The 58,229-nt window shown below is 49.0% G+C and overlaps 2 protein-coding genes and 2 long non-coding RNA genes across 7 annotated transcripts; 2 read left to right on the plus strand and 2 right to left on the minus strand.

The window, feature by feature from the left end:
* Nucleotides 1-3,382: 3,382 nt before the first annotated feature.
* Nucleotides 3,383-14,860, plus strand: GATD1 (glutamine amidotransferase class 1 domain containing 1). The gene is made up of 8 exons (XM_032960090.2): nucleotides 3,383-3,803; nucleotides 5,077-5,153; nucleotides 5,852-5,957; nucleotides 6,977-7,084; nucleotides 7,559-7,653; nucleotides 7,980-8,073; nucleotides 9,051-9,162; nucleotides 9,722-14,860. The coding sequence occupies exons 1-8, from the start codon at nucleotides 3,755-3,757 to the stop codon at nucleotides 9,726-9,728; spliced, it is 648 nt and encodes a 215-aa protein (XP_032815981.1). The 5' UTR covers nucleotides 3,383-3,754; the 3' UTR covers nucleotides 9,729-14,860.
* Nucleotides 13,314-26,200, minus strand: LOC116945609 (troponin T, fast skeletal muscle isoforms-like). Of its 3 annotated transcripts, none has more exons than XM_032960087.2 (9): nucleotides 26,066-26,193; nucleotides 25,322-25,382; nucleotides 24,280-24,396; nucleotides 23,355-23,432; nucleotides 22,790-22,903; nucleotides 21,530-21,639; nucleotides 20,466-20,556; nucleotides 16,722-16,762; nucleotides 13,698-13,892 (listed from the first exon to the last, which is right to left on the minus strand). In XM_032960087.2, the coding sequence occupies exons 1-9, from the start codon at nucleotides 26,122-26,124 to the stop codon at nucleotides 13,844-13,846; spliced, it is 720 nt and encodes a 239-aa protein (XP_032815978.2). In that variant the 5' UTR covers nucleotides 26,125-26,193; the 3' UTR covers nucleotides 13,698-13,843. The 3 variants fall into 3 exon arrangements, with proteins under 3 accessions (XP_032815976.2, XP_032815978.2, XP_032815980.2); XM_032960089.2 differs by lacking the exon at nucleotides 16,722-16,762 and adding an exon at nucleotides 16,146-16,186 and having other exon boundaries at nucleotides 26,066-26,190; XM_032960085.2 differs by lacking the exon at nucleotides 16,722-16,762 and having other exon boundaries at nucleotides 13,314-13,892; nucleotides 26,066-26,200.
* Nucleotides 19,248-19,913, plus strand: LOC142928919 (uncharacterized). Its single transcript, XR_012945228.1, has 3 exons — nucleotides 19,248-19,492; nucleotides 19,619-19,744; nucleotides 19,811-19,913. It is a non-coding gene; the product is annotated as an uncharacterized LOC142928919 (long non-coding RNA).
* Nucleotides 26,201-33,297: 7,097 nt separating the features above from the next.
* Nucleotides 33,298-50,926, minus strand: LOC142928918 (uncharacterized). Of its 2 annotated transcripts, XR_012945227.1 has the most exons (4): nucleotides 50,677-50,926; nucleotides 39,286-39,335; nucleotides 36,784-38,186; nucleotides 34,702-34,714 (listed from the first exon to the last, which is right to left on the minus strand). It is a non-coding gene; the product is annotated as an uncharacterized LOC142928918 (long non-coding RNA). The 2 variants fall into 2 exon arrangements; XR_012945226.1 differs by having other exon boundaries at nucleotides 33,298-38,186; nucleotides 50,677-50,864.
* Between the last annotated feature and the right edge of the window lie 7,303 nt (nucleotides 50,927-58,229).

Raw genomic sequence — 58,229 nt, forward strand, 5'->3', positions numbered from 1 at the left:
TCAGCCTCGAATGAGTACCTGATGCAGTGTGTAAACACCGCCGCTAGAGAAACAAAGGCGGTCGGGTGTGGTGTTGGCCACATACTCCATCGTGTGCCGTTCAGGCACTAATAGGGGCCCCCTAACAGCAATTGCCCAGTTTGTTAAAGTCTCCACGGGGGTCTTGTGTTTAGTGTGATTGGGTTGGCGTGTGTATGCAACATCGCCCTCTACTGCAAGCCTTAGCCGGTCCCGCCGAAAAAAAAGAGTTGATCCTCATATGCGAGTGAGTCTTTCCTGGGTAAAATAAACACATTAAAAGATCATGAGTCAAAGGGCTGTGGAAAATTTCGCCTATGTCACCTCGCTCAACAGATAGACAACATCGCCTGTGATGAGCCGGAGCGGTGGTGGTTCATAACGCAATGTGTTACCACTGCATTGCGTTATGAACCCGACGAAGTGAAATCTGAACTGGTCTTGAGCACAACCGTTCACCAATCCGCACAGACCAGGGTGGCGAACTACGATCAAATAATCCTCCATGACCCGCAGAGAGCCGTGAGGCCATCATTCAACAGAGATGGAGAAATTGCCAAAAAAAATGCCTTGCTACGTACCCCGTGTACTTTGAGGCCCAAATAAAAGTCTTGTGAGCAACCCCAAGAGCCCCGGCGTGTCTGAGCGATTGGATCATTGCTGAATTCTGGCGCGTGCATCAGACGACAACCACCGCCATCCTGCTGCAGTGTACGGCAAGGGGAGGGGGGCTTTTGTCAAACTCTCTGGATTCCTTACTGCAAGCATCTAAGCCGTACATGTCAGGTTCTCGACGGGACCATGTTCTACCCGGCAACATTGCTTGTTTTAAACGTGTCGCTTCTGTACTCGTACTCGGCAATAGTGATGGGGTGATTTTTTTGTGTGTTTTGTTTTTGTTGCTGCTGTGGTACTAACGCATCACGGATCTCCCGTGTAAAATAGCCGGGAAACTGGCTGAACTGGACCATCCGTGTAACAAATGAAAATATAAACTAGACTATACTAAACCGCCACTGCAATGGCATCTTACAGTGACAGAAGTCACTGTGGCGCGCGTGTGGCGGCGTGGGGGGGACTTTAAAAAAAAACTTTCCAATTGCTGCAACCACCGGCGCCGTGGGATATTGGACTGGCGACCTCTGGATTGCAAGGCCAGTGTGATAATAACCATTACACAACCAAGGCTATTTACTTTCGTATACTTTACATCACATGAATCCAGCAGCGTGGATTGGCAAAGCACTGTAAATTGACTGTCATTATTATTTTAGACGTGACTATTATTTCATCCGTTTTTCTCGTTTCCTGAAAACTATTAGGCAATACGAGCAGTTGCAAATGAATTATTTTTTCCCTTCTGATTTCAAGGGCGTTAGCTTTCAAACAAGCAGCTGCACATTTGTTTTTAAAAAGCACCATATGCATGTTCCACCGTAAATCACAGTTATGTTGTTCTGTGTTTGTGCGAAAGAATGTTACATTGCACAACATTGTTATAATACCCAGGCGCTCGTACTCAATGGAAAACGCATACCCGCACACTCAACTTTGTTCATGGTAGTTATCAAGCCACCATGAACAAACAAAAAACACCGTTGCTAAATCTGGCGTATACACGTGGTTGATCGGCCCTCTCAAATGTAAATCAACGCATCGTCACAACAACGTAATTTTACGTATATCCAATACACTCGTCTCGTTTCATCTCGCCAACCATCTTGTACCATAGTTAGTTCACTGTACCGCGCCTTGGTTAAGATGCTATTTAAATGTATGATAAGATAAATTACTACGTGCTGTCACCATCCTAAAATCTCAACCCGATCCGGAGGAACGCTGTTATGCGAACAGAATGGAAACAATCCGGGCGTCTATAATAAACGTCTCATTCGGGGCCAAAACATCGCTTCTCCTGGCTTTCACATTCCTCGAAGACACTAGTGGAACCATCAACTGTATCAGAACATCAACAGGCCGATACACATATCTCATATGTAAAGGGAAAATGAAATAAAAGCCTTAGTACTGCGACTGTGGCCATTGAAAGAGTCTGCACTCCTTCAATGGGGCAATAGCAAACCTACATGAACACTCTCCTGAAGCCCTCTCATGGCTATCCCACCTCGATATTGCCATTTAGATCCTGAAGATATTGCTGTTATAGGTCAGTATAGAATTAATGTGTACCCAATAACATTCGTGAACAGTACGTGAGATAGGAAGACAATGGATATGTAATGATCAAAGTTAGTCTGTTCTATTCTCCGTTTTTTTTTAAATAAGATTGATTGCAGAGTCATCACGTAATTGAGCTATTACATTTCCGTGTAAGCATAAAAAAACAATCCGCTAATTTTGTTCCCATGGCCGGAGTCTGCTTCTTTGATGATGTCGGCAGTTATACCATCTTTTCCAGGGGCTTAATACTATCCACCAAAGTGCCCTAACTATTGCGCCATCGCACTGCACCCTCGCCATACAAAGGACAATTCTACCAAACCATTCTGCACACAACAGGCGTGCGAGACTTATGAAAGTGTAATCGGAAACACGTTCCACATGCAAGTGAATACCGTATTAGCCAACACGAGTGCAACATTTAATTAAATCAGTCATTCGCCCTAACTTGAGCCGTGCAAATGCGAAATGCGCAGTGGAAGCTTGTAAAATGTGGCGTGGCCCACGTGCTTGAGTCATTGGAAGAGTCGCCACGACACCTGGCGTTCGTACCGAGTCTTTACGCGTTCAGCTCTTTTTTGAAACCACTTGAATGATGCGTCTTTCCTGTGTTTGACCATATTTCACCAAGCGGGTCAGTAAGGGTTGGCGGTTTGGGTGTTCCTTCAATGCAAGACCAGCAACAACTGGTCTAACTCTCTCCTCAAATTCTTCTCGTGGCTAACAGACCTCGACATTGGCATTTAGCTCCCGAACATATTGCAATACGCAATAATAGAATATTATTTGGATGGCAAGGGCCGGTACAGATATTAATCGTCGCTGATGTTAAGCCGTGACCCGTAATTGAGCCCGTAATCAAACTCCGGACGCAGTGTTCATAGTGTAGTGTGCTAACCACTGCGCCACCGCTCCATATACCCTTCAATAAATAATCATTAAAAATAGTACAAACACACATACGTTTTGATGTGCATAAAAAGCACGCAGCTTTTATGCAGTAAGCAAAACCCAATTCCTAAACAAGTGCATCGTTAAGGAACGGCATTGTTCTTCGACAACTGTTATGTTTATGGCTTTATGCAAAACCCAACCACAGTTCCAAAGAAATGCATTCAGGAACTGTTTATGATGTTTGCATCATGCGCAAAGGCTGCGATTTGTGCACATTTCGGTGCGTAGTTTGAAAACGTATGAGCCTGTTCTATCTTATCTTAATTGACGGGGTGTTTTAAAGTCTACTCTCATCAGTCGTGGCTCATTGGGTTCATACGGGCATGTGTGTTTATTATTGGTGCTTGCGTTGTATCAAATATTCCGTCTGAGAGCAATTTTAGCGATTTACAAATAATATTCAGTTTTTTTTATTTCAGCCAAAACCGCGCCATTTTTTGTTTGAACCAAACTGCGGCCTCGGCAATTTTTCTTTCTGCGGTTCCGTTGATTGGTCGAGAGCGCCCCCCCCCAATCCCCCCCACCCACGCGATTGCGCCACGACCAATCACGTGCAAGGACGGCGGCGTGTGCCTCTGCGATCCCCTTCAACGTTGCGGCAATGAGCTCCAAGCCGGCGTGCCTCTTCGCGCTCAGTTCTGCGGCTGAAGGTAAAATGGAATTAATATTTGGCAGACGATTTTGGGGGGGGGGGGAGGTTAATGTGTTTTTTTTATGCTCAGAAGAGATCGCCAGATAATTGGCCATGCGTTGCGATGCTTTAAAATCGATTAGGCCTAGTCCCGTGAAGTGCTTGCCGAGCTCGACTAGTTTTCTTGCCGGGCCGGCCGCAACTCTTTTCGGCCAAACCGAGTTGCTCTGGGACCCTCTTCCCCGGCGTTTGGTTTTAAAAGTTGTTTTAAAGTAAGACGTGACCGTATAGCTGTTACCATGTAGATATATTATTAGTTGTGGGTCCCGGACTGTCTCACACTCGTTTAAATTCATGTCTTAAGGACCGAGACGCGGCATAGGAACTTATTTACAAGATCAGTATGTGCCTTTTCTTGCTTCTCTTAAAAATACAATTTAACGACACATTTATATATTTACGCGATCTAACACAAAAACCTGTATTATTATTTTGGATGATATTGGTCGCGAAATCCTACGTAACGAGACTGGCTGCGTTATTAGCATGTGCCAAAGGTTTTTCATCAGCAAGTTGGTTAAGTTAAGACTGTTTTAGACTTTGATTTATTGCACCAATGTTTTTTAAAAAATATGGTCCAATCTTGTACGCACATTTTTTTAATTCTTGCTTTACAAGTACTGCATTCAATTGGTCCTCTGCCAGTGTTTTGTAAACACCTAAAATATTGACATGGTAAATTAAAAAGATCAAACTTGCGCGTCTTGCAAACACGTAGTGAGATGAAACTGTCACCCACAACGAAGTGTGTGTGAGTGATGAGAGATTTCACAGTAAAGTAAAAAAAAACCTGTACTGTACCCGGATATGACCTTCTTATTGGAACACAGGTTGGCCTCGCTTGATGCGGGTGCAATTTCGTGTTTATGCGGCTTGCCTATGTATACCCAAAATTCACTCTATGCGGTTTGAGTTCACTCGTATGTGGCTATGCGGGCTGACGTGGGGGGCAGCATTGGATTCTGTACGCGCTTTTCGGCAGGCATGTCTCTTCTCGTGCGGTTTCACTTCGCGTGCGATTTTTTTTTTGGAACGCATCTACTACTACCGCATACAGCGACGGAAACCTGTGTAAAATACGTGGTTAACGTGCATGGTTTCCGAGTAGATGTGGTTCAACATGGCGCACTCTATATTGCAGGGAGAAATAGGTTGAGAACCACTGATAACATTTGTCACTGGATAAAATGAAAATCGTTTAATTATAACTGTGCAATGCCCTCTCCACGCAGGTGTGTCTGCGCAGTCCTTTGTCCAGTCGTACACCCTGTGCAGCTCTGCGTTTACGCTGCATATTGCCACACCTGGGGTGAGTGTGACATGTCTTCATATCTGCATCCTTGCCTTTGATTAAGGCCACGTCAGATCATGCAGGCAGTGAGGGTTATTTGACCGTACTTAATCATACTGATCAGTGCTGGTTGGTACATTTGGGGAGAGTACAGAACTACAACAGTAGATGCCCTGCACTACCCATGACACTTATTACACCTGTTTTTAGTTTTTGGTGGTCACTCATCTAAGTACTATCCAACCTCAATCCTGCATAATTCTTAACTGTTCCATGCTTTGAGTTTCACGTATTGTATTGTGGGCTTCCTCCAGGTGCTTTGGCTTCCTCACACACAGAGCCAGACACTTATAAATTATAACTCCAATGTAGAGTCACGTAGGTAAAAAATAAAACAACAAAAATCACGACGTTTCGGCCACAACACAACGAAACGTCGTTTCGGCCACAACACAACGAAACGTCGTGATTTTTGTTGTTTTATTTTTTACCTACGTGACGTTACCGAATAGAACCGAAGAGTATGGATCCTTGCAGTCACGAAAGCTTTAAATCTAGAACTCCAATGTAGGCCAAGCATCCCGATACTCGCCCCTCAGGTTTGAGGCTCAAATGAAGCTTTCCTGGATGAAGAACATTTATTTACTTATTATGTGTATGTATGTGTCTCACATGTTGTGGGCGTCTCTGGGCTGGCGCATGCTTGCCTTTCGCAGGGAAAGCTGCCAGAGTTTGTCCATCAGGATGAGGCTTCTCTTCGTTGGCTGCAGGACTTCTGCACAAAACCGCAATCCACCCCACTCCGCCTGGAGTCCGTCGACGGTACACAGTGACCTCTAAGCATAACGTATAGCATTACCCATAGAGTGTGTGTGTTCATTGGTTTGGGTAGTGCGCTTGTGCAGTAGTTAGTGGGGGGGAGTGGCAGTGTCGTGGTTAACGCGCTGCGCTACGAACCCGGTGACCTTCGTTTAATTCCCGCTCACGGCCAACACCAGTGACGATTATCTGAACTGGTTCTGGGCACCCCTAGGTCGACTCAGCCTCAAATGAGTACCTGGTGCAGTATGTAAATATTGCCACTAGGGAAACAAAGGCGGCCAGGCAAGGTTGCTGGCCACTCACCCCCTCGCGTGGCATGCCGGCCTTCATAGGTGTTCGCTAACAGCACCTGCCCCTACAGTCTGTTAAGGCTATACGGGGGATCTTTGTCTTTGTAGTTAGTGCAATGCACTACGAACCTGACTCCAAAGTTTGATTCCTGGCTTTGGCTGAAAATCAGTGGCATGTGGTACCTGAACCAATCCTTGTCCTCCCGTAGGTCGACCCAGGCTTAAAAGAGTTCCTGGTGTGGTGTGTAAACATCAGCATTGGGGGTTCACAGGCAGCAGGGCTTAATACTGATCACACCACCCTTTTGTGCGCTTTTCCGGACTTAATATATGCTTACTAACAACACCCCAATACTCTGAAGACTAAACAGAGAATCCTTTTTGGAATATAACGTGATTGCGAGAGCAGCAAAGCTTCAAGATGTGAGGTCGTGTGTTTAAATTCCAGTTAGGGTTAACATGGCTCATTAATTTTCCATAGGATGTCAATATGGGTTGTCCTATAGAGGAGACACTTGTGGCTGCCATCATAATATTCACCACTGTCTTAGGACTGCCAGCGAGCAATGTCTGCTCAAACAAACTGCATGCCAACATTTTGGCATATTTGTAAGTGGAATATAGTTTTGATTCCATGTCGTGTTATTCACATGCGGCTAGTGATAGCATCTGATCCTTGGACTTAAACCCTAATTTGATTGCTTTTCTGTTTCACTGCTGTGTGGTTAGGTGCGAGGTACAATGCCCTCTTCCTTCCCAGCAGCCTCGGCGCCTTGAGCGACCTGGCACACAGTGGATACCTGGCTCAAATCCTGCAGCATTTTGTCGCTGAGAAAAGTAAGTGGCTGGAGTGGGGTGCGCATTTTGCATGGTAGCTGTGACTTCATGGCGACGTTTTGTGGCAGTGTCAAAAGTGAACTCCAGCTCAATTCATCAACTCGTGCCATTCGCAGAGACCCGAGTGTTTATTTCAAATCACGGGTGTGCAACCCTGTTCGAGTGTGGGCAATATTGGGAATCTCGTCTCTTCCCACGGGTCGAGAGGGTCATGTTGAAACTTAGGGAACGCAGAGTCATGGCATTCACGAATGTAGCACGATGTTCGCGAGAATGACATCTCGTTCACAAACAAAAGTGTGCGTGGTACACTGCTCCTCACGGTGGACGTCTGGTAGAGATGCTTGCCGTGCATTTCTCAGCCCCTAGTGCTGTGAAAAAATGTAACCTACCTTAAGTTTTTGGATTGTATGAAACTGTAAGGCTTTTCTCTGTGTTCCATGCATGCATTGCCTGCCCATCATTCAATACCAGAGCCCATATGTGCTGTGGGACACGGGGTCGCCGGGCTGTGCTGTGCACTCAAAGAGGACAGGGGCTGGGCGTTCCGTGGCTACAGCCTCACTGGGGTAACTCGGTCTTCATTTTGTCTAACAAACTACAACTGCAGAACGCTAACAATTCATATGAGGGTTTTGTCACTGCTCTTTCGCTGTGCTTACAAGTAACAGCAGTTTTGTAGGCGCTGATGGCTCTGGACTCGTAGTTGATGCTGGTGATTGCATGTTTTAGCAAGGTACAATGGGTTCCTTCCTGGTCATACATTAAGGTCATCTATCTAGCTATCTTTTATCTGTCATTCTCTATATGCAGCTTAGCAAGTATAACTGCTTTCCTGTTGACTCAACCTTTCCTGGTGGTGCTCTGGTATCATTTCCTGTCTTTGTTAACACAGCCGTCGGTGTTTGAGCTGGTGAGGAAACCGGGTTTTGCTAACCTCCCTGTGATTGTGGAGGACTTCTGCAAGGAATCTGGAGCCACCTATAGCGGTAAATGCACCGCATGGCCAGTAGCCGTGCACAACACAAGCTGAGTTTACACTACCCACTTGTATCGACAAAGGCCATGGAGGCTGAATTAGGCCACACCTACTTAGGAGTCTCTCCAGGCCATGCCCACAACCACTTGGCTATCCCACCTATGAGAGCTGAGACTATTTCCAGGCAAGTGAGGTCTGTGACGTCACACTGCTATGTGCGGGTAGGCTGATCATGTGATTTTGGCAGCTAGTGATTGAAATAGAGTGGCTGAGAGCATAGTGGGGCTGCTGTTGGTGTTAAAATAACATGTACAGTCTGCTGTCCTATAACACGTGTTTTCATAACGTAAATTTGATATAACGCTATGAATGTATTAGGGAACACATTTTTTTATAACGCGGATGCGAATTGGATATAACGTGATTGAGTGAACAGAACTACGTCGAGCGAGGAGGAATAAGCGGGTGTAGTGCTGCCTCGGCGTAGCATTACACAAGGCGGGATTTTGCTGGATAATTCTAGATGCTACTCACGTGCCTCAGTCTTTGTTCAGCCTGCATGCACATCTCGCGTGTTATCGCGGGCTGTGCTTTACCCCTATATGAAATATTATTTATCATAATGCGATTTTTCCATAACGTGGTGTTCTTCAGGAATGCAACTACCACGTTATAGAAGAACAGACTGTAGAAAATACAACAGATACTTCAGCACACTGGACAGTGTGGGTTGGCAAAGAGAAGAGCCAACTCGGGACCGGATCAGATATCATTCGCCATCGATGTTATCAGTGGCCGGAAATCTAACTGAGATGTGCTTTGGTTCGTTGCGCATTGTGCTGATCGCTCTGCAACTGGTCCACCCAGCCAATATCGCCGTGTGTTAGCCATGGTGAACTGGCCATGCGCGAGCGTATGCTCGCTAACAGTACTTTCCCCAACAACCTGTGAGGGCCATATGGGATATCTTTGTCTTTGCTCCTGCAGCCAGCGAAGTGGATGCCGTGCACGTGGTGATCGACCGACATGTCATCACGGGCCAGAACGAGCAGTCGACCGTCGCTGCTGCTCAAAACCTCGTTCTGCTGAGCAGCTCCAGGTGACAATGACAGCGTGCTGCTCACAAACCCCGTTATCCTGTCGCGAGGAAGGCCTAGACAAATCTTGAGACTCAATTAGGCTTTCCTGGGCTAAGGGCAATTATATATTGTTGGGGTGAATCAGTGATGCAGTGGTTAGCGCTTTGCGCTGTGAACTTTTCACCCTGACTTTGATTCCTGGCCCTGGATAAAATTGGTGGTGACTCATGAGACATTTCTTCCAAGACACTATGAACCCGGCCACTTGAATTTTATTCCAGGTCATGGTTAACATCAGTGGTGAGTGGCATCTGTATGGCTCTTCGACAGTAGCTCGTACTGACCAGTACGGTGAAGTATAGTCCACCAGCCCCATGACTGAAGGCCATGGGGAAGCATTTACACAGCAGTGGATTTATAAAGAGCTATACATTATGATTTTATTAATGCTATTTGGATTTTATTTCAAAACAATATTTTCGGGATAATGTTCTTATAACACACTAATTTGGATTTGTTTAAACTTGATAGCTACGTGTCGCAGTGTGCCTCTAAGAATGTGCTCGGTGTCTCCTGCAGAAAATGACATCGCTGGAGAAGATTCACGTGAATGACTTTTACCTCTTATCACGATTGTCGTGTACACGACTCGTCATGTCGACAAGACGACAGGTCCCGGTCTAGAGTTCTAGTGTTGGGATTCGGACCAACAATATGCTCATTCATTTGGGATTGGCTTGGTTTTCCTTGCATCCATACCAATATGAATCTCACTCTCTCTTTCCATCTGGCATCTCGCATGTGAGTTACTTGTCATTTTTTCTGTTCGAGTGATGCAGTGGAAATTGTCACGGACAGCCATGTGTGTGTATTTCGGTCATTGCAATGGGATAAAATGTAATGGGGAAGAAATGTGAATGCCTAATTTGAAATGTAGGTTCAATTTAAGACTACAGCCAACTCTGGTGCATGGTTATCTTAACATGTTTGATATTTACCTATATAGATTGGGGGATGAAGACGTAAAATGTGTCTAATGGTTTGTTTTACTTAAAATGTATTTTTTTACTTGTGTTTGTGGTCACGTGTGCAATGAGCCACTGCCCCTCTATGAGTTAGGAGCAACTTATAATTAAACCAATGTGCATGAAGATATTTTATTTATTTTTTGCAAGCACTGTTCATTCGTAACCCGCAAGTTTTTGGAACTCCTCCGCACCGCCTGTGAAAGTTTCCTGGCTTGATTGGGAAGTTGGTGAATTGTGGTCTGGGATGTGGAGACCCCTTGGACAAATTTCTTTGTTGTGATAACTCTTTTTTGTGGCTTTTTTGTTTTGGTGCCAGTTCTAAATTTGTTTATTCATTTTAGATTTTGCTTAGTAGTAGGATTTTCATTTGCTTCGTAGTGGCTGTAGAAAGGATTTGGTACTGATATATAATTAATGTACAGTGTTATGGGATGCTATTAGCATGAATGGCACTCCATAAAATGAAAGTATTATTAATCTACCCACGAATTATCGAGAAGTAACTTTTGAATCTGCATCCTTGGTTGTTGGGGTTGGAATTGCACATTGGGTTCAATTAAAGTGCCAAAAATGCATCAGCATTACAAACAGATGTAACAACTTACAAACAATATTCATATTAAGAGCCTTGACTAACTTACGTGCCAAGTCAAGTGCTGAATTAGCAGTAGAGTAATTTCCAAACTTGCATGAAGGAAATGATATGCACTTCCTCCAGAGAATTGCTACGCTGTGGCTGGTCTCCCAGTTCTGTTTTCAACATCGCCGAGGGCTGGGCAGGTTTCCTGGCGGGTCAGGCTGTACGGAGGAGTCCCTCTGCAGCTGCGCGTTTCTGTCACGTGTCATCTTTCCACTTAGAGACGAAAGACAAACTGTACATCGTGGTCGTTTACAGCTCGATTAGTTGATTTCCGTGCGTTTGAGAATGGCCCATGGAAGTGGCTATCACAGAGCTACCTCTGAGATCCCTTCAAATGATATTTGGCCCATACAGCAGGAGGCAGCACTTTCCTATCTGACCTGCCGCATGAGAGCGACGTTCATCGCATGACAAGTCAAACTGAATATATTCGCCCTGGAGAAAGCCTACATGTACCTATGCAGAAGGCTCAATTTAGTTGCTGCTGATAGGACAGCCTACGTTCTGTATGACCTCTAGAGGAACCTCCACTGTCCGTGCATCGAGGTGTATTTACACGTGGTCTTGGTATTAGCCAATCACCTTGGAGGAACGTCACTGTTAACAGGCTCAGAACATCGCACCCACTAGTGGCTCGTCTGGCTTTAGCCAATGCACAAGAGCAGCCATGTGATGAGGTGACAGTGGCAAGGGATGTTGGGGGGAGTGATGTCGTGAGCTTGGGGGGTGCCAGAGTGGTGGGTAGGGGGGCCGGGCCTGCAGTTGGCAGCCTTGGTGGTGCAAAATAGACTTCACCCCCACCCCCCCACAAAATCCCTGTGGACACAGGTCGCAGTGGATTAACTTGACATAAGCGTGTGTATATCCCTGTGTGTGTCTATACACACCCCTTTATCAATCAACTGCTGGATGCAGGCCTTCCGACACCCGTTTGGTCATGGAGGGTATTGCTTGACCATATCTCACCTACCATGCTGCTCAAGTGCAGTTTGGTGAAGGTGGTGTGCCCAAAACTGGTTGAGATATCGCTTGCTCATCACTTTTGTTCGCAGTGGCTGGGAATGAGAACTGCGTGCGGTCGCTGGGTTCGTAGCACAATGCGCTCATCGCTCGATCAACAGATGCTATGTACTTGATGTATTGTGTTAAACCAGGGGTTCGGCAAACAAAATAACAAGTCGTTTTCGACCAAAATGCAATAATTCAAGAGCCGCAATGTGGTGAATACGAGACGGTGGTCCTTAACGAATAACGCCACAGAGCGGTTCTTAAAGAGCCGCAGGTTGCCGATCCCTGGGTTAAACGGTTGTGATAGGCAGGAGCGATTTGAAACCGTTTCATTCGCTCGTTAACCCCAAGCTTCCGCGTGTCCTATCCCCCCCTCAGCCGCAGCTCCTCCGCGCAGATAATGCCGATGCGTTGGCCGCTCAACGTCTTAAGACGTCACCTTGGTCCCCATCCTTAGCCCCACTTCCCCGTCCCCTCGTGCACCCAGCATGTCACGATGTCATTTACCCCCCCCCCCCCCTTGTAATATGGTGGTGCCAACCATAACTGTGCATTTTGACGGGGGGGGGGGGGGATATTGCTGTCTGAACATGTGATGCTCCCATTGCCAGGGTAACATTTCCCGTTGTAGGGACGATGGTTTCGTTCTCAATCGAGGCCACCAGCAGTTGCCCAACTCGGGGGAAGCTGGTAAGCAAATAAGGGTGGAATGATTGTGGTGAATATAGCAGCCACTCGTTGCTGCAGGATTCATTTGAACACGTTGCGTGCAACATACACAAAATCAATTTTGCGCGAAAAAATATTTGATGATGAGATCGTGTAGTTATTTAGCCAATCGTAATGTGCCAATTGTCCCTTTTATAGTGTGAGTGATTGTAACTGTGCAATGTACAGTTGAAGGTGAGAAGGAATAACGTGGGTTTTTTTTATTGTGAAACGTTACAGTGGATGATTGTCTTAAGTGTTGATGATTTGTGTGATGTGCACAAGTTTATTTTTAGATAATTCTGTATTAATGCTAAACATTGTATACACTTTTAACACACCGTTGCAAAGCAAGTTATTTTCTTGTTTTCAAATTGTAACTTGTGGAGGAGAGTTTCTCAACTCTGTTCATCGTGACTGCCCTACCCGCACCGTACAGCTTTCTGTGATGACCGACCATCTGGTGCTTGCAGTGTGCATTGCCTTAATTGGATGGGAATGGAACGTACGGCAATTGACACGGGGACTGGAGTTCACAAACACTCGTCCGGATTATGCTAATATAATACATGAATACAAGTAACTTTGTTTTGGCTAAGGCCAGTTGAGCTGTGAAGCTCTTAATCTTAATTAGTTACTTTTAACCAAGAGTGAATTGCCCGTGGTGTAGTGTATCATGCATGACATATGTATATGTACGTAGCCAAATGTTCTCATTGGAGGTGCGGGAACAGACAAGGCTGACTGCTGATCGTCTCACCATTAAAAACAGACGGCTTGTTCTCACTTTGAATAGTAACAGTTTTATTAATCCTATTCAAGCCAACACCTAGCAGAAAAAAAAAGAACTGCAGTGGGATGAGGGAAAAATAAAAGTTTTACTTTGCGTTTATCTACATTTGCGAGACATCACGATCGATGAGCGGCGTGGCGTACAAAGCCCCGCAAGCGTACCGCGCCGGGTGTCCACACAGCACGTGGTGGGACAGACGCGCACTTAAATAAAATGGTGTTTGTGACGATGGTGCACGTGGTGGTGGTGGCGGCGTGAGGTGGGTCAGCCCCCGGGCGGGTGATGGCAAGGGACGAAAACGCCGCAGTGGTTTTTTCCCGGCTCTCCGTTCTGCCTCGGATTTTCCTTCGTTTTTGTTGTTGTTATTGTTGTTGTGGTTTTGTTCTTCCGGGTGACTGTTGTGACGGTGGGGAGACGTCGAGCCGTTGTCAGTTGTTGGCGAGGCGCCTCGCTGCCGATGCCACCGCCGCCGCCTCCGCCTCCTCCGCCGCCTCCGGCCGGGCCGCTGCTCCAGGGCCCGCCGCCTACTTCCAGCGGCCGCCCACTTTCTTCCCTTTCGTTCCTTTCTTGCTGCTGCAGGGCCGGGGAGAAGGGGGTGGAGGGGTGGGGGAAGGCGTCGGTCAGGACCACTGTGTCTGTGTGCGCGCGTGCGCTGCGTGTTCTACTCGTGTGCCGTTCCGGCCTTCGTGGGTGCTCGCTAACAGCACTTGCCCCAACAGTCGGTTAAGGCTACCCGTGGGGGGGGGGGGGGTCTTTGTCTTTGCTGCGTGTTCGGCCCTCGCGTGAAATCATGTGCGGTGGGTGAGAGCGCGGTTCTCCGTGGTCGTGTCACGTGTTTTTTATTATTATTTTACTAACACGATTAGCGCTCGCAGAGTTATTCTACTCACGCTGCAGAATGATAGCGAATTTGTTGCGTTGTTTTTGTGTTGTTTAATCGGGAATGTGGTGTCGAGTCTCAATGCACTCTTACGGGAGGTGTGGCGCGCTTGTCAGTAACGACTGGCAGTGCATCACATTTGTTCAACAAGACTCAACTATGCTGATGAGACCCACAAAGTATTTAAACCCGGTCCAGAAGGGTTGACTTGTTTGAACAAATTCTGCTCGGTAAGTCCACAAGGGGCATTCAGCTGGTGGATTGTTGTGTTTTTACATGGAGACGTGCACGTTTATTGGTTTTATTTTGCAGGCGTGCCCTGCTTTTGGATATTTCCAATTCCACGTTTGCGTGTTTTCATAAACCTACGCGATGGGAGTGTGCTGAGCACCTGTAATGGGATTTTACACACTCGACCACGCGAGTTACCTGTGCATCAGATTTGCGGATCAGTGGTGGTGACTATTTAGCAATCAGTCGCCACTCTTAACGTGTTGGGGCTCACGGTGGTTTGACCGTGCAGAGATCACCAGTCTGTTGATGTTTACCCGCACTATTGGCTATGCTAATATATTTTCACATGATAAAAAAATGTAAGCTTTTCTTTTCACGCGAGGCTAGTTTGTTTACCGATTAAAATTGCATTTGCTATCAAATAACATTTTACTGCGTGTTGTGTCTTTGTTATAAAACAGTAACAAAATCTGTGGCACGGAAAAGTCCAATGCAGATGATCTAATTAAACGTGAAAACCACATACAATGTTTCGTGTTAGTCAAACCCACAACACACCACATCATTAGTAACGGTGTCGACTCATTAGTGCTTAAACGTAGTATGCATGGGTTGCAAGGACTCGTAAATAAATAAATCGTTAATCTAATTAAACAAAACACCCTTTGCAATCTCGCGTCGAGATTTTTTTTTAAAAGGCACACAAACTCGATGGAATCAAGCCATGCCTTTAGCCACGCGTTTCTGTGAGCACAAAGTTCCAAACAGCACGCGCGCGGACAAACGTCGCTAGCCCAGCGAAGACGTAGATTCGACTCGGCGCGCCACGTGCGTGTAGGGCACGTCGACTGCCGTCGAGGCAACGTTGCCCCCATGATTTAACCTTTCCAGACTGCGATGTTGGGCCTCCTGGGGCTAAAAACGTCCCCCGGGCTTTCGTTTAAAAGTAAAAATCGACGATTTTCAGGCCGTCAGTCACGTACGCTACGACGAGTGGATGCACAGTCGACTTACCTGGCTGCACGTGTTGACGCTCACACGTAGCGCCGACTGTCTTAGCAAATGAACATTTTTTTTGGTTTGTTTTGCCGAACGATTTGTTAAAAAAGGGGGGCTTCGCAGTTTCGCCGAGTGATCGTTAGCGGAGGATTTTTCTATGTTTAAGAACTGCACTGAAGATTTTGAATGTCGGTGAAGGGTATATATTGGCTTTAGTCGAGAGAAGACGGTGGAAAAGAATAAAACAACTCCGCGGACATTAAATCGTATTGCTTTTCTGGAATGCATTAAAACGGAGGGGGCAGGGACAAATGTGGAAGTAAGAAGGCGCGCAATTGTACAGCAAAGTAGAAAAAGGACTCGTTCAAACGTAAGCCGTCATTAATGTAGCCGTACTCATCAAACTCGTATTAAATACTGCAGAGGGAAAAGTGGTAGTGGAAGTACATCATGAGTAGGATTATTCCGGGAGGGGTGGAAGGGGGTGGGGGGGGAAACACTACAAATATAACTTCGAGAAAAATCACTGCAAGACAGCTTCAATCTGTTTGATCGTTAATTGGGGGACCGAGAACAATTCGTTAACGGGAAGGGGGGGGGGAGGATCGTTTGTGTTCGTTAAGGAACAATGTTGGGGGGGGTCTGGGTGGGGATACGGATCGTGTGCTGAGGGGAGGGGTGTGATGCTGGCAGACTGCTGCTCCGCTACTTACAACTTCTCATGCTCGCTGATTCTGGCTCTGAGCAAATTAACCTGTAACCAACAAATCAAAATGTGCGCGCACATATTTTCGCCGCGTGTTAAGTTTGCCGGCTTCGCTCTCGGCGTCAGACGGTGGGAGGGGGGGGGGTTGTTGGCCTGAACTCCAACGGGTCCTCGTCAGCCTGTGGCTCTTCTTCTGTGTGTCTCGTCTCAACAAGCGTTGAGACGCGTTCTACTTGCCTTGCCGCCGAGACAAAGCTCTTACCTGTGCAATCCTCAAGGCAAAGAGATGGGATTTTGTTGTTGTTGTCGTCGCCACCGCAGTCAATACCCAGGCATCCAAAACAAATCGGAGCTCACGTCACAGATTTGTTTTGTGGCAAACTTTCACTTGGCGTGATCGATCGCTTGCACCCTCTCTGTGTCTGTCCCGTCACCGCTGGCGGGGCGTAATGGTTGCTCATCGCGAGCATGCACGTGGGCAATTTATTTTAAAGTCGCGTTGTTCCGCATGCAGACGAGGCTCGTGATGTCGCATCATGCCTGACACGCCATCACTGACACGTGGACGTGGCACGGTACTTACTACTTTGACAGCTCATCGCAACGATTAGTCAGCGTATTGATCTGTTGGGGAGGAACATTTTTACAACGGGAGAGAAGGTTATATTCACGAATGCATTTCCACTTCATTGTTGCTGCTGCTGTTTCACATTAGGCACCACACCCTAAACTCCAGTGTTTACATATGTTCATCATTATAGCATTTTAAATATTTATATAAATGCTCATTCAAATGTAAGGTCACCAAAAAAGCACACGTGTTAAATAATAAATCATTTACAGCCCTTTGTTCAATCACTGCTGGATAAAGACCCTCGTGTCTCTCGGTCATAAGGGGTTGGTTGACCATACTTCACCATGCTGGTAAGCCCCAATTTATGAGTGTGCCCAGGACGAGTACGGATATAACTCGCCACCGATGTTGGCCATTGGCGGGAATCGAACTCTGTTGGCCAGATTCATCGTTCGGTGCGCTCACCACTGACGCCACCACCCCACCACCTTGTCACACGGCAACCGGTAAATGTAAAACTCTGCTGAGAAGTAGGAGCAAGAGCACTGCAGTCGGGGATGTGCTGCTTTAAGGGAGCTCGTGGCAATATTACATCCCAGGCCAGGGATGATAAACTCTTGTGAGCAAGGATGAGGCCGTTTCTCACCATACATCAAACCTTCTTTCCTTCATGAGTTGTATAATGGGAGCTGCCTTAGAACAAATACAATGTTTTTCCGTTTATGATCCGAAATTAGGCACGGCTATCGTTCCCACGTTATGTTTTCCTGTTTTTAAGATTATGCGCACACACACATGATTAAAAAGGCCTAATTATGGCCACATATGCACATTTCAGATTCGTGACATGTTGATGAGGCCTGTCGAAGGCCTGGCTCAAGACGTTCTCCTCTGCCCATGGCTTTCTCTATGAAATGTTAGCAATTGTGCCTTACCTTGAAAAATATATATTTTTGTTCAATAAAAACAAATTATATACTTCCCTTTTCGGAGCTCCCAGTCATCCAGATCCCATTATTTTGTCCACCATATTGAGATGAAGTTGCATTTAGCCATTAAATATATCCAAATTGAATTGTGTTGACGTGACAATGATAATCCCAAGACTCCCGTCAGGATGATCCCGCATTGGGATGTTATTTCCGAGTATTAATGGTCGTTATTCCGCCGGGAGCCGCTAACATGGGAGCCGGATCGCTGAGCGCGTGATTTCTCGTCGCACACTTGGTGGATGTGAATCATTCCTCTTTCAGAGATAAACACGACATGTGCTTCACACGTCGGTGGACAGAGGGCCATTGCAGCCAGGCATAGTCATCTGTCTCGGTCGAGCCAATTAAATTATTATTCCGCTTGTTTACCCGAAGAAGCCTCGCGAGAGTCTTAAGACTTTTTTTTTCAGAAGTCCTGACACGTTTTCGCAGGAGGGTGCGTTGATGTTTCTGCTGCGTATAATCCCACGTGAGTCATTTGCGAGTACATTTTCAACCGTTGGATGTTTGACCAACACCAGTTCGAGTGTGTGTGTTTCTTAAACTGTGGGAGGAAACGGTCAACCGAGGGGAAACCCATGCAAACAAAGCAGGGGGAGAATACCAACTACACACACACGTGTTACTACTACTTCACGCTCAACAAAATGAATACATTGAGAGCTCTGCCAAACTCAAGCGCCTATGATTAAGTCACCCCGCACGTGTCAAATCTCGCAAGTTAAGCAGGCATTGAGCCTGTATAGTGCTTAGATGGGGCGAGCATTGTAAAAGAGGTGCTGTGATCATGTGCGATCTGATCAAAGTTTCAACCCATAAACACAAAAATCGCAGTGCGTTTCTGGCTCAAAGCAGCATGTGGTTAGATTCATCTCATGTTTACAGCCCTGAGCCAACCGTGGAAATTCCACATTCCTATGGTAGAGATGAGTATATTTATAGGACAAGTTACCACACACAGAGATACAATATTTTATCGGCCTGAAAGGGATGAAGGACAGAGTCGACCACTAATTGGGGATTGTAACTGGCGTTGTGAGGTTAAGGGTTGCTTGCCTTGACCAATGTGTCACCCGGTGAGACACATTATAACAATGTGTATACAAGGGGCCGTCCGTAAATGACGTCACGCGATTTTGGACGATTTTTGACCCCCCCCCCCAATCGTCACACGGCGTCACAAAAAGTCAGACCCCCCCTCAAATATGACGTGACAAAAGTCTGCCCCCCCCTCCCCTAAAAGAAATAAACATGCTTCAAATCGTTTTAAACTATTGTCATTGTCGTGCGTTTTTAATGTGCCGCTATTTAATTAAGTAGAACGTGTTGTCTATATTTATTTAAAATAGCGCATTTTGATGTGACGTCACATTTATCAAACCCCCCCCCTCATCACACGTCACAAATGTCTGACCCATTTATGGACGGCCCCCCAAGTAATGTATACATCAACAAAACGACATAATTAACCTTAATGAATGCACTCGGGTGACATGACAAGACCTTTGTGTGTGCGTGTGCACGCGTGTGCAAGTGTGTTTATGCATGCTTGCGTGCACGCATGTACAAGTGTGTATGAGCGTGCGGTATATGTATTTGTGGCGTGTGTGTGTCTGTATGTATGTATGTGTATATGTACATACATCTATGCTTATCTTGACATGGCATTGTGCTTGAATCCTGTGTAATTCAAATGGTGTGAGTGTTTGTGTGTATGTGTATTATTTGTATGTATGTCTGTAAGTATATGCATGTGTCGTGACATCGCTGGATGTCACCACGCTGTAGGTGCAGTACCGGCCCTAGCGGCACGGTGTGTGTGTAGTGACACCGCTGGATGTCACCAGCTGTAGGTGTGCCCTAGAGGGGCACGGTGTGTGTGTAGTGACACCGCTGGATGTCACCATGCTGTAGGTGCAGTACCGGCCCTAGAGGGCACGGTGTGTGTGTAGTGACACCGCTGGATGTCACCAGCTGTAGGTGTGCCCTAGAGGGCACGGTGTGTGTGTAGTGACACCGCTGGATGTCACCACGCTGTAGGTGCAGTACCGGCCCTAGCGGGCACGGTGTGTGTGTAGTGACACCGCTGGATGTCACCAGCTGTAGGTGTGCCCTAGAGGGGCACGGTGTGTGTGTAGTGACACCGCTGGATGTCACCACGCTGTAGGTGCAGTACCGGCCCTAGAGGGCACGGTGTGTGTCGATGTGAAGGGAAGGTCGGGTAAGGCCATGACAGCCTGGTTGACCCGGGAGGACATGTGACCGGTTAGAATGACAGAGGGTCACGTGATGGGAACCGAGGTTCTTCGTGAAGACTCTGGAAAAGGGGCGTGGCCAGGGGCGAAGTCGACCACGCCGGAGAGAATAGAACCCGAGTCCCCAAAGGGATCTTGGCTGTCCGTCCCGGGGAAGAAACCCTTCATCTACGATCTCTGATCTTCAAGTCTTCCATCACGTGGACCCAGGCAGTATGCTGTTGGTCCCGATCCGAAGTTGATCGTTATTATGTAACCTGTGTAGTTAGCCGGGGTGGTCACCACCCTAGGTCATTGTCTTGTTAAGGGGTAAAGTTACCCCGTTGTGTTGGAAGTAATAAATGAGCTACCTCCGAGTCTACGTGTGCGACTCAGTTGAACCCAATACAGATGTGTATGTGCAAGCGTGTCTTTGCATGCGTCCATGTCCGCATGCCCATGTATGTTCATGTATGTGTGAGCGCGCATGTCCGTGTGTGTGCGTGCGTGCAGTGTGTATTACGTACGTCGTATTTCTGTCTCTTGAGCTTCTCCTGCAGGTCAAACTTCTCCGACTCCAGATCGTAGAGCCACTGCCACAGCTCCTTGGCCTTCTCCCTGTTAGCGGAGTCGATCATCATCGTCAACAGTTTTCATCCACAAATCCACAACATTTACAATCTGAGTACTGAGTGTGGATTTGCTCTCCAACACACCGGTGTGCTGTAGTAGTAACGAATTGGCACGTTCTGTTTACGTGACAACCCTTACTAATTGGCTGTGTCAGGTGGTGGCGGGTTTAACGACACATTTATATATTTACGCGATCTAACCCAAAACACCTCTATTATGGATGGTATTGGTCGTGAAAGCCCACTACGTGTTAAACTGATCCGTTTTAATATCAAACTATATTTTTGTTTTAGATGAAAGTTTTGCTGGTTGGCACGTGGGCGGGCAAGTGCGCGTTAGTAACGCATTGGCGATGTCACCGCTCACATCTCTGAGTCCCACAACAAACCCCCCCCACCGGACGCGTATCCCCCACCAATGCGTGGGTAGTGCTCGTATTGTACACAATTTAGAAGTCTCTCAAGTTGTATTTGTATGTAAATTGTCTGGGGATGTGACTGGAATAGAGATGTTATAGAAATGCAAATTGTATTGTATTCTATTATAACCATCGTCTTTTTAATGCTTTTCACGGCTGGTCGAAAGGTTCATTCATTCGCTCTTTCTATCCTCCGTTCGTCTGTCTGTAACAAGGGGGACACGGTAATCCTCGTAAAGACAATCAATATGCAAATTATACTTTGGCATGAGTTGTGTTTCAATTACGGGCTTGCCCTACAAAAAAACAACAGCCACGTTATGCCAAGTTTTTCCCAAAAGCTGGAGACATAAAAACCAGTGCCTAAATTATTCAGAATGGGCGTTTGTGCCCTGGCAGCCGACAACCGGCGACTCCACCTCCCATGATGTCATTACGTGTGACGTCAGGTGTCACACGCGCCATGCGACGTCTCGTCCTGAGGCTTGACATTCGACGTGAACGTGACTGCGAATTCGTCACGCCGTTGTTTGGCCTCACTTGAGTTTTTCCTCTCCCAGGTGGTCGATGTTGAGCGGCTTGCGTCGGTCGGCCAGGATCTTCTTTTTCTTCTCCCGCTCCGTCTGCTTCTTACCGCGGCCCTTCTCCGCCTGCGGGGGGGGGGGGGGCACCACCGACACTTCGGTTCACGTGTGCACCCCCTTTTCCCTCCCCGTACAACCCAGCCACGTGGGGCCGTGCCAGGCCAGGCCAGCTAAGCACGCCGCAGGTCTTTTTTTGTCCACTGCAGAACTCGCGTCGTGCTGCCAACGTTGCACGGAACGAACGCGCGAAGTCAGCATCGCACGGTCGAGCACACTGACCGACGTGACGCACGATGCTAATTATTACCCCTGACCCTGCTTGACTTTGGGCCCGATTCCGATGTCTTTTGAGGCCAGAGTTTCGCAGTCAGGTTCTGGCACAGCTCTGAAACAAGCCAGTGGAAAGCCACCCGCTACCGTGAGGGCCGTAAGCTAGCGTGGCTTGGACGTCCAGTGGAAATGGGGTAATCAGTACGGAAGCCTGTGTTTCCAATAACCATATCATTTGTGAATTTAAAAAAATGTCTTTTTCCCAATTATACCCTGGTTATGCTATTGGTGCCATATCTTGGGGCGGAGTATGCATTCAGATCTCCGACAGAGATGTGCAACCCTTTGTATAAGAAAACGGCCCACGGAAACAGATATCACGGAACTACCTCTGAGATTTTGTCAAGTCAACTGTGGTCCACACGATAAAGTAGGGCAGCACTTTCCCACCCACCTGCCCCGCTACAGAGGTTAATGTTCATCGTGTGAGAGTGAAAGTTACGTTTCAAATTTTGAGAGCTGGAACTTTGCCAAATTAAATGTCCAACCAAAGTTAATGGGATGGGTATTTTTGTATGAGGCACTGGTTGTGGTGGTGGTGGCAGCTGTGGAGAGTGGTAGTGTAGTAATTACCGCACTGTGCTACAAACACAGCAACCCGAGTTCGATTCTCGCTCATGGCCACCAACACCAGTGCCAATTATCTGAACCGGTTCCGGGCCTCACCTCGGTCGACTCAGCCTCAAATGAGTACCTGTTGCGGTGTATAAACATCGCCACTGGGGAGACAAAGGCGGCCGGGCGTGATGCTGACCACTCACCCCCTCGTGCGCCATGCCGGCCCTTCGTAGGTGCTGCTCGCTAACGGCATTCGTCCCAAAAATCTGTTAAGGCTACACGGGGGATCTGTGTATTTGGTTGGCTGTGAGCCTGTGAGTGAACTTGCCTTCTGCAGGTAGCCACCGTACGCTGCTCCCATGTTGGACAGGGCCTTCTTCTTCATGATGTCATCCTCTGCCATCTTCCTCGCCCTGTCCTCCTCCTTGCGAGCCTTCTCGTCCTGCGTGAACGGACAGAGCATCCAGCTTGCTCAGGCAACTTTTGTTTCTCATTCGGGGTAGGGGACACTTGTATTTACATTATTTTAGTTGTGACCTACTAGGGTACAAAGCATATCTGATATTTATTGAGCAGAAGAATATCCCACAATTCCAGAAAAGTGGAAAATTAAATGTAATGAGTGGTGTAATATTATTATTATCCTACTCATAAAAAACTGTGACTTTTAATGTCCCACAGAAGCCTTGTAGATTTTCCCAGTACCAGAGGACGATCTTTGCAAAACTGGACAGGTGTCAACTATACTTCTACCCTAATGTGTTTTTATGAAGAGTCTTAATGTGCTTTTGCGATTATCAACTCTTGTCAAATTAAAATGGTCGTTGTTGTTGTTGCGAGCGAAACCAAGATGGCCACCCCGCTATGGCTAGTTGAACCGTGCGGTTGCTCACAGCGATGCGAGCCTGGCGCTCCTTGTCCTTCTCGGCGCGGATTCTCTGCTGATCCGAGCGCTCGGTTCTGCGCTTCTCCTGCAGGAGGAGGAGGAGACGACATTAGGATGAGGGCCGCCGAGTTGAGGTGGCGTCAACAGTGGTGGTGGTGACACGGACGCAAGAGGTTATACAGTTCAGGATGGTAACTCAGGGTTCAAGTTTATTTAATTGGGTGCCACGGTGGCGAGATGTTAACTACCTTGCCTAGTATACAGGTGGTCGTGGGTTCGATCCAGAACCTGACACCTGTATATTTGTAGTTTGCATGTTCTCCCGGTGGTCACATGGATTTTCTCCGGGTCGTCCGCTTTTTCTCTCCACATTTAGAATCAACATGCATTTAGAGTATTTGGCTGCTGTACATTTACACATGATAAGCTAATTCGTTGAGCTATAATTTTGTGGCCAGGTCGCTTCTGGAAAAAAAAGCTTCCATAGCTCAGTGGGCCTTACCTGGTAAAAATAAAAGTTAGTTTATAGTTTAATTCAGCCAGGTGAGAACCCAAGAGGCAAGGGGAGTGTCCTCCTCCATAACTGTGATGCTACCGTCGGTGTCATGGTTAGTGCACTGGACTTGCACTCCAGAGGTCGTGGGTTCAACTCAATCTTCTGGCACGACAGTCGAAGCAATGGTACAAGTTGATTAAATCCTACCCGCCTCTGCCCATCCAGCATCATAAATGCGTGCAGCACAGTCGATTGGCAGGTAACGTGTGGTGTGGGTACTCCCACCAAGATGCCTGGGCTGCTTTGAAAGAGTAGGCCGAAACACCGTCTAGGTAAGCGATCCTGTATTAACCCACCCCCGACTCTCCTCACAGCTGCAATGCCAGGCTCTGTTTACAAATCAAAACGGTCGCCGATGGCTGATAGCTGTCCTTACGATTCTCTCCTTGAGGGCGATGAGTTCCTCTTCCTCCTGCTTCCTGTTGTCGAAGTGCGCGTCGATCAGACCCTGCAGCTCCATGAAGTCCTTCTCCAGACGCTTGCGATGGATGTCCTGCGGTCGGGTGGAGATGGTGGGGGGGGGGGGGGGGGGGCAGACGAATGTGTGCAGTCGTCCCGAACCGCCGTGCACGGCATGACCAGAAACCCGGGGGCGGCTTTTGAGATAAGCGTATGCTCCTCCTGAACTCTGCCATGGCACTGGTGATTAGCGTGTGCGAGGCCTGGGAGCCGTCGTTGATCATACAAGGCATCTCTACTCTGCATGGCCTCGTATCTCCACGTCCACAGCGTATCCCACATCAGCCATTTCTTTACCTCACCCCAGTTGCCGTAAACACCCTCATCCATGCCTTCATTAAATCCCAACTCGACCGTTGGAGCGCTCTCCTCTACGTTTTTTTTTCTGAAATCCCTCACCTCCAAACTCCAGATGATAAAAACTGTATCTGCCAGAATATTAACTTACACCTATAATGACCACATTGCCCCAATATTCCAATCTCTCCACTGGCTCTCAACCCGATCCAGATCAATTTCAAGATCTCACCATCTTCATGATCCTCCGTGGACTCAACAATGCCCTATCTCTCACTATGCTGCTCTCCTCGCACTCTCCTACCTTTCCCCCCTCATCTCTCTCTGTACTCCCCTCCACGCACGATTCTCTACATCAATCAAAACTTTCTGTCGAATCTCCCAGTCACATTTCGCTCAGCGGGACGATACTCGTTACTTCTGCTCTCTCCCCATAGCCTGAAACTCCCTTTTCCAAGCCATCGGTGCTGTCAACTCCCTATCAGTACCTGAATTCCAGGCTGCAGACATCTGAATCTGCCTCTGTCGATAAAATCAAATCGTCGGCTGCCTCTGTACGGCGTGTTTTAAACCATTCGTAAATCCACATTGTTCTCGTATAGCATAGCAGAGAGAGAGAAAGGGGGAGAGATGCGAGAGATTCGGACAGTTGGGCAACTTACGTCAAAGTCCACCCTCTCTCCATCTGGGATTTTGGGAGCGACGATCTGGGGCACAACAAACCTGGAATGGGAGAACGGTACACGATAAACCCGAGCGTCCACCAACACCCACAGAAGCCACGCCAGAATCATTCTGAAAAAGATCAACTTGGGATTTACGATGCTCAATGCCAAACTTGAGCACTCACCCTCAAATACTCCGAGCAAGAAAACAATCTTACTTATCGGACTCCGCATATGTGGGTTGAAAAGTCGACTATATGGCATATGAGTACATCTGTATGGTATTCACATGAACCTGGTAAATTCGTATCGACCATTGAGTTCTTATCGATCATGGCTGTTGGGTGCGGTTCACATGTTTGCAGAGGGTCATAAGATAAACACCATCATAGTAATTCCAGTAATTTACCCAGGAAAGCCACAATGGGTCTCAAGACTATTTTTGGGAGGGTCTCGTATTGGAACTTTTGGCCAATTCCATGAACGAGTGTTTAGCATTCGGGAAAAAAAAACGGAGAACCCGGAGAAAACCCACCATACATACGAGGGCGGTGCCACTCAACACTGCCATCTCCTGGCCATCTCGCAGCCCCATGTCTAGAGCTCAACCCTATTTAGCTTCTGAAATACGACGAGGTCAGGCGCATTTATGGTGATTTTTCCGTCGGTAAATTTGCTCAAAAGGCACAAACAATAAGACCGCGTGACACAACCGTATGCAATTCTATTACTTGAACTTACTTTTGCTTGGGCTTTCCTTTTGCCGGCCAGGGAGGGTGCAAGAGATTGAGAGAAAACATGAAACATTAGATTGCAATTTCGAACAAAGGCTGCTGTTAGGCGACAACGGCATAGCTATCGAGCGTGTAGGCAGTGCAATTGCACCGCGTGCCTTACGACTGAAGAACGGAGAAGTTTTACTGTGGAGGGACCCTATTCATACCCTGGAGCAGGGCCCATGCCAACCATGCTACGCCACCGCCCAGTGACCTGCCCTTACATCTGGAAGTCTGTTTGCATGTGTGTTTGTGTTTGACAAACACTTCAGACTTGTGAACGTTAACTGAAGCGCAATTCTTCTACCACGTACTATCAAACAAACAAAACGAACTTTTAGTTTACCAGGTAAGGCCCACTGAGCTTTACAGCTCTTTTTCAGAAGCGACCTGGTCACAAATTGTAGCTCCACGTAGTGGCTTATCACATGGAAATGCATAGCAGCCAAATGCTCTAAACGCGTGACGTTGATTCTAAATGTGGAGAGAAAAACTGAAGGACCCGGAGAAAAATCCACGCGACCACGGGGAGAGAGACATGCAAACTCCAAATATACAGCAGGCGTTTTCCCAATTCTCGAATAAATCCGAACATCGCACCCAGACACGAAGTGTCAGGTGATCCGAAAAAAAGAGCTTTTGCTTTGGATTGGTCCGAAAGTGTGACGACACAGGGGACTTTGACGTCACAAATGACGCCACGTCCGCTTCTTCCCCCCCTCCCCCCGTGAAAAGTGACGTCACCGCGTCATTCAATTATCGCATCGTGTCATTTACACCTGCACATCCGAAATCTAGTCATCCATAGTATATTCATACGTACGTGTTGGCCCCGTGTGTTAGCTCGTGTAAGTACAGAAGTGCACGCACAGATCCGTTATCTATCCCCCCCCCCCCATACACACGCCGTGCTCGGTCGTGGGGGTTATTTAACGATACTTCACCACCCTGGTCATTGGTGTAAGGCGTAAGAGCATCGACGTTGAAGCATAGTGCAGGGCAACAAGTATGGACTGTGCTACACTACCCTCTGCTGACAACGTATCCCTACAGTAGCCTACACGAGTGCTGGCCAGGCTGAAGCTTGCTTAGCGTCTGACAAGACCGGGCAGACTCCGGGGTGATTTGGTCATAGGTTTAGTTGTAGTTTTGTTTTTGTTCGATTTGCGTAAACATCCACATTGAGTCGGGGTATAAGGGTTCTTATTGTGCAAAGAAAAATTGTGACAAAAAAAATATTTAAAGCTCATCGGATTTCTCCAGTCTAAATAAAGACTCTGGTTTCGATGCAACTCGATTCGGTCAGATTTTCTGCACTGCCGTGTACAGCGCGAAGCAGCGTTTTCACATGTTGTGTATTGTCGGAGGCCGCACTAAAGACGACCAGGAGCAGCCAGTGGCACGCGGGCCTTGCAATCACTCTGTTATTTTGTATTTAAAAAATGGCTATTATGCTCCACAAACTTTGCTTTTGTGACCAAGGCTTTATGTGAAGGAATGACACAAATGCACACCACGTTTTCTCATTGAAAATAGGTCAATTTAAAAATATCAATGTCCTGGTCACAAATGCAAAGTTTTGGGGGAATAATAGCCATTTTCTGTACTTTTGAGGCATAAGCATTTAGAAAATAACACTAACTACCCAGGAACAAAACCATATTTTTGTTGCACCGTGAGATCACCGGCGTAAAGCAACGTCTCTTGCGCTCGCATGCGCAGTCACGCGTTACACGACTCTTGTACCTTCATCTCCTAAGTGTGGGTTTGATGTTGTTGGTTGGTTGGTGGTGGTGGTGGTGGTCGATTGTTGGTGGTCATGGTGGAGCAGCCATGAGCATGGTGGAGGGTCAGGAGGGAGGTTGACAGGGGAACGCAAAGCAACATTGTCCATCAGCGCCACGTGCGCAAAAGCACATGCGGCGACGCACGGAGGCACGTGTGTCTTTCTTAATCATCATCGCCATCATCCAACACTGTCAGACATCATCTATCCACTGCTGGATGAAGTCCTCCGGCTGCAGTCGTCATAATTTAACAGGTCATTTTTTTTTCTCATCACCACACAAGCCAATGAAGGGAGGATGCTAGACAGCATACGACCGTCGTGTGGATGGAGCGATTTAGTCGGCTGGTGTCAACAGGAAGATCGTCACACCAAGAGACCGTTAGGGATGGCAACGGCTTGGAGAAACTTTCATCCAGCAGTGGATAGATGGTGGCTGATGATGAAAACTGATGAACGTGAATCGCCATTATCTGAATATATATATGAAAGTCAACAGCAGAGCTTGATTAAGACACACGCTGTTGTTCAATGCCAGTGATCCACGGCTTCGTTGTAACATCGTAAGCTCAACAGGGACCTTTCTCCAGCACCCCCCCCACACACACACATGGGGGGGGGGGGGGGGTGGAATGTATTGCTCCCTAGATTGAACCATCGCTGAGCACCTCGGGGTGGGGCTGCCACTTGCTTCATTTTCTTCAATCTCTTTTCCAAAATATGTTGTACTTATTAATTAATGAGGACCTTTCCACGACCGTATTTTAAGACTGTCAGTGTCACCATGCTCTTTTGAGCAACGCTCGTTGCCAGCCCAGTGTATTTTTACTTACAATTTAGTTGCTCGTTTATTTGTTATTTAGTTACTCGTTTAACCAGGAGAAACTTGACCAATTAAATTCACCAACAAAAAAATGTGCGAGACCCCATGAGCAGCTGTGCGTGAGCGCAAATAACAAAAATCAACACATTCGCCATCGGCAACACGTCGCCTTATACATAGACAGGGTGCTTCCATTGTGTTTTTACCACTTATAATGGGACTGTCGTTTTTAATGGAAAAAGATCGGACAATAGACTGTAACGTGATAACAAATATAATGTTAATAGCTTCATTAAAGTCAAAGAGTCCCCCACTTGTTCGCCATCATTATCAGCACGTGGCCTGGAATCTTCTTCAGGCGGTCTCCAGAGCCCGGAGGCGGCAGCACATTTCTTGTGGCGTTGTTGTTGCAAATTCTCAGAAGTGTTAACACATTTTTTGAAGCATCCTGTATTTACTTGCGCTCCTCTTTGAGCGGTGCTTTTGACGAAAATGTGTCGAATTCCATGGCTTTGTGTCGAATTCCATGGCTTTGTGTCGAATTCCATGGCTTTGTGTGGAATTCCATGGCTTTGTGTCGAATTCCATGGCTTTGTGTGGAATTCCATGGCTTTGTGTGGAATTCCATGGCTTTGTGTCGAATTCCATGGCTTTGTGTGGAATTCCATGGCTTTGTGTGGAATTCCATGGCTTTGTGTCGAATTCCATGGCTCTGTGTCGAATTCCGTGGCTTTGTGCCGGTCGTCGACCGGTCGGCTCAGAGAAAGCACACCACGCGTGAAAGCCCGAGCGACGCCTGAGAGAGATTCCACACTTCGATGGCGGCGCCCAGTCGAGGCCGTCCCGCAACAAGCGAATAAACAACCGAGGCACAGAATATGACGCGTGTAACTATCTCTGCTCGGCTCCTAAAGAGGGCTCCTTCACAGAGCTCTCGCCACCGTGAGCACCCCCCCCCTAAAATAACTGGGTATGGCACCCAATGGGGGCTTCAGTCACCACCGGTTGAATCAAATTTCGCTCACGGGCAATAATTAAAAATGACACTTGCGTATCGCGTCCCAGGTCCCTCCCCCCCCCGCAGCCTCCTCCTCATCAACTGCAACCGCAGACAACTTGTGCACCCTTAGAGTGCGTTACATTATTCCAGGGGGTCGTATCATTGATTTTTGTTTTGTTTCCAACGGCGTAACAGTCACCGCTTCGTGAACGCGTGCGGCGATCGGCCAGCAATGTGGGGGGGGGGGGGGGGGGGGCGAACGCGGCCCGCGACTTTCGTTTTCGCAGCCACGCGGCACCCTTCCACTTTTGAAACGGTACCGGCGATTCGTCAGGGTCCTCGAATTGTTAACGTTGTGGGTTTAGACTCTTTGGTTCTTTCGGTAAAGTCACGTAGGTAGAAAAAATAATAGATCACGACCTTTCCTATCGCGACACAAGCAACCGTCATCAGGTGTGAAACACGCACAGCAGGAGGACTGCTGACGTAGCAGTCCTCCTGCTAACGTAGCAGTCCTCCGCCGTCGCCTTCAGCGCAAGATGTAACAAACACGGGTTGATGGCAAGGGCAAGCAGAACCTCTCGAAAGCACCCGGTGCAATTCATTAGACGCGGAGGTTGCTTTCGTTCGGGAGGTCGTAAGATGATCCAATGACTCTGTCGGTAATTGCAGGATGCCGCTTGTGGGATGGTTACATTCCCGATCGGTTCCAATGTGCGCGGCGTACGTCCAATTAGAGACGGAGTGCTTCCTCGTATTTCTATTGCATTTGTAGAGTGATGGTCTCATAGACATAAGCTGGGAAAGCCGATCCATGAAGGGAGCCTCCTCTCTCAACAAATCTATTTTCGTTTCACGTCATAAAATATACATTTGCTCCTTTTGCCATATTCACTCATTCTTGAACACTGGAATTGCATTGCACATCCCGTAACACACCTGTGTGTGTGTATTCACGCAACAAATGTGAGATTGTCTCCGTGACATTTTGCGTTCAGCTCAACCATTCGAGTGTTCTCCCGTTTCAAGAGAACATTTCGCTTGGCTATTTATCCGAATTTGCCCTGACAAATGGTTTATTTTTTCCATCATCGGACAACAGATGTTTACTTCTAAAATCGGACTTGCCCACATTTAATCTCCGTATTGAAGGCCTTTTCGTTTTAATTTATCAGGCGATAAGGATAATTCAAAGTTGCCCATGGAAACAGTCATCGCATCGATCATTCTTGAGCCTGCACAGGCTGAAGAACATTCAAGAACATAAACACACTGACTCAAACGCTCACAGAGACAAGGGGATGACCCCAGTAGCTGTCACTCAAAATTCCAAGTGGAAACTCTTCCACGCCTCTTGTAAAGATGACGCATCTTTACAAATCTCTCAACAATAAAACAAGCAATTCTTACAACACATCGACAGCCACACAGTGGAATCTGCTGATATCGCTGAGTCTCAAGAATGTATCTACGGGACCTTTATTTTGCCCTGTATCAAAATTATGGGGAAAACACAAGAATTGGCTTTACCCCTTTCTGGCAATAAAAGATGGAGGTGTTAAGATGTTCAAACATCAAGTAGATAACCTATTAGAAGGCATGAAGTCTGCATTAACCACACATACTTGTGGGAAAAAAACATGCAAACAAACATGATCTGATGATTTTGGTTTAACATGTAGGCTATCGCGACCAATATTATCCATAATACAGGTTTTTTTTGGGTTAGATCGCGTAAATATATAAATGTGTCATTGAACCAGCCACCACCCGACACAGCCAATTAGTAAGGTTTGTCACGTAAACATATTCTAAATTTTGTGGCTTTGTTCTCGAACACACCGGTGTGCTGTACTAGTAACGAATTGGCATGTTCTGTTAACGTGACAAACCTTACTAATTGGCTGTGTCGGGTGGTGGCGGGTTTAATGACACAACATTAATATATTTACGCGATCTAACCCCCAAAAAACCTCTATTATGGATGGTCTGGTAATATACTCGCATTGTCCTCGAAACGGATCGGCCTGCACCAGAGACATCTTTCTTCATGACCTTGTCTCACCGCCAGTGTGCGACGAGAGAACGCCAACACGCGAACAGCAACAAAGGCAATGCAAGCGTCAAAGTATTAATAGCTCGGGTTGAGCAAGCGGTTATATCAATGGGACCTTTCAGGAACACCCTGCTATAGGGGACAAGCTGCCATTAGGGGGCTCCCGAGCCTCAATTGCACGTCGCGAGACGACGTTCCAGTTATGTTATCGGCAGCAATGCCATTGCGTGTGTTATTGCCATAGTCGGGATGTTTGGCCAATTGTTTATTTTGTTTGTAAGGAGTGGCTATGCGTGTGGGAGGTAGCCGGAGGGCCCTGAGACAGTACTCGAGATGTAATCGCTTCACAAATTCATATTTTGCCACAGCAGACCCGTGTGACAACAATACAGCAGATTCCAGTGCGCAGACAAACAAGAGCTCGGTTAAAACAACAACAACAACACTAAACGAAGTGTAAACCCAAGCTATGGGGAGCCACCCAGACGAAGATCCGTCGTCGTGAGCCACTGTGGCTTTAAACCGCAGCGAAGTTTTGATTTTTGACTCGCACGCATTGCGCGAGCCAAACAACCAAAAATGCGTCGCAAGCTTTCTGTTACCTGCGGGAGCTGCGCGGACAGGGGAGTAATGTTGCGATAAGGATTGTGTACCCCGCGGGCAAATGGAGAAGAACACACGGAGAACAGAGGAGAAGAGACGGGAGGAGGTGAGGGGGAGGTTATTCGCGCGAGATACGCCGTGAGAGATATCCGAGTCGGAGATCTTCCGATGCTATTTCGGGTTCGACGGCGAGCTGTGTCGGCGTTAGGTCCGACGTTTACGGGTTCGCTTCGTCAGGAGCTTCAGGAACTGAAACGACGAAGCTCCCACGACGAGCGAACGAAGGAGCGCCCGGCATGTAAGAGCGAAACGTCGGACATCGTTCCGAACAGCACGCGGTAACAACCCTGAAATACCATTCGTGTTCCGTACAGCACAACCACTAAACGCCACGCAGTTGGAGTTGTGGAGCAATGGGCAGTCAGTTCCTAAGAAGTCTCAATGTAAGTTACATTTTAAAGTACATCCATTATGTAGATTACCCAATAATCCCTGCCGAACTAATGTGGAATTTCCACCACTTGCTAAAAGCTGAAAAAAACAGGACATGAGCACCGCTTGCTCAGTTTAGCAGATATCAAATTGACACCGACTACTTCAACGGAATACAGATCGAGAAAAACAAAGCATGCTGTCTCTACCAAGACCAATGCGACGTTCTGTAAGTGGTTTTGTCTGAGATGAGATGGTAAATGAATCATGAAATTCATCTTCTTTGGTTCTTTCGGTAAAGTCACGTAGAATGAGAATAAAATAATAAAATAAGACAATAAAATTCTCACGACGTTTCGGCCACAACACAAGCGGCCTTCTTCAGGTGAAGGAACAAAACTGTCGGGACGACAGAGCATCAATGAAGCTCTTCAATGAAGCTCTGTCGCCCGACAGTTTTGTTCCTTCACCTGAAGAAGGCTACTTGTGTTGTGGCCGAAACGTCGTGATAATTGTATTGTCTTATTTTATTTTATTATTTTATTCTCATTCTACGTGACTTTACCGAAAGAACCAAAGAAGATGAATCCTTGCAATCACGAAAGCTTTAAATCGAAATCATGAAAGTGTTGGAACACGTGGGAGGCATCGCTGCACGTACCTGCATCGGCGACGACGTAAGTTGAGTGGCACCCACGATCATGGAGGAGAAAATAAGAAAAGGAACATTTGTTAATAACGAGGATAAATAGTAACGATTATACAGTGATGGTGACATTAATTACCTCTCCGATCTTGGCGTGCGGATGAGCAGCGATTTCATTTGGGACAGCAGGTACACATTTGTACGTGCGTGTGTACGCGTGTGCGTTCGCCTTTACGTGTACGTTCGTACATATGTGTGCGCGTGTCTGGAAGAGTGTAAATATTGTGAATGTACACGTGTATGTGTGTGCGTGTGTACGCCTGCACGTGTGTGTGTGTGTGTGCGTTTGCGCGTTAACGTGTGGGGAGCGGTAGTGCAGCAGTTAGCGCGCTGCGCTACGGACCCGGCGACTCCAGTTCGATTGTCGCTCACGCCCACCGACACCAGGGACGACTATCTGAACCTGTTCTGGGCCTCCCCTAGGTCGACTCAGCCTCAAATAAGTGCCTGGTGCAGTATGTAAATATTTCCACTCGGGAGACAAAGGCGGTCGGGCGTGGTTGCTGGAAACCCACCCCCTCGTGTGCCGTACCGGCCTTCAGAGGTGCTACTCGCGAACAGCACTTGCCCCAGCAGTACGTTAGGGCTGTATGGGGGATTACTGTCATTGTGCGCACGTGTCGGGGTGCGTTTGTGTACTCAATCGTGCACGTGTGTTGCGCGCTTGCGCCTGCTGCGCCCAGAATGTTTTCTCATCACGAGCGTGGGGCTTAACAGGTGGCAGCAAACATCGGGAAACAGATTGCGAACAGCGAGTGTGTGCGGTAAGCTGCAAGACGAAGAAGAATGTGAATTAAAACAGAGCCGAGCACAGTTAGACACAACATGTCAGGGAACGGCTTCTGCAATGGCAAGAGTCGTTATCGCCGCGTGCAAACGACAACCCGTTAGCGCAATGCAGAGCAATTTCACAACGATACAGATGAGAGCAACAGCGATATATTTGAGTAGACCCTTTGTGATGGTAAAGCCGGTGGTGGCCTTAAAAGTAAAAAAAAAAATGATAATAGGTGACGTTTCGGGGAATGACCCTTCTCCATAGCACAATAATACTGTTAAGGGATAATTCTTGAGAAAAAAAAAACATGTACGGTGGACGGGAACATACGAAATACGGGAACAACATGAATTTAAAGGGCGACGCAGCGCGTGACCACGAGGGCAGAGATATTGAGGCTACAACTGCTGCACCGTACCTTCTTCCTCGGCTGGGTTCAGTGTGAAGCGAATGCACAGCGTCGGGAGCATAACACAAAGACGAAAAAATAACAAGCGTAGAAGCGTCAGCGTGATTCACACACACACACACACCCGCACCGCCCCCCCTCCATTCCCGTGGTGGTGAGGGCGACTGCTGGTGGGGTCGTGAGTGAAAAACAACGGGCAAAAGAGGCGACCCTTGTACATCATTCCTGAAATGAGAAGTCTGGTCAAGGCGCTGTAAGCCATCGTGATCGTCGCCACCGGCACGGACGTGCCCATTGCGGACACGTGTCTGGTCCAGGGGCACTGATTCCACCCCCCCCACCCCCAGCTCTGTTCCAAGTGTTGGACAGTTTGTGTGTGGGCAACGGTAGTCGAGTGGTGAGCGGGCAGCGCTACGAACCCGGCAATGATTTTCTGAGCCGTGTCCTTGGCCTCCCCTAGGTCGACTTAGCATCAAATGAGCACCTGGTATATTGTGTCAGCATCGCCACTAAGGAGACAAAGGCGGCCGGGCCTGGTGCTGGCCACCCAAAGAGGTGCTTTACGACTGCTTTTTGAAGCCGCTGACCTGGGTTCGATTCCCAACCACTTTGAATCTTAACCCATCCCAGGCCCCCACCTAGGTCGACTCAGCCTCAAGTGAGTTACCTAGAGCGGTGTTTTAACATCACCACTGGGGGAGACAAAGGCGGTCGGGTACAGAGCTCGCCTTAAGAGGCGCTCTCTACCAGCAATTCGCGTCCAAATTATGCGCGGCTAAATTCGGATCTTTGTATTTAACTCGCGCGTGCGTGCGTGCGTGAGTGAGCGAGCGAGTGCATAAATCTGCTGTGCCTGCATGGCCGTGGATTAACCCTGGGGAGCGGAAGGGGGGGGAAGCACACGAGAGTTAAGCCACCGCATTCTTGCCGGAACATCCAACAACTGCGGTTGGCGACAAATCTACGCGGCAGCAGTGGCAGCAGCAGCTGTCCACGCATTGCCCTCCAGTTAATAGCCAGGCACGTTGTGCCCGCTACGGTCGCCCCCATCAACTCGGCCTTCTCACCGTCCTCTTGAACGACGTTCGTTCGCGAAGGAAAACGGCTCTCGGCTTTGCCAAAAGCCAGGCGAGGATGCATCAGAGAGGGCAGAGGCGAAAAAATGGTGATTGGCATGGGCCAATTGAGCCTCTATTATGAACCGATAGGATTCATAATAGAGGCTCAATGGGTTAGATCGCGCAGATATAATTGTGTCGTTAACCCACCACCACCCGACACAGCCGATTGGTAAGGTTTGTCAATTCTGACAAATCGCCTGATGAAACTGGTTGTACTCATCAGCGAAACGTCACAGCCACCCAAATTGCAAACGTTGTGGGTGTACTGCTTAACACACCGGTGCACTCAAGTAGTAACTAATTGGCACGTTTTGTTGACGTGCCAAACCTCACTGATTGGCATGGGCCCTCTTCGATGTCATCGCCCCCCAGCACCTGGGGCCCCTAGGGTTCGCGGAGGACCCGGCCACAGTTGCACCGCCCGTGCCACTCAGGTCACAGTGAGACGAGACGAGCCGAGCACACGAAAAGGCAGCAACATGCAGGCAGCAGGAGTAGAAAAGGGAGACAAGGGGCAGGAGGATTTGACACGAAACGTCGTAACGCAAAGGAAGGTAGGAGGAACGAATGGAGATATTCATTTTTTTTATAACGACAAAAAATGAATTCATTTGGTATCCAGAGTAGGAAAATAGGAAGCAGTGTGCGCTCGTGGATAAAATCAACCAGTCAAACGTAAAAGGGAAAATCGCGGTTCGCATGGAGAAAGTATATCTGCAGATAGATTGCACTGAGATATAATCGTCCACAGAGAACCGACAGTGTTTTCGGAATTCTGCGCATATGCACAGCACATGCGTGCGTACATGTACACACACGTGAGTGTGTGTACATGTACACACGTGAGTGTGTGTACCACGCGTGTGTGTGTGTGTACCAGTACACACACACGTGCTTGTGCGCTTCGACATGCAAAACGACTGTGCTAGGTTTGGTCTTCATAGACACCATTACGATCTCCGTTGTTACCTTCCTCCACCTCCTCCTCCTCCGCCTCCTCCTCCTCCTCTGCCTCCGGTTCTGGCTCCTCTTCAGCTTCTTCTAGGAAGCGCCCGGAGGAAGCAAAGGAGATAAGCAGCCCGCCAGAAGCAAGCCAGTCAGCAAGCCAGTCAGCAAGCCAGTCAGCAAGCCAGTCAGTCAGCCAGTCAGTCAGTCACCATGCCAGTCAGTCAGCCAGTGAGGCAATTGGCCAGGGATTGGGGTCAGCAAATCGCTCAACGCCGCGCCTCTACAACTCGGATAGTTGAGTGAGTTAACAAGTCAGAAGGCCCTTTAAACGGCCAGTATGTCAGCAAATCTTTCAGTCAGTCTGCCATCCGCCAAGCCAATGGGTCAACACGTCAGTAAGTCCACCTGTCACCCAGTCATTCGGTTAATCCGCCAGTCAGCAAGTTAGGGAGTCCACCACGGAGCCTGTTGGATGATCAGCAAATCAAGCATTCTTTAATTCCGCCAGCCATTCGCTGGGTTGGCCAACCATTGCACCAAATTAGTGGATCAGCAGCACGTCAATAGGTCCACTCGTTACCCAGTTCGATCGTCCGCAGCTCAGCAAATGCAAATGTAACGCGACGGCAAATCTGTCGGTGAGCGAGACACTCAGCCGGTCTCTGCCAGTAAGCCACGGCCATCCGACAGGCGCCAGCAGCAGCAGCAGCGATGTTGTGCGCAGGAGGGCAGCGCGGCAAGCTGGCAATGCCGGCGGGGGCTTGGGTGGTGGTGGTGGTGGTGGGACGCGCGCGATGATGAAGCGACGCCAGACGCCGCAGGTGGCGCGCTGCCCCCCCGCCCCTCGACTCCGAGCGGCATCGTCGGCGGCGCGGAACACGCGCGCGTGGTCCGCGTGTTGAGAGGAGCGAACGCCTTTGGTTACGCCGATACGCGAGAATCGTGGCGTGAGAGACGCGCGCGCGCGCGTGTGTGTGTGTCTATGTGCGTCTTAGTGTCTGCGTGTGCAATAGGTGGTACACGCGTGTGAGGATTCTGGAGAGGGGGGAGGGGGACAAACGCGCGCGTGTGTGAGTGTGTGTGTCTCATGGGCTTACACAGTTATTAATATTATTAATCGACAGATCGATGCACGGTGTCACCCCTTAGCAAGAGGCAATTGGGATTCCTCATAGTTTCACAGGGGAGGTGTTGTTAGCTATGGAGTTGTATTCGTATACACGATCGCGGTCAAGATCTGAGGACCAGGTTTGACCAGTGCAGCCTGGTATCAGCCTGGTATCAGCCTGGCATCAGCCTGGTATCAGCCTGGCATTAGCCTGCCATCAGCCTGCCATCAGCCTGGCATCAGCCTGGCATCAGTGAGTGTGCCCACGCTCCCTCGCCCATGCGTCTGCGATGCCGTGACATTACCTTCCTGCTCCCTGTCAAAACGAGAAGAAGGAGAAACACACGACAGAACACACAATTAGAGACAACAAAGACGGATTATACACGTGTGTGCATGTACAGCCCCCCCCCCCCCCTTTCTAATTCCGCTGCTGGATGAAGACCTCCGCACACCGTGAGGTGCCGTGGGCTTTGTTTGAACATTCCTCATCATGCTGGTAAGTGCTGCTTGGTGAAGTTGGGAGACCCGGGACCGATTCAGATCAAACTCTCGTTGACTCACGTTGGCCATGGTCGGGAATCGAACCCAGATCATCACTGCGCCACTGCACCGCTTTTTTATATATATAAAAATATTGCCTACACGTGTTAAGTTAATAAACTAGTTGCATTCATAGTTGACAAGATAAAATAACGCGCTCAGCCCTGAGCGATATGGAATAGTTGCGAAATGTTACATGGAAGCAATGCCATTCAGTGTAGATTGGGAGTCATCAATTATATCGAGAGCAGGGCCCAGTGTCAACTTTGAGGCACATCTGCTGTGCGTGTGTATCTGCTGGTCATAATTGTGGCTATTGTTACAGTCATTGATTGCGCTACAATGTTCACTGCACATACACACACAGCTCTCACACACGGCTCACACACGAGTGATGAAGCGTCTGAAGAAGTTCTATAGGGGCTTAGAAAGCTGGAATGTAGCACGTATTCAGTGGATTCGTTACCAAATTAAGGGTAAAAAAACTAAAATGTCGCTGTTTTTGTTATACTACGACGGTGTCGATGGTTCGTCCACTGCGCAATGTATGTACGCATGTTGAACTTCTATCGCACCGTACGTAGCCAACCGTGCTAATCGTGGGAAGGACAACAAACTGTACACGTGGCGATCTGAATTCGCTTCCAGACCACGACCAACATCAGTGGCCAGTGTCCCCTGCGCCCCCTCCTCCCCCCCCACCGATCCGTGCTGACAAGAGTGGTGAAGTATAGTGAAATAACCCCACGTGAGCGACGCGCTTTGGGGGAAGCCCTCATTGAACGGTGGATTGACAAATGGCTGAAAATTGTTCGAAACTCTGCTTGGAAGTGAGAAAGTGACAGTGGTGCGATATCAAGTGGTGCACTTACTCGACCTCCTCCTCATAAACTTCCTCCTCGGACATGGTCGGCGGCTGAGTCTGCGAGCGAGACAAAACAAAACAAGCGCCGTGAATTTCACGATTTATCAATGGCACGTGCTATCATTTAGCATTGCAGTGGCGGGCAGAACGGGCCGCGTTAACAGTAACGACCCATATTAGTCGACAATGACCCCACAACCGCCCAGCAGCCACTTATCATCCCGTGGAAAAGAACCGGGTTTGCACCGGACAATGGAGACAGGCGAGGCGGAGACACAGGAACGCGGTGATATATGGAGACACGGGGACACGTGGAAATTAAGACACGGAGATGCAGAAACAATGGGATGATGGGGACACGGGGACACTGAGAGGCAGAGGCAGAGGAACATGGCCAGGTGATCGCAGGGGCATGGAGTCATGGGGAAACAGAAACATGGGGACATGGACACACAGGGATAGAAGGCTATGGAAATACAGAAACATAAGTTCACAGTGACACGGCAACACGGAGACACCGCGATCGACTCGGGGGACACGGAGTCACCATTTTGATCTCCACTGAACTGGTGATTGTGGAGCCACCGAGGGCCAGCTAGGGGCACGCGGGATATCCCCAATGTATAATAGTGGACACATGCACGCCGTGACGCGTGTTGTGGAGCAGGACTGCCCTATGAGCAGACTGGGACGCAAACGGAGGGTGTTGCACACAGCAGGAGACGGCGCCGTGATGCCCCGGCTAAGTACGCGGATGACAGGATCGTCCACTGGAGCAATGCACTTTGCAATCGAGATCTTTTTTTAGAAATGTTTGATGTTGTTTCGTTTGTGGTCAATTCCCCCGCACCTCCGATTAGCACGGTTGACTACGTCCGTTGCGAAAGAAGTTTAACGTACGGCATAGTTGGCCGTTGATGGGGTATTATTTTTACGTTGTTAAGACTGTGTCCCTATAGTTATAACTTATATTGCATCAAGAGAATCCGTGTAGGTTTGATTGCGTCGAACGAAATGTGCAACGGTAAATAGGATTTTAATATATAGGCTTTTGCGACCAATTGTATCCATAATAAAGGGGTTGTTTAGATCGCGTAAATTTAATTCTGGATATCGCTTGATGACGCTGAACATTGTAATCAGCAGCAGTGCGTTGTACTCGAATTATAATTATTGTGGGTTTACTCTCCAACACACCGGTGTGCTGAAGTTGTGATTAATTGGCACGTCTTGTTTACCGCACAAATCTTACTAATTCGCTGTGTCGGGTGGTGGCGGGTTTTACGACATGTTTATATATTTACGCGATCTAACCCAACAACAAAAAACAACAACAACAACAACCTTTATTTACGAGCAAATAGCACGGCCCCCAGTTTGTCCGCAGAATTCCTGGAGACAATTGGGAGACTTTGCGGGCATCTTTCTCACTTATAAAATATATATTTTTTTAAATCGCCACGCACAATTGTTCGAAGCTCCGCTGCGGCAAACACCGAGCATGAATAATGACCTCCAGAGAAAGATGAAACCGCACGATGCCGCAAGCGGTCGACCAGTCGCGTCGCCACGGCTGAATACCTGCGCGAGTGATATTTGAGGTTTATTTATTAGGGCCTATTCTGGGAAGTCATTCAGGTCGGGGTCAATCAAAAGAGGTAGCCACCCCCACCCCCAAACCCCGCACACACACTGCGCGACCCGTCCTTGCGAAAGCTGTCAGTGGGACACGCGCTCGTCGGATAATGTTACAAGCGTTTGTCGCGTCGGACCGCACAACGAGCCATGCCCAATTGTCACCAAATACCATCATCATTATTATCACCGCGATCGCCTTTAAGATATACAAAGGCGGACAAGAGGTGGCAGCACACACGTGTGTGGGTGTGTGTGACTCATCTAGCGCCAACTTAGAAGTGTTATCCCATAGCATGCGTGGTTTTTCTCCGGGCATTTTTGTGGCCAGATCGCTGCAGAAAAATAAGCGAATGGCTCAGTGGGCCTTACCTGCTAAATAAAAAAAGATTAGTGTAGTTTATTCTGATTTGCTTACCTTTTCCATACTTTGCACTTCCTATCGTTTTTTTATATATATTGTTTGTTGTTGTAACTTTCTGATCCGCCCTAACTGGACATCTGTAAAAAAAAGCTTTGTAGCTCATCGGATTTCTCCAGTCTAAATAAAGATTCTGATTATTCTGACTGGGATGGCCAGACCGCTGGAGGCACGCACTGATCACCCCCTGTACTCCCTGTCGCCACATTCTCCCCGCTTCGCGCCCTGAACATCCCCGGGTTATTTCAGCGTACGCGGCTGCACGTGGCGCGCCGCTGTGACGATTCGCACGGCGCCCAGACACCCGGGGCATTAATCAGGGCCCGCAAAGTTGACGAGACGGAGCGGGCATCAAGGACAGGTGCGTGCGGGGAAGGCCGACGTTTTGACGCGTGGGGGGGGGGGGTAAAATCGCAGCTGCGCACGAGAGATCGGATTTCACTGCGCCCTCCCCTCCCTAGCCGTGCAGATCCTCAAACTCACCCCCTCCGAACCATCCCCCACCCCCCCCCCCAAACTCCACATGGCATCTCGTTTCGTCCACTCATCCCCAAACGGCAATCCTCGCGAAACTCCAATGCGAGCGAGACTGACCCGGCCCAACCCCGACCTGGGCTGCCATAGTTCAACTCAGCCGCGTAAAATCAGGGGGGCTAAGCCCCCCCCCCCGCTACCTCCACCCCACTCTCCCTTCCCCCCCTCACCCCACTGAACGATCACCGTAGCATCAGAATGGTTGAGCCCCCCCTCCCTCCCTCCCCCAGCCCCCTCCCTCCTTTGAAGGATCAGCCACCCATTGCAAATTCTTACAGTGAAGTAGAAAACAAAGTTGGCACGATGTTGAACACGAGTGGCGGGCCCTCTGCTTACAATGAGCACGGCCACGCGATGGGCCTCGTTTCCGCCTTTGCCAAATGCGGCCGAGGAGCCGGAGGAGAATGCACGAAAGACAAAACGCATTGTCCGGTCACACATTCTGTCGATCCTTCGTCGAGGTTGCGATCAACGCGCGCTCTGCCGTGCCCGCCCCCTGCATCGTTTGTCTCCCGCCCCTCCCTCCGACCCTCCCCCACCATCCCGCGCCCCTCTCTCGATCTGAGACGACGTCAGTCAACGGCGCTGCTGGTTCCACTGTGGAAAGTGGAGAGGGTGGTGGGGTGGGGGGAGAGATCGTGGCAGGTGTAGGGGGAAGGACCGCGGGTCCGGGCGAGGCATCATCCCTCTCACTCCCCCACCACCATCCTCCTCCACCCAAAACTCCAAATTTACTCCCTGTCCAGCAAGACCTGTCCCTCATTGCTCAGTTGTATTTATACACTGAGCGAGTAGGGGAGCTGGTCAGAAAAAATCGGGCTGACACAGACGCTCCCTATGCATCGCGTTTTATAAATAGCAGCGACAATAACAGCCGCGCGCATCGCAAATGCGGAACGTGAAGTCGTGGCACAGCGATGTCGGGACATAACCACCAAGATCTCTCTCCGGGGTTCCTTCGGTGGCCCACAAAAGTGCTCACGGTGCCGACGAACGGTGACCCAGATGTGTATTTTTAAGCGCGCGAACGCAGTCAACGCGATTCGTTTTTGCGAGCACCTATTAATGCTGATGCGGGGGTGACCAGCTTGACCCGTATTCTCCTCCACATTCAATGCGTTGTTGTTGATCGCGTGTCACCAGAAAAAATATAAACATTTTGTTGAGTCTGAGTCAATCTAAGGGATGCCCCAGACAAGGACGCGATAACGATTTTCGTTGGTGCATGAGGCCGGCATCAACTGGTTCACTCTCACCATAAAAGGTGCTCGCGAACAGTACGCACCTCTTGCAACAGCCTTATCCGACCGCTGTTTAGCATCATCAACCTTATGGCACGCACACTTACGCAACGTGAACAACAGCGTTTTATGACACATTTCTCACGGGAGTCCGATGGAAGTCAGCGCGGCAAGTAGGTGGCGGACGTATTCGCACGGATCTTTGTCGATGTCGATCAACCAAACTGATCTTCGATCAATCGAACTGCTCACTCGACCACCATCAAAATCGTGCCTCTCACGGCCCTGCTGCTAAAACCCTCGATGTCATCGTCGTATGCATGAAGCAATTAAACAATGACCGCCCTCTTGTGCTACAACACAAGACCAGCTGAGCATTGCTCTTACGAACGCTCTCGTCAACTCCTGCTCCCTGCTCTGCACAGCTAAGCAGGCTGAGTAGCGTGATGCGTTCCCACGCTACCAAGTAGCTATATCGGCGAACGTATCTCTCTGCAGCACCTTTATCAATCCCCTGCTGCAGGAAGGCCCTCTGCATGCCATATTTATTTGACCATACTTCACCATGCTGGTCAGTGCGGGTTGGTGATGACGACGATGATGATGATGTTGATGCGGAACCAAGGACCGGTTCAGATATAACTCTCACGGCTAACTTTTGGCCAGGGCCGGGGATCGAACTCAGTGACGCCGGGTTCGTGGGGCGGTGCACAGCAAGCCACTGAGCCCATCCAGGCCAGTAACATATTACAGTGGGGTTTTTATTTTTACGGTCTCTCTAAAGAAGGCCGAACGGCCCAAAAGATCTCCCTTAAATGTCTAACTTAACCTGTCATTAAATGTGCAATTTGATGATGATGATGATTTCCCTAGTCAACTAATAGTCGACACGAGCTAATCTGGTCCCTTGCCTTTTCTGTGCAGCGTGGAAACAATCATCTATATTTAGATGCTTTCCGACGTAATTCCATATTCTGTTGTACACTATCGCATACCCTAACTAGCTATTTTAATACCTCTTCATGCATTCTAGATATGCAGTGTACCTTATCAAGCTATGTTTAACGTGGACCGAACACCCCACACTGAGCTTATTTCATTCTTTCCCTATCTGTAGCCTGCAGACACAATGTCCTTCGACACCTTTTGATGGCAGGAGACAGAGAGATGAGCACGTGGGATCCAGGGAAGACACTCAAACGCAGAGACATCGCATTGACTCTCAAGAAAGGTTAAGTGGGCTTAGGCAAGGGCACGTAACTTGGCTGGAAGGCATCGTATCGGGCGATTGATGAGACCGGTAGCGGAATAGCAGTCAAGGGAGGGATCGCTAAACTGACGTCTTTAAAACTACTTTGCGTTTCGTTTGTTGTTCTTTTCCCCGCATCTCCGATGATTGGCACGGTTGGCTACGTACGGTGCGAAAGAAGTTCAACCAGCGCGAGAGTCGCGACAACTGTGGAGGCAGAGCGGTGCGATGAGCGGCGCGCGCGGGCGTCACATGGACTGCGGCGCCACTGAACCACGAGGGGTGGCGATTGGCATGGGGAGAATCTCATCCACCAGTGGCTAGAGCATGGCCGCTGCCGGTGATTGCTTGTGTATACTGTGCCTTGATTTAGCGTTTTATTAAGTGCAAGCGTTTCAAATGTTTTATTGTTTGTTTCTTTAAATTATGAATGTTCCTAAATATGGTATGAATGGGTTTTTTTTTTACATCTTATCGGGGAAGGAGTGGTGGCTCTGAACTCGGGATCCTGACTTCGACTCCCCGTCACAGCGGCGAGCGGGGCGGAGTACGCTTCAAACGATCACGCAATCGCCCGCGACCGACCATGGCGTGTTATATGCAAGGCCTTCCCACCCAACAGTTGGTGGAGCAAACCGTTTGTAAGATTGTCAAGCGCGTGACTTCACCTTTATCAACCCGTGTTCGTGACAACAATGAACGGGAGCTGTGCCTTGGGACATGCGTCGAAAGTGACGCGCGCTTCGCCGCATCTGTGCCAGTTCAACTGGAGCAGTTCATCTGTGCCAGTTCAACTGGAGCAGTTCATCTGTGCCAGTTCAACTGGAGCAGTTCATCTGTGCCAGTTCAACTGGAGCAGTTCATCTGTGCCAGTTCAACTGGAGCAGTTCATCTGTGCCAGTTCAACTGGAGCAGTTCATCTGTGCCAGTTCAACTGGAGCAGTTCATCTGTGCCAGTTCAACTGGAGCAGTTCATCTGTGCCAGTTCAACTGGAGCAGTTCATCTGTGCCAGTTCAACTCGAGCAGTTCATCTGTGCCAGTTCAACTGGAGCAGTTCATCTGTGCCAGTTCAACGTAGGACCGCCGACGGGTCGAATGCTTGCCATTCCCTTCCACATTATTTAGTTCTCTTGGACCTTCTGCCACGCGCGAACCGAAGAATCCTTCGCAAGCAGTGACATACGGAGTGTATATATATACACACACGCACGGGCGCACACACACACACACATGCACACGCCAGCATATGCCAAGTATGGACTTGTGACACTTTTGGCTGTGCCTGCCAGCCAGGTTGTGCTGTCAATCTACTTTGATCCCCAGCTAATTGTTATCGTCACCCCCAACTTACATACTTTTTTTTGTAAATAGGGCCTGGCTTAAGCAGTTATTCGTTTCGTATTTGGCAAGTTGCCGATAAAATGGTCTGAGATTTATTGTGAGTCTAAGCGCGGTCAGCAATGAGTAAGACATGAGCGAGAGTGCTGAGTGATCTGACATCGGGTGTAAACTACTGCTGCTTGTGATTAGATTGGCCTATGGATTTCAGAGTTTATCAGAGCAGCTCATCGTGCAAGCATGACATAGATGGTTCCGGCATTGTAGGACCGTGAGGAATGGTGCCAGTTTGGGGGGGGGGGGGGGGGGCGTCGTCCATTGGTGGATAGAACATGGTTCATGATCATGGAAAATAATGATTATGGTGTGACCTAACACCATTTTCAGAGTCGAGATTAAATTAATTATTCGTATGATTTAGGGAATAACTGAATAATTTGGCGGGACCCCGGGGTCCCGCCAATTGCTTCAATTGCTGAAGTGAAATCGTCTTTGTAAGCAGCACTCGAAAAAACAATATAATCAGTTCTTTTGACCCTCACCCCTCCCCACGTCCCAAGATCTCACCCCTATAACCACACACACCCCCAACGCTCCCTCTCCTCCCTCTGACCCCCATCACCCCTCTAACATAAACCATACGAAGACAAAGATCCTCCGTATAGCCTTAACAGACTGTTTGGGCAAGTGCTGTTATGTGAACACCTATGAAGGCCGGCACGGCACACGAGGGGGTGGGTGGCCAGCACCACGCCCGGCCGTCTTTGTTTCTCCAGTGCCGATGTTTACACACCGCACCAGGTACTCATTTGAGGCTGAGTAGACCTGGAGGAGGCTCAGGACCGGTTCAGATAATCGTCACTGGTGTCGACCGTGAGCGGGAATCGAACTCGGGTCGCCGACTTCGCATCGCAGCGCGCTAACCACTGCACTACCGCTCCTCAACCTGACGGACACACACACACAACACACACTCTCACACACACACCATCGCAGCGAATTCCACACTACCCACCCCACCCCCCTATCGCATCACGCCTCCCCTCCCCCTTGCACCCCCCCCCCTTCCCAACTGCCCCAGCCCCTCGCCCCTGCCTTGTTTGGAGATAGGAGAAATCAGAGCTATAATTAAAATCTCGGAGGCATGCGTCTTGGCGCTGGCTGCCCGTCTCGGCCTTCATCCCCACGCGTCCTCCGTTCACCCCGAGGTGCTGCGTCCATCGCGAGCGAAGCCGCCAAACGGTGTGGACGCGCTGTCTCGCGGCGAATGATTTTGGCCACGACACATCCACGCAAACCTTCGTCCTGAACCTGTTCGTAAGGCTGTAGCAATACGGGGCCACGGTAATGTATGGTTGTTATGGGGGGGGGTATGCATTCCTTGTACTCTCGTGGTAGTGCCTTACGCCGATATTCCCTGCACCGGCCTAGAGGCGTTCCGGAAAATACCGGGTGAGAAAAACGTTAATATCGCGGTCAACTGAAGTAGTATCACATTCAACTGCAGTAATATCGCGGTCAACTGAAGTAGTATCACATTCAACTGCAGTAATATCGCTGTCAACTGAAGCAATATCACTTTCAACTGCAGTAATATCGCTGTCAACTGAAGTAGTATCACATTCAACTGCAGTAATATCGCTGTCAACTGAAGCAATATCACTGTCAACTGCAGTAATATCGCGGTCAACTGAAGTAGTATCACATTCAACTGCAGTAATATCGCTGTCAACTGAAGCAATATCACTTTCAACTGCAGTAATATCGCTGTCAACTGAAGCAATATCACTGTCAACTGCAGTAATATCGCTGTCAACTGAAATAGTATCACTTTCAACTGCAGTAATATCGCGGTCAACTGAAGTAGTATCACTTTCAACTGCAGTAATATCGCTGTCAACTGAAGCAATATCACTGTCAACTTAAGTAATGTCACTGTCAATTGCAATGCTAATAATGTCATTACACGTATTGTAAATAATACAGTTAAAATGTATACAAATATTACTGATACTTGCCATTATTAGTCGTGTACATTATTCGTGTTATATTAATACTAGTGATCTTTTTCAGGAGGGTCCTGCCACACTGAGACACAGCACCTGGATTGGTGTGTAAGGGAACTGGAGAAGCTGGATACAACCCACCGGGCATACGAAAGCTACGCACGGATGCATTCAAGATTCCACTACTAAGAATGCTATCTTCTGGCCTCCTCACGGCACAAGCCCACAACATCCAAAGTATTCGCAGGAAGTCTCTCATCCAAGGATTATCCAGGCTCAAATCCTTGCTTAGCCACCGAGTTCCGGGTACATTCGGGGTGAATCGTCTTGTTGCCAAACTTCTGAGTGAATGGTTTTTTTTTACGGGGCCGCTGGTAAACTTTAAAATGTCGCTTCAAGGATGCCTCGCAATCTTCCAATTGCAGTGAGGTGCCTGATTTCGTTATCGGATCTGTTGCGCCAAATCTAAATTCCACATGACTGTGGCCGAGCTAAATTAAAACTTAACACGGTCCACTGAAGGCTTTACGACTAATTGGTGACCTCCTCACTTAGGTGGTTGTAATGATGATGATGACGACTGCATTCATTAGATGGTGATTATTTTTGTACTACGGTTGTGTATAATTGATCACGATGCTTACAGATACTTGATGATGATTGCATTTAATAGACAATGATACAGATATGTATATGATGATTCTAATAATTAATTCATGGTGATGAGGATTAGACTTAGCTGATCATACAATATATGAAGACCGTGATAATGATAATATATGTATTTTATGATTATGAATTCATTTAATAAATTCATGATGATATCACTTAACATACGATGTGCCGATTATGTGATAGACATCATCAGAATTCAACATCCCTGTGGCAGAGACGAAATTATCTTTAACACAGGCAACTCACTGGCTTGGCCACTGCTGTAATCGATGCACCCCTCAACAGCTACCGATCACGATGGTTATTGGGAGTAACCCGTCCCAAGATCAGCGTCCGAAGCTCCGCTACTGCACGAGCGCAGGAACAACAACAACAACAAACACATCGACCAACAAGACGCCTCCATAGCCCCCGGCACCTATCGCTAGACGCAAACAAACGCATCGCGCCTGCATGCCCCACGACAAAACGCGCGTCCACACGCGGCGTTGCCTCTTGACGCCTGACAGAGACGAGTCGCCTCTTTGCCGAGAGTCCCTTACTGATGCGCGCCTCTTAGCCCTGGGGTAGGCAAACGCCAAACAAAAACATTCGGTAGTTTGAAGGGAAAAAAAAAATTCATAATATTTCAAGAGCCGCTATGCACGCGTGAATACGAGACGGCGATTGTCCTTAGTAAGAATACAAAAAAAAACGTCCCGATGCAGTTCTTGAAGAGCCGCATGCGACTCCGGAAGCGCGGGTTTCCGACCTCTGTCTTAGACCGAGCAGACACGACGCCGATAAACAAACCATTTGCTGATGCTTCGTTTGCGGTGGTGCACAATCACAGTTAGCAACAAAACAACCACTCGTCCATAATACCGCGGCCTTCAACGGCAAAAAAAAATAAAACCCATATCATAGGCGACGTTTCAGACAATGACCCTTCTTCCTCATACCACACAAATCATTATTTACAATCATGAAAGGCCATCAATATTTTGTTGTCCTTTCACGGCACTGCGGATCGCCACTTCCACCTGGGACCGCGTGGCGCCCAGAGATCTGCGGGTTCAGAATTAGACTCCTCAGTCACCTCAAGAGCCAGCCACCAAACCTGATGGACGTCGTCCGCGAACCCCGAGGGACTGCCGACGACTGTTATTAACTATATATATTTTATAGATCAACGCATGTGAGATGCTGTGACGCGTGATACGCGTGCAAGACACCGGCCTGCCTGTCCCTCTGTCTTTCACGTGTCCGTCCTTTGTCTCAGGCTGCTTTCTCAATCATTCTCCTGCTCATTTCCTCTTAGCCCTGTCTATCGTTACTCGCTTTGACTGTCTCCCACTGCGTCTCTCCGTCTGCACTCTTCCATTCATCTTCTCGTCTGTCTCTCGTTCTCACTGTCACTCATTCTCTGTCATCTGTCTCTCGTTCTCTCTCCTCTGCATCTCTCATTCTCTCTCCTCTGCATCTCTCATTCTCTCTCTCCTCTGCATCTCTCATTCTCTCTCCTCCGCACCTCTCACTCTCTCTCTCCCCTGCATCTCTCATTCTCTCTCCCCTGCATCTCTCACTCTCTCTCCTGCATCTCTCATTCTTTCTCCCCTGCATCTCTCATTCTCTCTCTCCTCCACATCTCTCATTCTCTCTCTCCTCCGCATCTCTCATTCTCTCTCCTCCGCATCTCTCACTCTCTCCTCCACATCTCTCACTCTCTCCTCCGCAACTCTCATTCTCTCTCTCCTGCATCTCTCACTCTCTCTCCCCTGCATCTCTCATTCTCTCTCCCCTGCATCTCTCACTCTCTCTCCCCTGCATCTCTCATTCTCTCTCCCCTGCATCTTTAATTCTCTCTCCCCTACATCTCTCACTCTCTCTCCCCTACATCTCTCACTCTCTCTCTCCTGCATCTTTCATTCTCTCTCCCCTGCATCTCTCACTCTCTCTCTCCTGCATCTTTCATTCTCTCTCCCCTGCATCTCTCACTCTCTCTCCCCTGCATCTCTCATTCTCTCTCCCCTACATCTCTCACTCTCTCTCCCCTGCATCTCTCATTCTCTCTCCCCTGCATCTTTAATTCTCTCTCCCCTACATCTCTCACTCTCTCTCCCCTACATCTCTCACTCTCTCTCCCCTGCATCTTAAATTTTCTCTCCCCTGCATCTCTCACTCTCTCTCCCCTGCATCTCTCACTCTCTCTCCCCTGCATCTCTCACTCTCTCCACCTGCATCTCTCACTCTCTCTCCCCTGCATCTTTAATTCTCTCTCCCCTGCATCTCTCGTGCTCTCGCCTCATTGTCTCTCACCTCGGACGGGAGAGGAGAGACGAGGGGAGAGTCGGCAGGCGGTGTGGCCACGCAGAGTCTAAGCTTTGCCTCGAGTCCGGAGTGGAATATAAAGCCCCCAAACCCCACAACCCCACGAGAACACGCGCGTGAGATCAAGGCGGTGCTGGCGAGGGGGGAGGGAACACCAGGAGAGGATGGAGGAGGAGGTGGTGGATGGGAGGTGGGTGAGTGAGTGCGTGCTGTTGATGGTGGTGTTAAGTTCTTGGTTTATTCTTGGCTAGGAAGGAGAGATACGTTTTTGGTTGAGGGGATTAGGTGGGTGGGAGGGTGGATGGGTGGGTGGTGGGGGGGTGTAACAGAGATGATGAGGCGGCTGATGAGGGTATGTGGGTCGATGAGTTGCGCTGGGAGATAGATTGTGGGAATGTGTGGGGCTATGCGAGAGGCAGGGATGTGTCCCGAACATTCTGTGTGCGCGTGTATGTTTACGTGTGTGCGCGTGTGCGCGTGTATGTTTACGTGTGTGTGCGCGTGTATGTTTACGTGTGTGTGCGCGTGTATGTTTACGTGTGCGTGTGTCCCTGTCGTTCAATCGATAAGTCCTCCTCCTCCCTTAAAAGTCGCTGAGCAAAGCGCGCGGGGGGGGGGGGCTAATTATACAGGCGTTGACTTCAGCACAACTTTGCGAGCGTCTCTGACCCTGCGTTTGGGGTAAGGCACGGAACGCGGCGCCTTCACATCTGCGGCGGGATCGTCGCTGCAAAGATTTACCCAGAGGGGGTCACCCACTTCGTGTCCTATGCGCCGGGCGGGTCGCATTCATCGCGCCTGCGTGTGTGGTTACTACGGGCGCTGGGTTTGAATCCACTGCTGGATGAGCGCGACTCTCCACACCTGTGCGGTGGTCGGGGGAGAGCGGCGCGGGGGAGTGATTTGGCCACACGTTCAGCACGCTGCGCGGCAGTGCTGATTATGTGAAGGCGGGGAACATAGAAGCGCCGCTTAACAACAGATGTGGCGACGCTTGCCCCTCCGCGTTCCCCCTTAACCGTGGCAACGCAGCAGCCTTTACCGACCCATGTTGTCCATATTGCGGTCGTCCATCCAAAACAAATGCAAAGATGCCCCGTATCTCATGGGCCCTTTTTTCTGCCAGTATCAAAGTATGCCCCGTATAGCCTGAACAGACTGTTGGGGCAAGCGCTGTTAGCCAGTAGCGCCTAAGAAGGCCGGCACGGCACACGAGGGGTTGGGTGGCCAGCACCACGCCCGGCCACCTTTGTCTCACCAGTGCTGATGCCTATACACCGCACCAGAGTACTCATTTGAGGCTGAGTCTACCTAGGGGGAGGTCCAAAACCGGCTCAAATATTCGTCACTGGCGTTGGCCGTGTGCGGGAATCGAACTCGGGTGGCCGGGTTCGTAGGGCAGTCGTCCATCCAACCCACGCGTAGCTTCTGAGATCTGACCAGATCGGCCCCAATCAGGGTGATTTGATCGCAAGGCCTGGTAATTATTGCTGGGCAGCTAATTAATTCAATTAAGGGAGAGATTGTTCGGCTTAGTGATACTTTCACCCAGCAGTGGATTTATGATCGTGACTACTTATGATGATGATGGCGAATTGTGAGCATGTTGTCAGATGTAAGCCACAGCCGGTCACAGGCGGGGGGCTACGTTGCTTTCTCGATGTTGCCCAGAGCACTGCCCCGTGGTGGGGGGGGGGGGCTGGATTCAAGTCTGGACCTTATCGGCGTAAGGTGGTGCGAGGCACATAGCCTCTCTCCAGAATCATTGGACGTGATTCCGAGAATCCGATGATATGGCAAGGAGCACGGGGAAGAAATAAGGCGAGATGTTCGAGACGTGCCGATACAATTCCAGAAGCAGCCCCTCCGGACCTGTTCTGGATGAAACTAAAGCACTTGGTACGCTCAGCACGTCCGTCCATATCACAGTGTGGCTGTGAAGAGAAAACAATATCTAAAAGACGACATTTGGGGCAATGAACCTTCTTCATAGCACAGAGATATAGAGATGTCAGATATATCTATCATATTTCCACTGTATCGCTCTCTCTCTCTCTGGCCTGTATATCTCTTTGCTATGAAGAAGCGCAATCTCCGAAAACGTCGTCTATTATATACAGATTTCCTTTCAAGGCCACAGTAGTTATAGTTTATTATTGTTTGTCAATTGTGTTTATGCACCACACTGCCAACGCAGCCGCAGCAGCAGCAGCATCGCCAAAGTGTTTGTGTAATGAGTAATGACGAGTGGATCATTGTGCAGGTGGTCGTCAAGAAGCGAGGGGAGGTCACACGCTGGGAATGTGACGAGGGGAGGGGCGTCGGGGAGGTTCTAAGAAGGGGCAGAACAAGAAAGTGGAGGTGCCTCTTTGTGTCTGGTTAGGAGGAGAGGCCCTGGGTGGTCAATGGAGACCAACCGTGGATGAATGTTATATAGAGTGTTCCCGACAACCCTTTGCCAATGGACGACTGGGCGAGAGCCTGCCCACGCCGTGTGAGTTGTGAGGTTTGTTTGACTCTAACTCGCTGTGCTTCGTTTGTGTTCAGCTTGTTGCCCTTCCCGCGCACCTCCGCTCGGCACGGTTGGCTACGTACGGTGCGTAAGAAGTTCAACATACAGACATACATACGCCGCGTAGTCAGCGCGGGTTGCTGACGTCGTTGATAAAACGTGGAAGGAAACTCGGCACTGTTATCCACAACGTAGACCCAAAACCTCAACACGACCTCTGTCATGCGCGGTGATCACCCCCCTCCCCCACTTCTCTTCCGAGATCTAGCGAGATGACCGTGCCTGCCATTCCGGATGGTTCGGTGAGCGACGCAACGGCGCAACCAGCACCGAGCGGCTCACGTATCGCGTCGTCACTGATGTTAGTCGTGCGGCTAACCTCTGTTGTCCTTATCACGCACCCGCGATCAGCACGGTTGGCCTACGTACGCCGCGAAAGAAGTTCAACAGACATCCGTACATACGTACTGAGAGCCACCGCTACGAATCGGAGTCGGCGTATATCGCCAATAAGCAGGAACCGGCTTGTTTCGGTGTGGTAATAAAGTGGCGACGGGGAACGCGGTGGCCTAGAACGAGTGATGTGAGCATCACGGCGTGGGGGTTATATTGCTCGGGGTCATTAACTCGACGATGTTTGTGGCTTCCACTTCGGCACCACCAATGTTGGGCAACCGACGTCGCCGATGGCAGTGGGCGTTGCGTTGTTGGCTTGGCTCTGGTGCAAGGAATGAAATGTTCGGGTCTCCCTGCAGCCCTGCCCGCCGAAGGCTCAAACCGCTTGGCTTCCGAGATCCGATGGGATTTGGTTCCTTCGGCGTGCAGTGTTTAGCAGCGCACTTTCTGCTTTTGTTGTTGTTGTTGTCAGAATGACAGGGCTGTTGTGAGCAAGGTCACATTTGATCTCAAATTGTCGTCATATATACTATCCACTCGTCTACTCTGTTTTAATGCGAGCATTCTAATTTACCTACGTAGTCAATTCGTGACCTACGACCCCGTGAACGACGCTGACCGCGCCCGATCTTGTCGGATCTCGAAAGCTAATCCACATCTGAGCCCGATTCGTCCTTGGATGTGTGGCCGCTCGGGCTGAATGCCAGTTGTTTGTTAACACGGTGGCGAGATGTGAACTACCTCCCCTGGAGGTCGTGTGTTCGATCCCGACCCTGACGCCTGCTGTACATTTGGAGTTTGCGGTGTCTCTCGTCCCGTGGTTGCGTGAATTTTTATCCGGGTCCCTCTGGTTTTCACCTCTACATTTAGAAACGTGCGTCTAGCTAGAGTTGTTGACGTAATAATCCACTTCGCTGGGCTATCACTTGTGGAGAGTTCGCTTCTGAAAAAGAACTATATAAGGCATGCGGGCCGCCAGGTGTGGCCAGGAGATAGCGATGTTGATTGTTGCCCCCCTCGTCTGCAGAGTGTGGGTTGTTCTGGAACGGAGCTTTGGGCGGGGGAGCGCAAGAGTGCTTTGCCTTCATATAAATGCATGTATATTGAACTTCTTTTGCGCCGTACGCAGCCAACCGTGTTTTATCGGAGGTGCGGAGGAAGGACGACAAACTACACACAAAAAGCAGTTCTAAAGAAATTACGGATCGATGTAGATTGACAAATGCATCGCTCCAAGTGGCTTCCTAATATCGGACGGAAGAGCGTTCCAGACGGCCGCAGAGAAGCGCGTCTGGAAGCGCGCGATGCGGTGACCACCGCCTTTGTTCGATACCGGTGGTGTGAACAAGCTGCCCCATTTGGGAAAGCGAAGGGGTGGGGGTAGAGGGGAGAGGACTCCCATTCTCTGAATGAACACGAAAGTGTCCGCGAGACGTGGCACGAGGGCTCTCTGCAAGCGGCTGGAGAGCGGCGGGGCAGTGGTTTGCGCGTGCGTTCTCGGCCACGTTAGTTTCCCTTCAACGTATCAAAGTAATTATCTCTCTCTGTCTGTCTCATCGCGAGCGAAAGTGGCATTGCTCACGCACCATAACGCGCGACCACGAGACCGATACGCTCATTGTTACGCGACTGTTGCACTTGACAGCTGTGCCCTCATATTCTTGGTTCTTTCGGTAATGAACTGCCCTCATTCGTGCAGTCATCTCAATCATCGCTGACCGTCGGCAACGCCGCCTGTTCCATGCAATTCAACTGTTGAGCGCAATCCTCATCGGCACCAGCACATCACCGTTGTTTATTTCACGAAGTATTCGGTTGGGGTTCAATTGCCATCACCACCATGCAGCTGGGTTTAAGTCATGCGCATCCATTGTTATATAACGATTTATTATTATTATAGTAACATAAAACTAGACGAAATAAACTATTAACATTTTATTTTACCAGGTAAGGCCCCCTAAGCTTTATAGCTCTTTTTCAGACGCGACCTGGCCACAAACGTTAACTTGATGAGACAGAGGAACGGGTGGATTAGAATACATACCGATTCAAAGTGTAAAGAGAAGTGAGTGGGCTTGGACAGGACGCTTCCCTCGTCAACAATGACGGGCGTTGATCAAATAATAAAAATGGAGCAAGACAGCCAACAAGGAACTGAAGGCGTCTGAGAGGCTCATTCACCGAAGAGATTTGAGCGAATAAATCCGCTCGTGGGCGCAGGTGCTACGTGAATTGTTACATCGCAGGATTGTGAGAGGTGGTAGCGACTTCAGGGGTGGGGGGGGGGGTCTCCATCTGGCAGTGGATTGATCACGGCTGATGAAGGGGTTTTCATACAATGTTCAAGTGTGGACAAGGCGGACTCTAAGACGCACGCGCACGCTCTCAGGTGTCGTCCTGGGTTATTCTTAAGAGCCCCAGGGTTCTTGTGACCCAGATGGATGGAAACGTCGAGACCCATTCCTTCTCGACCGCAGAGGTAAGCGGAGGAACTTAAACGAGGCGTTTGCCAAGTCCCTGTGCACATGTAGCATCTTCCATGGAATTGGTAAACAAACCGCCGAGATGGCTCTTTAAATAAACCCGGCCGGCCCAACGAAGCGTCAAGCCTCTTAATCCAGTTTCAGGCTGTGGAATAACACCCCTCGCCATCCACATAGTCGTCATACGCCGTCGTCGATCCACTGCTGAATAAGGCCTCCTCCCCACGCCGTCGCTTTGATGGTCGGGCCGCTATTCCATTCAACGGCGATCCGCGCGGAGGAGCTGATCTCATTGCTCCGTCTCCGCGTCGGGGCGTCATTTCGGGCTTCTTTTCGTCGCCGTTACTTTCGCTGCTATTCCGTCACCAGGAGTGGCGTAACGAGCGTGGCGGCATGGGGGCGCTTCCACCCGCCCCCCCACCCCCGGTGGCCAAAACTACGAGTTGGGGCCCCCTTGAAAACCACCATCAGATATGTTTTCAATAACAGTGTAAAATAATGATACATATTTCAAACGCGGTTTCAGTGTTCGGGACCGTGAGTATATTGATGTGATTAGGCAAGAGAAGCCGCGATATGTAATAGCCTCTAGGTGCCACCGTACGAGACGAATCAAATATTGGAGCCCCACCTGACCGATTCCCGCACCCAGTGAACGCCACCGGTCACCAGTCTTGTCCACGAGCTATTCCTTCTCCTGGTGTCGTGCTGAAGGCCACTTACCGTCCTTAACAATCAATGTGATGTCTCTAACGTCTGCAAGGTTCCCTGATCTACGTACTCCTCTCGCTGTCTTTCCGTCATTGCAAAAATGAATTATCTACAAATGCACGATCATATACGTGGTCCTTGATGAGCACCATAGGAAAACGGTGTCGTTCCCAACCGAGAGTAGCAGAAGTGTGGGACGTTGTCAACCTATGCATATTGCTGGGCGATGGCGAATGTATGGGACACGTGTCAAGTAACATGGAACAACGGCTGTCAAGCGTGCAAAACAGCATGGCGACGTGAATGTGTTTGGATTTACGCCGAGACACCGAAAGATGAACACGTGGACTAGGCATGAACGAAACTGTTTATTTTAGTAGGTAAGGCCCACTGAGCTGAATATCTTTTTTTCAGAAGCGACTTGGATATGATAGCTCAACGAAGTGGCTTATCACGCGGAAATGTGGAGGGGGGAAATTGGAGGACCCGGATAAAATTCCACGCGACCACGGGGGGGGGGGGGGGAGGGAGAGAACATGCAAACTCCAAATATAAATGCAAACCAGGCGAGAGATTTAACATCTAATATTCCTAGTATTCGAGAAATCCTGTTGACTTCCAAGTGGGCTTGGACAGAGCACGTCATGGCCAGAAAGGACGACGACCGATGGATGGGAGACTCTCATCTGATAGAATGGCTCGGCCATCGAACAAAGACGGCCACTGCATCGCGCGGCGCTTTCAGATGCGCTTCTCTGCGCCCGTCTGGAACGCTCTTCCTTCCGATCTTAGGAAGCCACTGGAGCTATATGCAACTTTTAAATATAGATTGAAAGCTCATTTCTCTTTTAGTTGTGTTTAGTTTGTCCTTCCCTGCATCTCCCATTAGCACGGCTGCTCTGTACTCTGCGAAAGAAGTTCAACACACATACATAGACATCATTAGTCAAAGCTATTATTCAACATAGACAATGCACGTTTACATCAACACCGTCCGTGCGTATGTCCGTCTGCAAAAGAGTCCGCTTCCGCAGATCTCTGCTGCCTCGATGATTCTGCAGATGCATAGCTGACCCCCGACAGCCTCTTGAGAGGTGGGGGGGGGGGGTGTGAGTTTGCATCTGTGGTGTTTGGTTTTGCTGGCACGGGGATGGACTGAGAGATCTGAGCCGGGGCAATGGAGTGCATGCGGAGGGGGGATTGAAGGAGGGGGGTCGGGGGGATAGATTCTGTTTTTGAATTGAATCCCAATTGGTGCTTGTAACCCGAATATAAAATGCTGTTGATGTTTGCTGTTGGAATATATATGTTGTTGTTGTTATGATGTTAAGGTGTTTTCTGAATTTGTTCTAATTCGTTTGAACCTTGAACCTGTTTGCAATTAACGTACGATGTGTCCCGTTATGGTCGTACGTAATTTTGAGTTTTATTTCGTTGCA

The sequence above is a fragment of the Petromyzon marinus genome, chromosome 24 (assembly GCF_048934315.1).
Source record: "Petromyzon marinus isolate PM22_M1 ecotype Great Lakes invasive population chromosome 24, UKy_Petmar_22M1.pri1.0, whole genome shotgun sequence".
NCBI lineage: Eukaryota > Metazoa > Chordata > Hyperoartia > Petromyzontiformes > Petromyzontidae > Petromyzon > Petromyzon marinus.

What these genes read in the sequence shown, in the direction of transcription:
- GATD1 (XM_032960090.2), top strand. Translation starts at nt 3,755, where the DNA reads ATGAGCTCCAAGCCGGCGTGCCTCTTCGCGCTCAGTTCTGCGGCTGAA. An exon ending in CCGCCTGGAGTCCGTCGACG is followed by an intron (nt 5,958 to 6,976) that starts GTACACAGTGAC and finishes CTGTGTGGTTAG; the next exon opens with GTGCGAGGTACAATGCCCTC. An exon ending in GTGGCTACAGCCTCACTGGG is followed by an intron (nt 7,654 to 7,979) that starts GTAACTCGGTCT and finishes TTGTTAACACAG; the next exon opens with CCGTCGGTGTTTGAGCTGGT.
- LOC116945609 (XM_032960085.2), bottom strand. Translation starts at nt 26,124, where the DNA reads ATGTTTTCTCTCAATCTCTTGCACCCTCCCTGGCCGGCAAAAGGAAAG. An exon ending in AAAGGAAAGCCCAAGCAAAA is followed by an intron (nt 25,383 to 26,065) that starts GTAAGTTCAAGT and finishes CTCCCATTCCAG; the next exon opens with GTTTGTTGTGCCCCAGATCG. An exon ending in TCGCCCTCAAGGAGAGAATC is followed by an intron (nt 23,433 to 24,279) that starts GTAAGGACAGCT and finishes CTCCTCCTGCAG; the next exon opens with GAGAAGCGCAGAACCGAGCG.